Source organism: Silene latifolia, chromosome 3, assembly GCF_048544455.1.
Source record: "Silene latifolia isolate original U9 population chromosome 3, ASM4854445v1, whole genome shotgun sequence".
Classification (NCBI taxonomy): domain Eukaryota; kingdom Viridiplantae; phylum Streptophyta; class Magnoliopsida; order Caryophyllales; family Caryophyllaceae; genus Silene; species Silene latifolia.
The window spans coordinates 3,094,856-3,166,944 of record NC_133528.1 but is presented as its reverse complement, the minus strand read 5'-3'; the positions used below and the strand labels follow the sequence as shown (position 1 = coordinate 3,166,944).

At 37.4% G+C, this 72,089-nt stretch overlaps 6 protein-coding genes and 1 long non-coding RNA gene across 9 annotated transcripts in view; 3 read left to right on the top strand and 4 right to left on the bottom strand.

The window, feature by feature from the left end:
- LOC141646761 (uncharacterized) overlaps positions 1-4,914 on the top strand; it is a 10,369-nt gene extending 5,455 nt beyond the window's left edge. The window contains exons 7-9 of one of the 2 annotated variants that reach the window (XR_012545601.1): positions 70-218; positions 771-822; positions 4,514-4,914. This is a non-coding gene — a long non-coding RNA (uncharacterized LOC141646761). Of the gene's footprint in view, positions 1-69; positions 245-770; positions 823-4,513 lie in introns of both variants that reach the window. The other variant, XR_012545602.1, reaches the window with a different exon arrangement.
- Positions 4,915-22,372: 17,458 nt separating this feature from the next.
- Positions 22,373-23,611, bottom strand: LOC141645813 (uncharacterized). Its single transcript, XM_074454002.1, has one exon. The coding sequence runs from the start codon at positions 23,513-23,515 to the stop codon at positions 22,511-22,513; it is 1,005 nt and encodes a 334-aa protein (XP_074310103.1). The 5' UTR covers positions 23,516-23,611; the 3' UTR covers positions 22,373-22,510.
- A 10,625-nt stretch (positions 23,612-34,236) lies between these two features.
- LOC141646760 (uncharacterized) lies at positions 34,237-40,654 on the bottom strand. Of its 2 annotated transcripts, none has more exons than XM_074454704.1 (5): positions 39,968-40,654; positions 37,865-38,576; positions 36,350-36,723; positions 35,028-35,459; positions 34,237-34,524 (listed from the first exon to the last, which is right to left on the bottom strand). In XM_074454704.1, the coding sequence occupies exons 1-4, from the start codon at positions 40,281-40,283 to the stop codon at positions 35,440-35,442; spliced, it is 1,422 nt and encodes a 473-aa protein (XP_074310805.1). In that variant the 5' UTR covers positions 40,284-40,654; the 3' UTR covers positions 34,237-34,524; positions 35,028-35,439. The 2 variants fall into 2 exon arrangements, with proteins under 2 accessions (XP_074310805.1, XP_074310804.1); XM_074454703.1 differs by having other exon boundaries at positions 36,360-36,723.
- Positions 40,655-43,220: 2,566 nt separating this feature from the next.
- On the top strand, positions 43,221-46,254 carry LOC141646765 (uncharacterized). Its single transcript, XM_074454708.1, has 5 exons — positions 43,221-43,323; positions 44,325-44,617; positions 44,725-44,936; positions 45,043-45,304; positions 45,838-46,254. The coding sequence occupies exons 2-5, from the start codon at positions 44,345-44,347 to the stop codon at positions 46,135-46,137; spliced, it is 1,047 nt and encodes a 348-aa protein (XP_074310809.1). The 5' UTR covers positions 43,221-43,323; positions 44,325-44,344; the 3' UTR covers positions 46,138-46,254.
- Positions 46,255-46,759: 505 nt separating this feature from the next.
- On the bottom strand, positions 46,760-50,200 carry LOC141646759 (transcription termination factor MTERF8, chloroplastic-like). The gene is made up of 2 exons (XM_074454702.1): positions 48,963-50,200; positions 46,760-47,074 (listed from the first exon to the last, which is right to left on the bottom strand). The coding sequence occupies exon 1, from the start codon at positions 50,038-50,040 to the stop codon at positions 48,970-48,972; it is 1,071 nt and encodes a 356-aa protein (XP_074310803.1). The 5' UTR covers positions 50,041-50,200; the 3' UTR covers positions 46,760-47,074; positions 48,963-48,969.
- A 1,202-nt stretch (positions 50,201-51,402) lies between these two features.
- Positions 51,403-62,082, bottom strand: LOC141646758 (uncharacterized). The gene is made up of 13 exons (XM_074454701.1): positions 61,750-62,082; positions 59,824-59,940; positions 58,894-58,958; positions 58,584-58,689; positions 57,830-57,901; positions 57,411-57,470; positions 57,175-57,304; positions 56,906-57,096; positions 56,249-56,433; positions 56,024-56,151; positions 54,728-55,002; positions 52,852-53,092; positions 51,403-52,196 (listed from the first exon to the last, which is right to left on the bottom strand). The coding sequence occupies exons 1-13, from the start codon at positions 62,011-62,013 to the stop codon at positions 51,679-51,681; spliced, it is 2,352 nt and encodes a 783-aa protein (XP_074310802.1). The 5' UTR covers positions 62,014-62,082; the 3' UTR covers positions 51,403-51,678.
- A 5,831-nt stretch (positions 62,083-67,913) lies between these two features.
- The window catches only part of LOC141646514 (uncharacterized), an 87,424-nt gene continuing 83,248 nt past the window's right edge, over positions 67,914-72,089 (top strand). Inside the window, exons 1-4 of the mRNA XM_074454384.1 lie at positions 67,914-67,961; positions 68,830-69,413; positions 69,560-69,785; positions 70,939-71,198. Of these exons, the coding sequence (XP_074310485.1) occupies positions 68,989-69,413; positions 69,560-69,785; positions 70,939-71,198 (911 nt within the window). The 5' untranslated portion in view covers positions 67,914-67,961; positions 68,830-68,988. The remainder of the gene's footprint in view (positions 67,962-68,829; positions 69,414-69,559; positions 69,786-70,938; positions 71,199-72,089) is intronic.

Sequence of the window (72,089 nt, the reverse complement as noted above, 5' to 3'; positions counted from 1 at the left end):
TGACAGCCACCTTGGTTTCTTATTCTTACACATGTTACTTAGCTTTGCTTTACTTTTCACGATGATCAGGTGATGAAGCAGTCTGAAACAGACTAGGTGTCACAATGTAGAAGGGCCATTCTTCGTGTTTCAAATGAAAACAAGTCTATAGAGGTTATGTCTGACACTCTGACCGGATCACTATCGTGGTGCTGATGCTCAATTAAGAGATGCCGGTGGTAATTCACACACATCATCTTATATTGTATGTCCATTTGATCGATGTTTTCAAAGTGTTTAACTCCTTTAGTCTATTTTTATAGTATAAGTATATGGAAAGTAGGTTCTTTTATATTGTACACATTTCCAAGTATTGCCATGTGTAGACGACAGAGGCGATTATAGGATTTGATGTACGGGGGTGCATAAAATTTTTTAACAATGAAAATACCGAGTTTTATAAAAGAAATTTTGTTTAGTTAGACAAAATGTGTGGTGATATGGTGTTGAATAAAAATTGTTCAATACAAGAATTGAACCCATAATCTCTAGCTAAAAAATAGTCTTAACAACCGCTAGACCCACATCAATTATATGTTTCTTTCCTAAACAAAATTGTAATTATTTTCGGGAAAAGGGGGTGCAGATGAACCCCATGCACCCCCGTGAGAAACGCCACTGGTAGACGAGGGCGAAGATGTCAAAACATGGATTTTATGATGATATCTTGTCAATGTTCAATGATTTTTTATTTCAACTGATTAATCGTTTTATTTTGTTATTTATTGCAGGCATTAATTGGTTTCCTGTGTTGCTTACTTGATGACTTGTGGGGTTATATAGGTATGTTCTGCGTTTTTTCACATTTTTTTGTTTCTGATTGATTATTCATGTTAACCGGCCCCAATTTTTTTTTCTGTTGGTTGTTGGTGGTTGTTGGTTTAGATATGATAGGCGATGCTATAAAGTTGGTGATTTAGTAAGGATAAAATAATTTTGATCGTTGTATCTGCTAGTTTCGAACTTACTAAAACTATAATTCAAAGTAAATGCAAAAAATTGAGTCAGAAGTTCAGAATTAGTATTCTGATTGCCTCACAATCTTTTTTGCTATTTGGGTAATGTCTTTTGTGAGCTCTTGATGGATCATTTACGATTCGCTATAGCATTCATCATCAAGGATGATTAAGCGAGCCTTTCAGTAACGGAAATCAGAATATAAGATCATCGCATAATGCGACCACTTAAAAAGTGGCCACTTTATGACTACCATTTAAAGGGAGCTAACTAGTGATAACTGCTCAATTTTGTCTCAAAAATAGCAATAGATCTAATAAAAGTTCAAATCCAACAATAACCCGGAAACACAATAATATCAACACGCCATTTGACAAGTCTATATCTAGAAGTCTACGACAAGTCTGAATCTCAACTTAAAGTCATCACTACACTTCAGCTCTCCAAGTTCACCACTACACTTCAGCTCTCCAAGTCGCCTTGTTGGTCTGGCTTTCACCTTTTCTTGGCCTTGTTCTTCTTGGCCGCCTTCTTCTTGTCAGCCTTCCTCTTGCTGTTCTTGTTCTTGCTGTCATTGTCATTACTGCATAAAAGGAAACGAAAGGGATTGTCAGAAACGGAAAGGTACGTAAGTGCGGCAGACCACTGCCTGGTTTTGCACCTATTGGGTTGTCACTTGTGCTTGTATGCAACACATCCCAACACAGTATCCACCATCCTTCCAACATAGTATCCACCATTCCTCTACACAAGAAATCATAGAAAACTCTAATTTTGGATTTCTCTCATAGACGGTTACACCTAGGGATGGCAATGGGTCGGGTCTGGGTCGGTTCCACCCAGATCCGGACCCGGACCAGCAACTCCCACACTAGACCCGGACCTGACCCAAACCCATTAGTGTCTAAAATCGACAGACCCGGACCCGACATCGGTCCGGGTCTAACCACGGGTCCAAATATTTCTACTCTTTTTAATAATTTTAGTGTATAATTGTATACCCAGACCAAACAATTTGTTTTCTTCCTTTGTAATTGCACTATCTAGAATGAAAAAAAGCATTTGGTTGAATAACAAATTGAATTCAAGGCATGAAACCCAACCAAATCCAATTAGATACAACTATACAAGCCATACAACAACAACAACAACAACAACAAGATCACTAAATTGATTTAATAAAGACAAATGGAAGTTCTAAATATAAACCAATTAAGTATGAAGCCGTGGCCGATGTTCGTCGCTGAATTCTCGTCACAGATCCAGTAGATCTGGTCGCTGGTCTCGTGGGCACCAGTTGATGGTCTCGTGGTTGCCGGTTGTCGATATTGTGGTTGGTGATTCGTAGGCCTGTTTAGGAATTAGGAGTGAGGTAAGGGAAAGAAAGGCTTGATTTGTGAAATTGTGAATGTCTTGTTGGTAGGGTTTGAAATTAGAACGAGAGAGATGGTGAGGTGAGAACTGAGAAGTGAGGAGGAGTGAACATATTGGGTTATGTTTTGTTAATACTATAATGTTGGCAAAGTGACAAGAGATAATGGGATGACTAGTTTACAGCACTGCACCATATTTTGATTTGAATATTCAATGCATTTTTGTGCTGCGTTTTATTAGTATTAAAATAGTTTTTAAAAAAAATATATTAAATGGGTCTAAGGGTCGGGTCCGGGTCCCATAAATCAGACCCGGACCCAAAATTTTTACTTAAGACCCAGACCCAACCCATACCCGAAAGGGTCTCCAAAAGTCAGACCCAGACCCGACCCGTTAGAGTCCGACTCGAAGGCCGGGTCCCCGACCCATTGCCATCCCTAGTTACACCAAAAGACTTCAAAGAAAACGAGATATTTGATATATTCAACAAACACCACAACTTTATTATCAACATAATCAATTCATGGTACAACAACTTACTCCTGTGAACCACAATATTGTTAGGAAGGGTAAGGTGTGCACTGATGAACATAAGGTCAGATTATTGATGCCAATTACTAATGCTGAGATAAGAGAGAGACTGTTTTCCATTCCCAACCATAAAGGCCTAGGTCCGATGGTTTTTCTCGTTCTTTTTTTAAGGATGCTTGGGAGTTGGTAGGGGAGGATATCTGTGCTGCTGTACATGGTTTCTTCACAACAGGGAAACTTCTGAAACAGGCCATACTTTTGTCACACTAATCCCCAAAATTGATTTACCTCAAAATGTGACTGAATTTCGACCTATTTCTTGTTGTCACATCCTTTATAAAGTGATTTCTAAGCTCTTATGCTCCAGGCTTTCTCAGGTATTGCCTGAAATTATTAGTGAGTCTCAAGGGGGCTTTATTCATGGCAGAAACATCATAGAAAACATTCTTGTTTGCCAAGGTATTATTAGACTTTATAATAGGTCTGTCCCCTAGATGTCTTCTCAAGATTGACCTAAAAAAAGCCTACGACTCTGTTAACTGGAATTTCTTAGAACAGATGTTGATATCCCTTAACTTCCCTACTCTTTATGTGCAACTAGTCATGGAATGTGTCAAAAATGCTTCTTATTCTTTGCTTCTCAATGGTGAACCTTTTGGTTTCTTTAAAAGGCAGAAAGGTTTGCCGCAACGGGATCCCCTCTCACCTTCCTTTCAAATATCACTCTCACGAGAATCCACATGTAATATTTGTCTTAGATACTGAAATCATTCTGTATCGTTTTGCGGATTAGATTATGTCATAATTCGATTAGGCCCAATGATGAAGATAGGATTTGGATCAATTCTCTAGACCTCATGTAATATTTGTCTTAGATATTGATTTGTGCTGTTTCAAAAACGTACTCATTAAAAAAAAAAAAAAAAAAAAGCATAATCACAATTCTTCATCATCATCATCATCAGAATTGTAGAAACAACTCAAACTAACATGATCAGAATCAATCAGAATCTCTCTCTTAAATTTATTATCAACATCATCAATTCATAATCATCATAATTGAAGAAACAACTCAAATTAACACAATCAGAATCAATCAGAATTTCTCTCTTAAATTATTACCAACACTATCAATTCATAATTATCACAATCAAAGAAAATCAGCGAAAAAAATGTTCACCTGTGTGATGAAACACATCGACTGTGCTCAAGCTGCGTTGCGTAGTAATTACCGCATGTTTTGCACTCCCAATTCTTACCTGGAGGAGCCTGGTCAGATCTCTCTTCTTTGGTTCGAGCCATTTTTGGGGGTTTTTCTTGATTATTTTTAGAGTGATTCTTTGTTGAGTATGGAATATACTGGGTTTGTTGAATACTAATTACTGGGTTTGGTTAAATCAGATTTTAATAACTCCCTTTTTATCCTAAACTCCCTTGTGTTTCTCTTTTTTACAAATAACCCCCTATATATTGTTATATGTCCACTTTTTGTAATATCTTAATTCAAAAACTAACACTCAAACTGAATTATGAAAGACTATATTTGACTTTACCTAAACTAAACTACCTAAATTACCCTTACTAATTACACTAACCCAAATTGCTTGTATAGGGCTAAAGAAGGCGAACTCTGGAAGAACTAAGCACAAGAACAGCTGCTCAGTTCACTAACAACGAAGATGCGTATCAAAATTAAATGAATGGAAAAGGCAAGGATGGCAAGACAGAACTACGGCCAAAGCAATCACTGATTTCGGGTCCTATAGGAAAGCTGCTCAGGTCGTGGGACGTAATCTTATACTTGGTCCACTGGTTTGGTGGTTAGGTTCTGTTTGGCGTATCAATTTTGAGGGATTGTTACCCTTTTTAAATCATCGAAAGTTCGCTATGCAATCCTCGTAATTTACACTACAGAGTAGCTTTCATTGTCATTCATCTAACCCCAATTCTTGTTTAAGATCGTCTTAACTTACGATGGAAATAAAAGAAGGCTATTTAGAGGTTTTAATTTAAGATGGTTTTAAGCAAGACACACTATCTAATATAACCCGAAGCGGAACTAATACACAATCTATATTAAAATATAAAATTTAGTACAATGCCTACAACACATATTAACTCTTTTGTTTAGATGTACACATTAAACAAAATTTGTGGAACTACAATATTTATACCTATATATAAAATTATAAATAGAATTACAAACATGCGTATCTTTTATTAGGTAGCCCGAGATCAAATTCCTTTTATTGTATTTTCCTTCTTAGTATTACCTTACTTTAGTGATTTTTATAATAATGTAGTTAACATTGTTTTTAATTTGGCTTTTATGGCGTTTTATTCTAATGAGTTATGAATTACAATATTTGTATTGTGTTGTAGACCTGAATGGTTTTACTCTGCTTTGCGACCTAGCCTGTTATTTTATGCTGAACCGGCCCGGCCCTACCCCGTCGTTAACCCTAGCCTGGCCCGGGTTCTGAAATTTCAGCCCGGCCCGGCCTTAGCCCGCCATTTTAGCAAAAATAAAAAAATAAAATAAAATGGCAAGGCCCGCCAGCCCGGCCTGGCCCTAGCCCGCCTCTGATCCTGGCCCAGGTCAAGCATATCCTAGCCCGGCCCAGCCCCCCTTCCCCTGGCCTAGCCCGGCCCGGGTTTGACCAGGAAAGTCCGACCCGCCCCCTGCCCGACCTGAGTACAGGTCTATTTGCGACTTGTGTTTTCTTTCAGGGAGGACTTTCGGAGTTACGACTTAAACGAAGAGAATAACTGATAAATTTTTTTTTTTTTTTTTTTTTTGGGAGAGTAAGTTTATGTTTATTCTTTACTAATAGTGTCGATATGTGAACTAAACTATTTATTCTATATAACATTAATATTTTTAGGGATATTCTACATGTTACCCCTCAATTTTTCGACTTTCTACATGGTACCCCTATACTTTTTAAAATATACAAGGTACCCTTAATTGTTGTCATTATCACTAATTGTACCCCTAAACTTTATTTCTCGTCAATTAAACTCAGTTTTAGGTGTTAAGTGATTACTTAAACGCGTAACTAAACTTGTCATTTATCATCCGATGATAAATCATACTCCCTCCAATTTCATTTATTGTTCCTCTTTCTTTTTTTGCCATAAGAAATAAGGGAATCAATTTGGACCATACAATACACATGACCCCACATGAAATTGATTTTGGACCACACTAAGTTGTCCAAAAAAGAAAAGAGGGAACAATAAGGAAACTGGATGGAAAGGGAAAGAGGAGCAATAAATGAAATTGGAGGGAGTATTAGATTTAAGAAACCACCCCATTCATCCTCCTTATTTTTACTTATCAGTTCGTTGTACTTATCCGATTCACAATTAAAAATTGGATCTTAATTCAAATTCCACATAAGTCACATTGGTTTCATGCGTATTAGTATCCATATAGTACATATGAAAGCAAAGAACAATACTAAGGCTCGGTGCCTCTGTTTGACAATGCACTTTAGGTATCTTATTGGGTTAAATTAGCTTATTTGATCAAAATCAGGTACCTTACTTTTTTGTAGGTGTTTGTCAAGTAGCTTATTTAATCAAATAAGCTATCTGAAATAAAATGCTACCTAGAGGAGCATTTGAGATTTCAGGTACCTGATTTGTTTTTCATTTCCTTTTTTACCCCTGAAATCTATAATATTAAATAATTATCATATCCTTTTACGTCATTTCACCAAAATAAATTATATCTTCAGTCTTCAGCTACCTTATCAGTTACCTTTTCAGGTTTCAGATAGCTTTTCAGTCTTCAACTATCTTCTGAGGTTTCAACTACCTTTTCAGTTAGTTTTACGGAATTAAGGGTCCCGGAACTAAATATACGTAAATCACATAGATGGTTTCTCGGGTCAAATAAAGTAGCCACGCAAATTTGGAGAGGCAACGGATAACATTTGAGTGTGTCGGTATGCGATAAAGTAGTTAAAAATAGATGAATATTTGTTATTTAGAGTTGAAATCGAATACGATGACTAATGAAGCGACCTTAGGCACGTGGTAAAAAAACTGCGAGAAAAAGAAGCATAAAACGTTACGACCTCTCAAACGGCTCAAATTGAAGTGTATAATACACGGTTTTCGAGATTTTATGGTCCCTGAATAAAATGTCTGTAAATCATACGCATTGTTTATCGGGTCAGATAAAGCAGCCACACATTTTTTTAGAAGCAACAGATGACATTTGAGAGTGTCGTATGCGATAAACTAGTGTGGGACAAAAATCATGTACTCCTTAATAATAGATGAATACTTATTATTTAGGACTAAAAATCGAATACGGTAACTCATGAAGCGACTCCAGACACGTGGTAAAAAAATAGGTAGGAAAAGAAACATCACTCGGTACAACCTCCCAAATAGGTCAAATTTAAGTGTATAATACACGGATTTAGGAATTTCAGGGCTCGAGAACAAAAATGTCTATAGATCATTCGGAAGGTTCCTCATGTCAAAAAGCCAGCCACACAAATTTTGAGAAGCAACAGAGAACTTTTGACGGCATCGGTACGCGATAAACGAGTGTGAGATGAAAATCGGGTATTCTTTAAAAATAGATGAATACTTCTTAATTAGGGCTGAAATCGAATACGGTAACTAATGAAGCGACTTATGACACGTGGTAGAAAAACTGGTTTGAAAAGAAATATGACCCGATACGACCTCATAAACGGCTCAAATTTAATTACATAATACAAGGTTTTCGATAATTCAAGGTCCCAGAAAACAAATGTCCCTAAATCATACTGATTGTTTCTCGGGTCAGATAAAGCAACGACGCAAATTTGGAGAAACAATAAAGGACATTTGAGTGTGCCTGTGGGGTAATATCCATATAAAACCCTTTAATTATAGGACTATAACGTAAATTTAATATGCAAATTATTGTCATAAACGAAAACAATAGAAACGATAAGGAATAAAGAATCAACCTCGGGTCCTTGAGAATTCGGCCTAAGATCAGAAATCAACAGAGATTTCCTCCTAATCGATACACCCAAGACCGTCTGAGACTATGCCCTTGTGCTAGAAATGTATTCTCTAATTGCCTTGCAATATTGAGAGAATTGTTGTGTGAGTTTTTCTTAGATGTGAGATCTAGGTCTTGAGTGGAAATGTTCTCCAAAACCCTAGTAATTTTTGCAAAATGATAGATTAGGTCACAAAAGGAGAGGAGCTCTCCTTTTGTTCCTCACTCGGCAAATCGTGAGCATAAGGGGGGAAATGGGCTTTCATTTCCTCTTAATTTTGACTCATGGTCCGACTCGAAAAAGCTAAATGTATATGACGCGGTTTTATTATAAATCGTCATCGGTTATCGGTTATTAAAGCATCAACTAATAACACGGATTAGTTGAATTATTAATACATGTCCGACAAAGACAATATTGTATAATTAATTCAATATACATCAATTAAATATAATCGTTTATATTTAATTTACGAATTAACTGCTTAATTCGTCTTAGCCATTTTTATTATTTAATCCGTATCAAATAATCATCTCAACATCGCGTTTGACTAATTATTAGTCAATAACTCGGACTAACTGCTTAGTCAACTTTGGCATCAACATGACTGTATTTTCATACCGTCACATCTCTCAAACGTATCCTATAGGTGTGACTTTTAGGGACCAGTTGATCACCGCCATCTGTATGACAATAACGTCAAACTTATCTAGCAAGCCAACCGTTATTGATAAACGTGGACCAACTGATAATAATACAAAAGTATACCCTTTGATCCTTTTAGAGATTTAAATGTTATTACACTACTTGTAGAGGACACCAGCCCCAACAAGCTCTCACTTGTCCGTACAAGTGTATGTGTAATAACGTTATCCGCACTAACTGGAGGACACAGCTCCAACAAACTCCCACTTGTCCGTACAAGTGTAGGTGCGATAACCGATTCTCATATTCATTTAAAAATTTCTCCCACTCAATGTAAAACAATTTGCAGATCCGGATTCGCAAAGGTCGTATTTTACAATCGATCTGTATCAAGAGTGGTTTCCCCGACTAGAGAGTAACTTAACTGATAAAACGAATTCGTATTCAAGCATGACCATGCATTTCAGTTACAGCTCCTCGAGTGGCCCTGAGAAATATCGAGTTCTCGATAAAGGCTGAATATTTCCTTCAACTCGACTCCTTCCGATCTAAGCACAGCATGAAATGACCCAGAAAAAATCTACTTGGCCCCCTGTTACGGATGACCGTGAGAAAGAAACCAAAGTCACCCAAAATCTGCCTTAGTCTCAAGAGACAGTCGATAGTCAAAAGAATCGACTCTTAGGATCACCATGGAGGTCCTATCCACGACCGGGCACCGAATGTTATAAAACATTTAGGACTCCACGTCGATGTCACAATTGTGTCCTACGAGATATCCGTATAAATCGCCTCTGTGATTGGTCAGTCAACCTGTTGACCTATGGCTCGTTGAACCCACCATCAACCAACGTCACAAAATAATTGCCTGAGTTATCAGCTCACGTGGGCAATTAAGGACCAAAAATATAATGTTTGTTCAGTTCACTTTGTGGTGTTCAAAATTGTCGTACAAATCCACATGAAAAACAAAATATATATAAATATCAAAAACGATGATGTCGTATAGAGTACAAAAGAAAATGAATCTAATCCATAAAAGAGTACTACAACTTAGGAACACGTTTAATTCCCATGGAATTAACATGCCTTTCATGCTTATCTTGTCGTAATGGTTTAGTGAGAGGATCTGCTATGTTATCATCTGTAGCAATCTTTTCTATCACTACTTCCTTTTGCTCCACGTAATCTCGGATTATATGAGCTTTCCGTTGTACATGTCTAGACTTGTTGCTAGACTTAGGCTCCTTAGCTTGGAAGATGGCACCTCTATTGTCGCAATAGATGGTGATCGGGTCATTCGAACTAAGCACTACGGATAGTCCTTGTAAGAATTGACGCATCCATATCGCTTCCTTTGCAGCCTTCGACGCGGCATAGTACTCGGACTCGTCGTAAAAATCTTTGTAACACTTTGTTTGGAACTCTTCCGGTGATGCAGCGCCATTAAGAGTAAAAACGAATCCAGCATCGAGATTTTGAGTCATCTCGATCTGTTTGGAAGCTAGCATCTGCGAACTAGGTTGCGCATAGCTTTTGTTCGCCTCCATAAGTCAATGCCCAAGCTTTAGTCCTCCGTAGGTACTTAAGAATGTTCTTGACAACCATCCAATGTGATTCACCCGGATCTTTGTTGGAATCGACTTGTCATACTCAATGCATATGCCACGTCCGGACGTGTGCATATCATGGCATACATGATTGATCCTATAGCCGAGGCATAAGGAATCCGTGTCATGCGCTCTTTCTCTTCCGGTGTCTCTGGTGCCTGAGATTTGCTCAAATGCACCCCTGGAGCCATAGGAAGAAACCCTTTTTTGGAGTTAGTCATGCTGAATCTCTCTAGGATTTTGTCTATGTAAGACTCCTGACTGAGAGATAACATCCGACGTGATCTATCTCGATAGATACGGATGCCCAGAATTCTTTGTGCCTCACCCAGATCTTTCATCTGGAAATGGTTTTTCAACCATACTTTTACCGAAGTTAAGAGAGGTATGTCATTCCCAATCAGGAGTATGTCATCAACATACAATATTAGAAAGACAATCTTGCTCCCACTCGACTTGATATATAGACATGGTTCCTCGACCGATCGAGTAAATCCATTTTCTTTTATCACTTGGTCGAATCGATGATTCCAACTCCTAGAAGCTTGCTTAAGTCCATAAATGGAACGCTTAAACTTGCACACTTTCTTAGGATATTCTGGATCGATGAAACCTTCGGGTTGTACCATGTACAACTCCTCCTCCAAATAACCATTTAAGAAGGCGGTTTTCACATCCATCTGCCAAATTTCATAGTCATGAAAAGCAGCTATCGCTAAGATAATCCGAATGGAACGCAACATGACTACGGGTGCAAAAATTTCATCGTAGTGCAGACCTGGCACTTGGGTGAAACCTTTAGCAACTAGTCGTACTTTATAGATATCTTGTTGACCTTCCACAGAATGCTTTATCTTGTAAAGCCATTTGCATTGAAGGGGACGAACCTTAGCAGGTAAGTCAACAAGATCCCATACATTGTTCTCATACATGGAGTCCATCTCGGATTGCATGGCCTCAAGCCATAGCTTTGAGTCAGAACTAGTCATGGCACCTTTATAGGTTGCGGGTTCACTACTCGTTAAGAGTAGAATGTCATCTATGTCATGTTCCTCGACCATACCAATGTATCTGTCCGGAGGAATAGAGACTCTTCCCGACCTCCTAGGTTCCTCAGGAATATTCACCGCAGCCGGGATTGAAGGAATTGGTTCCTCCAATGGTTGCTCGGTATTTGGTTCTGGAATCTCTGACAGGTCGAAGGTTCTATCACTCTTTGCATTCTCGAGAAATTCCTTCTCTAAGAATGTCGCACTAGCCGCAACAAAAACACGTTGTTCGGTTGGCGAATAAAAGTAATGACCAAGTGTTCCTTTAGGATAACCTATAAAGTATGTCTTGACCGATCGCGGGCCGAGCTTATCCTCGTGTCTCCACTTGACATAAGCCTCGCAGCCCCAAACCCGTATAAAGGACAAGTTAGGGACCGTTCCCTTCCATAGTTCATATGGAGTCTTGTCAACAGCTTTAGACGGACTTCGGTTAAGTATTAGAGCAGCTGACAGAAGAGCATAACCCCACAATGAGTCAGGCAACACGGTGTGACTCATCACGGATCGAACCATATCAAGTAGTGTTCGATTTCTCCGTTCGGACACACCATTCAACTGAGGTGTTCCAGGTGGAGTTAACTGTAAGGCAATCCCACAGTCTTTGAGGTGTTGATCAAACTCGTGAGAAAGATACTCGCCACCACGATCTGAACGCAGTGTTTTAATCTTTCTACCTAATAGGTTCTGTACCCGATTTTGGTATTTCTTGAATTTCTCAAAGGATTCACTTTTGTGCTTCATTAAGTAGACATAGCCATATCTACTTAAATCGTCCGTGAAAGTGATGAAATACCTATAGCCTTCTCGTGCGGTGATTGACATAGGTCCACACACATCCGTATGTATGAGTCCTAATAGGTCAGCAGCGCGCATTCCAACACCTTTGAAGGAAATTCGAGTCATCTTGCCAATGAGACATGATTCACACGTGCCAAATGATTGAAAATCAAAGGCTGAGATAGCTCCATTCTTTATGAGCTGTTTTACGCGTTTCTCATTAATGTGTCCCATACGGCAGTGCCATAGATATGTTTGATCTTTGTCACCGACCTTTAACTTCTTATTCATTACGTGTAATATTTCTGTGGTCTGATCTAAAACATAAATTCCGTTCATGGAGACTGCCTTGCCATAAATCATATCGTGTAATGAGAAAATGCAAGAATTATTCTCTATTACAAATGAAAAACCAAGTTTGTCAAGTGCAGAAACTGAAATAATGTTTTTCGAAAGACTGGGTACATAATAGCAGTTATATAAAAATAACTCAAATTCGCTAGGAAGCTGGATCACGTATGTTCCCCTCGAGACAGCAACCACTCGTGCTCCATTCCCGACACGCAGGTCCACCTCACCCTTTACGTGGGGTTCGATGTTTCGGAGCCCCTGCACATGATTACACAGATGAGAACCACAACCAGTATCTAGTACCCAAGTTCCGTAACTTGCGTGGTTAATCTCAATCATATGAATAAAAGTAGAAGAGAGAGAAGACATACCAACAGGTTTAACGCGACCTGCTTTTATGTCCTCATGATAAACAGGACATGTACGCCTCCAATGCCCAGTCTTATGGCAGTGATGGCATTCCATGTTTTCGGTTTTGCTCTTTGTCGCGCCTGATGAGTTGCTCGACTCACCAGGCCCACTCTTACCTGACCCTGACTTCTTAAATTTCGGTTTACCTACTGCTAGGTCTGACTGAGCTTTGCCCTTACCCTTGCCCTTGTTTGACACAACGAGAACATCCTGTTTCAGGCTCCCACTAAACTTCATGTCCTTCTCGGTCTGTACGAGAAGGGAGTGTAGTTCATGGGGACTCTTCTTCAAATCATTCATATAGTAATTCGTTCTAAAGAGCGCAAAACCATCGTGGAGTGAATGAAGCATGCGGTCAATCACAATGTTCTCGCTGATTTTACAATCAAGCGCCTCCAGTCTCTCGACATTCTCAATCATGCTGAGAATGTGTGGGCTAACCGGTTGGCCCTTCTGGAGTCTCGCATCAAAGAAGCGAGTGGTATGCTCATAGGTCACGATTCTCGGTGCTTTCGAGAATTCCTTATTGAGCGTGGTGAAAATCTTGTTTGCACCTTGGGCTATGAAGCGTTTCTGCAAATTGAATTCCATTGCAAAAATGAGTACGTTTTTAATCGCACCCGCTTCCATGACGAAATCACTATATTTTAGGCTTTCGTTAGCTCCAGCCGTGGGACCTGGGTTTGGCGGGAGGGGCTCTATGAGATATTTGAGCTTCCCGTCAGCAGTGGCAGCATTCCGTAATGCCGCCTCCCACTCAGCGAAGTTGGATCCATCATTCTTCAGTCGAGTGGACTGATTCATCTGATTCATGAAGATCCGAAGCCAGGACTCACGGTCCAATGTGGCACTTGGCATTGGGTCGTCCTCACGGCCAGCCATATTGTTATTAGCAGTTTATATGATCGTGATCTACACTGAAAAAGAAAGGAAAAACAAAACGAAATAAGCAACTCATCGAGGTGATTTAAGTCTATTAAAATTCATTTTAATCGTGTAGACTCATTGCACTTGCATAATTGATCTCCCTCAAGAATAATACAAGTGATCCCAAGACTCAATTTATGTAAATTGATAAACCAACTGTTTAGCTAGTTCCATCGTTAGAACTCTTGGTCGATAGATTTCCGTAAATCCTATCTATAGTCCACCATAATCACAGGATCGTACGAGTGACCATAGTGTTGAGATAAAATAGGTCAATCGGTTCCAACTTACCCGACGTAGAAGGGGTCATATTATGTCTACCGACGAAGAAGGAATTCATTGGAGTTTGACCTATAAAGACTGTTCTCAATTTTTGTTTATACGAGGAAGATCCCATCGACTTAATTTTAATTCATTTTAAGTGAACGAAAAACTAGCATTACGTGAATGAATTAATTTAGGTGATGGCTTATATAAAATCGTGTAATATCTGTATATCAAAGAAAACTAACGCGTGACCTCTATATGAGTCAGTTTTCGTGCAATTATTAGGTGGTTTGGTTTTTTAGGCGGAAAATGATGCAATCTATCGTTACGATAAAATAAATAAAAAGAATGCAATACGTAAATAAAAATTCCTAGTGTGGCCTATCCTAGTAAAAAGAACATAATACAACTTTGGAATCCACCGTTGGACCCGAGAAGCTTGTCTGGATGTTCCATCTTTTTCATGCAGCGGGAGTGAGCATCCGGTCTTCATCTTTGGTCTTCTCAAAATTGCAATTAAAATTTAAAAAATATAAACCAATTTACATTCTAAATAAAAACTGTAATTATAAAAGAAAAACAAAATGGAGATGCGAGATCTCAAAATACAACCAAGACTGTGTTCCATCATTACGGTAACACGTTCTACTAAGGCCACACTAAGTTACAACTGTTTGCAAAAATAAATAAATACGTAATTAAAAGCATTCAAGGCATTCAACAATAACGATAAAAAATGCATCAACTAAAACAAATTTATTCGTGACATAATTCCGTAATTATGTTAAATTTATCCAAACCACCAGAGACAATTAAAATTATGTGATAAAACCGCTTTAATCAACTTAATTTTAATTCATTACAATCCGTTACTTTAAATCGCTTTAAAATAACTAAATGGCACGTGAGTGAACCGTTTCACTATCAAGCGAATGCATAAAATCCGTATTATGCACATGTTAAGGCCAAAAAAAAAAAAAACTCAAATTTTTTTTTTTTTTTTTCTCTTCACGTCTGGCCGTGAACAGTACCCAAATTTTTTTTTATTTTTTTATTTTGGAGCTGAAAACCGAGAGCTCAAAAAGCAAAAAAAAAACAAAACAAAAAAACCAGCGGTACACATGAAAACCGAGAGCCTCAACATACAAAAACAAGATCGATTTGTTAAAACCAATTGCAATTTAATCTAATCCGTATAGAATTGAAACTACAATTGATGAATCTTTAACACATTGTTATGAATATCGATTGCAAGAACAATATGCAAAGATCAAATCGAAAACAAAAACAAAATAGACATGGCACGGAATTAAAGAAAACAGCCGTGTAAAGACAAGACACGGTTTTCAAGAAAAAAGCAGCCGTGCAAAAAAAAAAAAAATTTAGCCGTGCATAAAAAATTTTCAGCCGTGTGGTTTTTATGCAACAAAAATTTATCGAATCAATTCGTTTGATGAAAATCACATAGAAAAATTTACGTGGCCTCGCTCTGATACCACTTGTGGGGTAATATCCGTATAAAACCCTTTAATTATAGGACTATAACGTAAATTTAATATGCAAATTATTGTCATAAACGAAAACAATAGAAACGATAAGGAATAAAGAATCAACCCCGGGTCCTTGGGAATTCGGCCTAAGATCAGAAATCAACAGAGATTTCCTCCTAATCGATACACCCAAGACCGTCTGAGACTATGCCCTTGTGCTAGAAATGTATTCTCTAATTGCCTTGCAATATTGAGAGAATTGTTGTGTGAGTTTTTCTTAGATGTGAGATCTAGGTCTTGAGAGGAAATGTTCTCCAAAACCCTAGTAATTTTTGCAAAATGATAGATTAGGTCACAAAAGGAGAGGAGCTCTCCTTTTGTTCCTCACTCGGCAAACCGTGAGCATAAGGGGGGAAATGGGCTTTCATTTCCTCTTAATTTTGACTCATGGTCCGACTCGAAAAAGCTAAATGTATATGACGCGGTTTTATTATAAATCGTCATCGGTTATCGGTTATTAAAGCATCAACTAATAACACGGATTAGTTGAATTATTAATACATGTCCGACAAAGACAATATTGTATAATTAATTCAATATACATCAATTAAATATAATCGTTTATATTTAATTTGCGAATTAACTGCTTAATTCGTCTTAGCCATTTTTATTATTTAATCCGTATCAAATAATCATCTCAACATCGCGTTTGACTAATTATTAGTCAATAACTCGGACTAACTGCTTAGTCAACTTTGGCATCAACATGACTGTATTTTCATACCGTCACATCTCTCAAACGTATCCTATAGGTGTGACTTTTAGGGACCAGTTGATCACCGCCATCTGTATGACAATAACGTCAAACTTATCTAGCAAGCCAACCGTTATTGATAAACGTGGACCAACTGATAATAATACAAAAGTATACCCTTTGATCCTTTTAGAGATTTAAATGTTATTACACTACTTGTAGAGGACACCAGCCCCAACAGTGCCGGTATGCGATAAATTAGTTAAAAATAGATGAGTACTTGTTATTTTGGCTGAAATCGAATACGATGACTGATGAAGCGACCTCGAGCACGTGGTAAAAGAATTGGGAGAAAAAGTAACATAAAACGTTACGACCTCCCAAATGGCTCAAATTGAAGTTTATAATACACGGTTTTCGGGATTTTATGGTCCCTGAACAAAATGTCTGTAAATCATATGCATAGTTCACCGGGTCAGATAAAGCACCCATTTAAATTTTGAGAAGCAACAGATAACATTCAAGGGTACCGGTACGCGATAAACGAGTGTGGGACAAAAATCATGTACTCCTTAAAAATAGATGAATGCTTATTATTTAGGGCTGTAAATCGAATACGGTATCTCTGAAGCGACCCCAGACACGTGGTAGAAAAATAGGTAGAAAAAGAAATATGACCCGGTACGACCTCCCAAACGAGTCAAATTTAAGTGTAAAATACACAGTTTTAAGGATTTCAGGGCCGGCGGACAAAAATGTCTTTTAAATCATACGGATGGTTTCTCGTGTAAGATAAAGCAGTCATGCAATTTTTGAGAAGTAACAGAGGACATTTGAGGGTGCCGGTACGCGATAAACGAGTCATGGACAAAAACCATATCCTCCTTAAAAATAGATGAATACTTATTATTTAGTGCTGAAAATCGAATACGGTAACTCATGAAGCGACCCTAGACACGTTGTAAAAAAACAGGTAGGAAAATAAATATGACCCGGTATGACCTTCCAAACGGGTGAAATTTATGTGTATAATACACAATTTTTGTGATTTCAGGGTCTGAGAACAAAAATGTCTGTAAATCATACGTATGGTTTCTTCGGGTCAGATAAAGCAGCCACACAAATTTTGAGAAGGAACAAAGAACATTTGACGGTGTCGGTACACAATAAACGAGTCTGAGATGAAAATCGGGTATTCTTTAAAATAGATAAATACTTCTTAATTACGGCTGAAAATCGAATACGGTAATTCATGAAGCGATTTATGACACGTGGTAGAAAAGCTGGGAAGGAAAAGGAATATGACCCGGTACGTCCTCCTAAACGGCTCAAATTTTTGTTTATAATACATGGTTTTCGAGAATTAAGGGTCCCAGATCAAAAATATCCGTAAATCATATACATGGTTTCTCGGGTAAAATAAAGCGGCCACACAAATTTGGAGAAGCAACGGAGGACATTTAAGTGTGCCAGTATGCGATAAAGTAGTTAAAAATAAATGAATACTTGTTATTTAGAGTTGAAATCGAATACGATGACCGATGAAGTGACCTTGGGCACATGGTAAAAAAAACTGGGAGAAAAAGTAACATAAAACGTTACGATTTCACAAATGTCTCAAATTAAAGTGTATAATACACGGTTTTTGGGATTTTATGGTCTCTGAACAAAATGTTTGTAAATCATTCGCATAGTTCATCGGGTTAGATAAAGAGCCATACCATTTTTTAGAAGCAACAGATGACATTTGGGGGGTGCCGGTACGCGATAAACTAGTGTGGGACAAAAATCATGTATTCCTTAAAAATAAATGAATACTTATTATTTAGGGCTGAAAATCCAATACGGTAACTCATGAAGCGACCTAGACACGTGGTAGAAAAATAGGTAGGTAAAGAAATATCACCCGGTACGACCTCCCAAATGTGTCAATTTTAAGTGTATAATACACGATTTTAGGGATTTTAAGGCCCGGGAACAAAAATGTCTGTAAATCATTCGGACGATTCCTCGTGTTAGATAAAGCAGCCACACAAATTTTGAGAAGCAACAGAGAACCTTTAACGATGTCAGTACGCGATAAGCGAGTCTGGGATGAAAATCAGGTATTCTTTAAAAATAGATGAACACTTCTTAATTAGGGCTGAAAATCGTATACGGTAACTCGTTAAGCGACTTGTGACACGTGGTAGAAAAACTTGTTTGAAAAGAAATATGATCCGGTACAACCTCTTAAAAGGCTCAAATTTAATTGTATAATACACGGTTTTCAAGAATTCAAGGTCGCAGAAAAAAAATGTCCGTAAATCATATTGATTGTTTATCGGGTCAGTTAAAGCCGCGACGCAAATTTGGAGATACAATAGAGGACATTTGAGTGTGCCGGTATGCGATAAATTAGTTAAAAATAGATGAATACGTGTTATTTCGGGCTGAAATCGAATACGATGACTGATAAACGACCTCGGGGACGTGATAAAAAAATTGAGAGAAAAAGTAACATAAAACGTTACGATCTACCAAATGTCTCAGATTGAAGTTTATAATACACGGTTTTCGGGATTTTATGGTCCCTGAACAAAATGTCTGTAAATCATACGCATAGTTCATCGGGTCAGATAAAGTAGCCACACAAATTTTGAGAAGCAACAGCGGATATTTGAGGGTGCAGGTACGCGATAAACGAGTGTGGGACAAAAATCATGTACTCAGGAAGCGACCCTAGGCATGTGGTAGAAAAATAGGTAGGAAAAGAAATATGACCCGGTACGACCTTCCAAACGGGCCAAATTTAAGTGTAAAATACACAGTTTTAGGGATTTCAGGGTCGGCAAACAAAAATGTATATAAATCATACAGATGTCTTCTCGGGTCAGATAAAGCAACCACACAAATTTTGAGAAGTAATAGAGGACATTTGTGGGTGCCGGTACCCGATAAACGAGTCTTGGACAAAAATCATGTACTCCTTAAAAATAGATGAAAACTTATTGTTTAGGGCTGAAAATCGAATACGGTATCTCATAAAGCGACCACGGAAACGTGGTAGAAAAATACGTAGGAAAAGAAACATGACCCGGTACGACTAGACCTGGCAAAAGCAACCCGACCCGTTTGACCCGACCCGAAAAAGCTGACCCGAGACCCGAAGTGACCCGAACTACATCACCCGAATTTGACCCGAAAACCCGAATTGACCCGACCCGACCCGAACATGACCCGAGCTTTCTTAACCCGAACTGGCCTGACCCGAAAATGACCCGATCCGAAACCAACAAACCCGAAAATGACCCGACAAAATATAACTCTAATTGAACCGAAAAGACTTGAAATGAAAATTTCTCTATTATTCATTGACCCGAAAATGACCCGACCCGAAACAACCCGACCCGCTTAACCCGGAACTGACCCGACAACAAACCCGAAACAGACCCGAAACCCGAAATGACCCGTCCCGACCCGAGTTAACCCGAAATCAATGAGAAATCCGAAATGACCCGACCCGAATTGACCCGACCCGAACCCGACCCGTTGACCCGTTCTGCCAGGTCTAGGTACGACCTCCCAAACGGGTGAAATTTAATTGTATAATACTCGGTTTTCGGGATTTCAGGGTTCGAGAACAAAAATGTTTGTAAAGCATCTGGGCGGTTCCTCGGGTTAGATAAAACGAAAACCGTGTATTATACACTTAAATTTGACCCGTTTGGAAGGTCGTACCAGGTCATGTTTCTTTTTCTACCACGTGCCTAGGTTCGCTTCATGAGTTATCTTATTCAATTTCCAGACCTAAATAATAAATATTCAGCAATGTTTAAGGATTATATGATTTTCATTTCAGACTCGTTTATTGCGTACCGGTACCCTCAAATGTCCTCTATTGGTTCTCAAAATTTGTGTGGTTGCTTTATCTAACCCGAATAACTGTCCGTATGATTTACAGACACTTTTGTTCTGAGATTCTGAAATCTTGAAAACCATGTATTATACACTTAAATTTGATCCGTTTAGGAGGTCGTACCGGGTCATATGTCTTTTCCTCCCAGTTTTTCTACCACGTGTCATAAGTGCTTCATGAGTTACTTTATTTGATTTTCAGCCCTAATTAAGAAATATTCATCTAATTTTAAAGAATACCTGATTTCATCTCAGACTCGTTTATCGCGTACTAATAGCCTCAAATGTCCTTTGTTGTTTCTCAAAATTTGCATGGTTGTCAGATTTCAGGATCCTGAAACAAAAATGTATGTAAATCATACAAATGGTTTCTCGGGTCAGATAAAGCAGCCACACATACGCTAACTCATGAAACAACCTCAGACACGTGTGTGGTAGAACAACATGAAGAAAAATAAACATGAACCGGCACGACTTGTATATATAGACCAGACCTTTCATTAGTACCTAAACATTTTACTTTTGTTTCATTTACCATACTTTACACGTCTAAAGTTCAAAACAAATATTTGCCTTCTTAAACAAGACTTTGTGTCATACTTACTAAAGAGTTTAGGATTCTAAGTAACTAAGAGGGGAGGGGGTGAATTAGGTACTACTTAAAAATTTCAACTTAGTCTTTATTGTTTTAAAGCAAGTTGATTAACCACTATGAAGAACAAATGGATACATCAAGTAAATTGAATGATTAAGTGTGTATCATGATTGTTGAAGAAAATTGCTGAAATGAAAAACAACAGTTGTTCTGACAGTTGCTTGTTTCTCTTAGCAAATGAGGTAAAGGCTAAAGACCAGAAGCAACAGTATTTAGGGCCGTTGTTAAAGAAAAACGCAAATGAAGTACAAATGAAATAATTGCAGCGGTTGCGATTAGTTAAGTGAAGTGATCTACTCCGACGACTTAAAACCCTTACAATAAAAAGGACCAACAACCTACTCCGGTTGCGACAAAAGTTCAAAGACTACTCCGTCTAAGAAATCCACACTCTAACTTAGAATGTTTACAAGATCACGTTTCCTCAAACTGATTTGAGAAGAATTGATAAGGACAACTTATTGTAAGGATTTTAGAGGTCAAACTTTTTAGCATGTGACAAAAGTTTTGACCATCCAAAGTTTGCACACAAATGGGCAATCCTTTAAAAGGTGAAATAAGAAAAGAAGGTTTGTAAGGCTCCCAAAGAAAGTTTGTTTTCAAAAATATAACATGTGAACCAAGCAAAAGAGGACAGCCCTTGAAAGACCATTTTGGAAATAAATAAATTTTGCTTTCATAAAGCAAGGGAAAGTCTTTTTAATATTTTAGAGAAAGCCTTTTAGGATATTCAAATGTCATATTCTTTTCTAAAAAACCTTTCATTATTTTCAAAATATGAGAAATGTAATTTTTACAAATAGAAGTTGTTATTTGAAAGCTTGAGTATTTTTGAAACTAAAGACTCTTACTTCTTCAAGTGACACGAATCTTGGGCAACAGTCTTGCGGACTGTTGCTATGACCTTGAGCAGCAACAGTCTTGCGGACTGTTTTATGACTATTGCTTAGTACCATATTCCCTTACCCTTACATTAGTGACACATTACACTAACTCGATTTCTTGGGCAGCAATTATCAACACTTCTTTGACTTTGATCATTGATTAATTCTTGCGTAAGAAAGTGGTATTTTTCCTGAAATGGCATACTTAGAAACACAATTAAAATGGACATGTCATCATCAACAATTAGGTCCTAACGCTTACTAATCCTTGAAAGTCTTGGTCATCAATTGTACGCTCATAATTCCTTTAACCTTTTTATCTCCATTATTTCGCATGCATTTCTTCACATCTCTACCACTTTGCAGTAGACCTTTTTTGATAATCCGACATGGCGTGGCTAAGGAATAGAAGCAATAATAAGGGCCATGGTCTCAATAAGAAATTCAAAAGTTGATAACGTTAGTTTTGGTCCTCCAATTGACTAAGACCCCAAAATAGAAAAGGACAACAAATAACCGGGACAGAGGGAGTATTAATTTTGATGTAATAGTAACTTACAAATCCCCAGCAAGAGATTGTAAGCTACTATTTCTAGAATTCTAGGTCCGCATGGATGGCAGTGATTTTGATGGTGACGAAATTTGAATCTAGGTCATGAGGACCATCTCTCATGACTTTACCAACTAAGCTAATTGACATTAACATCTATTCGCTTGGATATTCATATGATAACTAAAGAATTCTCATTTTATTCAATTTAGCAGTAACATCTAATGTGTTTCACTTGTTTGATACATTGATACATGATGAATTTTACAAACTAGATCACAGAAATTCGGTTTTAGAATACAAGAAATACCATATTTTTTTTTCTTAAGTAAAATACATTTTCGAAAATATTGGCTCAGAAACGACATGATTCGGCGATTCCTTCTTTTTCCATAGACACAAATCAGTGACCAAAGGAACAATAGGTTTCTTCTTCATCAACCTTTTCGTCTTTGACTTGTTCTCCTTGAAATAACCTTCATAATCACTAATGCTCAAAATTTGAGCTAAAGTAGGAGAGTCTATACTCTTCACCATTAACTCACTTCTTATTGTTTTCTCTTCATTTCTCGTCTCCGTCTCTTTATTCTCCCCTTCATCATAGACTGTTATCGACTTGGTTGTCGCTTTGCCTACTTCTTCATCTGTCTCGACTTTGGCTATCTTTGACATGCTTTTATGAAGTTCCGCATTCAAAGAGGCTAATGCCAACTCGGTCTCTGTTCCTTTCTCCTTTAGTAGCTTGAGTTCCGCCTTTGTTTCTTGTAACTCGACTTCTAGTTTCTTTAGTACCATCATCATCATCACTAGATCATTCCCATGGACTATATTTCCACTACTCTCTTTTTTGTGATTTTTCGGGATTGGAGTCATTTTGTTCGTTGGTGACTCTGTTGGGACCAGTATGATCTCTGATGAATGTGATGGCTCATCAAAAGACTGTGTTTCATTTCTGACCTCAATAGTTGGTAGGTTTGGAGATGACTGTGTTTCATTCCCGGCCTCAATAGTTGGTAGTAGCTCTGGAGATGACTCTGGTGTTTCAGTTCCTACCTGAATAGTTGGTAGTAGCTCTGGAGATGAGTGTGTTTCATTTCCGGCCTCAATAGTTGGTAGTAGCTGATCTGGAGATGACTGTGTTTCATTTCCGACCTCAATAGTTGGTAGCTTTGGAGATGACTGTGGTGTTTCATTTCCTACTTCAAAAGTTGGTGGCTTTGGAGGTGACGGGATTTGTTTGAGGAAAAGACGGTCTCCAAAAATGGAGACCGCCTCTTTAACTGAGCGAAAAGGGCGAGAGGCATCAACCTCGGGTGTTGAATTATCCATAGAATGCTAAAGACTTGAAGGTGGAAGACATTAACAAGTTTGTTTTGGGTTCCCATTCTTTTGTAGGAAGGAAAATGCAAGAAAAGGGAGATTGTTTGAAAGTAAAGACTTGTAATAGTTTGGTGTGAAGAACAAGACTTGTTACCAACTTTCATATTATGAAGTACAAGAGATGCAAAAATTAATGCTAATGATTGTTAATTGTGGATAACATATACCGTCTCTAACAAGTTTTCGTGATGTGTTTTATCGAGTGACTATCTTCATCCAGTGGCAGTGCCAGAATTTGAGTTTAGGGGGGCGAAATTTTTTAAAGGGGGCTGATAAGTAAAAAGTTCGAAAAATTTAACTACAAAGTTCGAAAATCTTAACCGCCAGAGGGACGAGGACCCCTCATAACCCTCCCAGCTCCACCACTGTGTTCATCTACTTTTATTTCCGCGAAGAGAAATCGACGGGAAAAAGGCAAGCTATACAAAATCTTGACGTAAAAACAATTTTGTTTCAACTTGTGATAAGTTGAGATGTCATTATCTATACATCCATAATGTTGTAGTCTGTTATTTTAACTAATGCATGAGTAAAATAAATAGATGCACCTACTCTCGAAATAAGATTAGAAGCCCTAGACCCAGGAGTGATAACGAGCTAAATCGAGTTGAGCATGAGCTTGACCTTGCTCAGCGTGTGCTTACAAAGTACTCCGTAAAACTTTAGATTGAGCTCACCTGAGCTTAAAAAATTGGTACTCGTTATCAAGGTTGCGAGCTTTAACCAGAGTTTGAGCCCTCCAGCTCAACTCGATGACCTTGTATATATTGTTAAATATTTTATATATTGTATATAAAAAAAGCAAATATCCTTTGAAGTTTTCGAGCTAAGCTTTTGAACTACTTCCTATTCCACAGCCTTCATCCACACGAAAAAAAGCCTCCGAGTCTCCGACAATAGCGCCCCCTTAAAACGATAAAAAAAACACAGTATAAAGCTTTCAGTTACGGCGTAATTATTTTCTTCGTATAAGTTACTTTGTTGCATTACTAGTTCGCAACTCTACAACTTAGAATTTTTTTTGAAAATGGTGCTCAAACACAAACTAATTAACGAAATGGGTTGAATTTCAAAGTATTTGCTCAAAATGGGTCCACGTCATCACCGAAGTTAGGCTCGGATTCAAGTCGCTCTCCCGCTCAACGACCTTACCCAAAGTGTAACTTGATGTCCACCCAAACCGCAGTATACTACTTCAAGGCAAGTCGCTCGGGGGGTGAGCGATTTGAGTTCAAAAAAAAAAAAATAACGCTGTTAAACAGGTTCGAACTCAAGATCATCCACAAAAATGACACTAATTCTACACTACATAACCACCAAAGCAATCAAAGTTATATGTTAATTCTAACTGCCTTATTAAAATATTGAGTAAATGTTGTTAAAGTCCCAAAATGCATTTATTGCTATTAATATTAAATATGTAATTTTAATCTCCCTAATAAGTCATAACATTATCCTTGGTGTTATGGTTAGGGGGTGTGAACTGTGAAGTGATTGTTTTAGCACAAATTCTTGTTTGTGACGGCACATATCCGTCACTCAAGGTACCCACTTTTTACCTCACAAAGTACCCACTTTTTCTCTCTCTGCAACACTATTCATGTGGTCCCTTTTCTCCACTAACCCATTTTGTTACCATTTTAACTCACAAAATATCCGCCACAAATGGTAACCCGTCACAACTCACAAGGGAGACCAATTGTTGTTTTAGTTTGCGGGTTCGATTCCCATCAGTTACGTTTTCGATTTTTTTTTTTTTTTTTTTTTTTTTTTAATAAATTGCTAAGTCGCTCAGCGGCCGAGCGTTTTGGCTTCAAGTCGCTCTCCCGCTGAGCGACCTTAATCTGACTCTAGCATCGCTAAAACCGAGCCTACGTGGACCCATTTTGGGTAATTAGTTTCAAAGTCACCCCATTTCTTTAAATTGTTTGTTATAAAACCCCATTTTGGAAAAACATTCACAACTCCGACACATATAAGTTATATATTAGTACCGTGCCAGGGCTGCTCTACCCCAGCCCAGCCTGCCCTTAGCCCGCACCAGCCCGGCCCAGTCCAGCCCAATGTCCACCTCTACATATAACCCCTAACTTCTAACTTGTGCTTATAGGCCATAGGCTCGTAGGACACTAAGGCTATTTAAATGACGGAAATTTTGGTAAATAAATATCTTATTGGAAAGTATGGTAATAAAATTCATAAAGTTATTGGAAAGACTAATCCGACAAACCCGTCTCCTAATTTAAATTGGATAATCATACATGTTAGATAAACCGTCTCCTAATTTCACATGTTATTTTTTCAACGAATAATTTCCTTATTACCGATAGAATATATTTTTGTTCTTAATTAGGACACATGCATGTTAGATAAACGGTCTCCTAATTTCACATATTTTTTCGACGAACAATTTCCTTATTACTAATCGAATATATACCTCTGTTCTTAATTATGGAAAGATTAACCCGTCTCCTAATTTAATTTGGATACTGCCCAACACCGAATTCCTAATCCCAGATGATTACCATAAAAGAAGTCCTAATACAATAAAGCTTAGGCAAATTATTAAATTCCATGACTCACTATATATATACATACATACATACATAGGTTTATTATAGAAGATCAGTTTCATATACAAATCTTTATTATTTAGCATGGCAAAAGATGATATGTGTAATCTACCATCCCTAGACGAAGCACCATGGTTGATTCTTACAGACAGGTCGGAACTCGAAAATAAAATTACATTCTGTTCCATGAATAATAAATCCTACACTAAAACAATTGATGAATTAGACGGTAAGTATATTCTAGCTTGCAACCAAGGTTGGGTATTCCTACAAGAACGAGTTAACCGGTCAAGGTACTGTCTTTGGAATCCGATCACACGACAATGCTTAAATCTCCCCGAATTACTAGACTCGCCCGAGGAAGAACAACAACAGCGGCCCATCTGCATGTTGACGTCACCACCTGACGGTAATAATAATGCTCCGTGTGTGGTTTTGTTGATTTTTAAAGGTATAGTATTTTCATGTAGGCTTCCAATGAGGGACGACGATTGTAATAAGTGGGTCAAACAAAGTCTTGAGCATAATGGTCGAAGTGTGCATGTTCTCGTAGCGGCTGCTCTCAACGGGGACATATACGTACGTGCTTTAGTAAAAAACAATGATAACAGAGGTTTCTCAAAGACCTTTGGCCGGATCAAGGTTAGTTATAGTGACAGTGACAGTGATAGTGATATTTTCGAAGCAATGGAGATACAATATCAATGTGAGAGTATCAATATCGGCATTTGCGCATGCACAAGTGATTATTTGGTTGAAATTTGTGGTGTATTGTATAATGTACACATATTGATCCGACAATCGTATGAGAAAGATGATTACGACATTGTAAAGGCTTTTGTTTCGAGATTGGATTTGTCCCAAATGAAATGGATTCAGGTGGAATCGCTAGGAAATCGTGCGTTTTTATTAGGCAACTCTTGTTGCACTTGGTGCTGGGCAGATACCTCTTGTCACGGAATTGAAGGGAATTGTATTTATATGACTCAACCCTGGAGTAAAATCGTGCATCAATACCGCTTACAAGATGATAGTTATGTTTTCTTGAATCCCTATCTCAATATGCTCCAAATTTTCGATAATCCTATTTGGTTCATGCCCCCCCGCAATTTTACCAAGCTTAGAAAATCGGAGGATATTAAAAATATTGAGCATAATGAGGAGTCAGATGAGATGAAACTTGACGGACCAATAACGTCGTTATTTTGTCAACTTCCCACAGACATGTTGAGATTGGTAGCAACGTATTTGCATTTATTTGACTACATGAATCTTCGCACCACTTGCAAGATATTGCGCTCTACAATTCCTCGTCCCCAATGGAGATCCAATTGTTCGTATCCGTTATTCATGTCGCTTAAGAATACCAAAGCTGGCATTTGTGAAGTATGGGATCCATGTCAAAATATATGTCACACGGTCGTGACACCTCATTCACCTGATATGCTATCGACAATCGAGTTTTGTAAGGATGGTTGGTTGCTTTTGCGAATCGAGGGAAACTCCTTAGAATGTTTTAACCCTTTTAAAGGGAAGAGCTACAAATATCCTTCTTATGACGAGATTGTCAGGTTTTCAGGTTTAGCATTTTCGACATGTCCTACTTCTCCCGATTGTCTGACCGTTGGAGTTGAAAGTTACGACAATAATTGGGTAAAAATCCACTACTTTCAAGCCGAGGATGACGAATGGGAGTACGATGAAATTGAGTTTGACTCTGAAACGGGCATTGAATTTGCAATTAATGAAAATTCTAGTCCCAAGTACCATGATGAAGCATTTTATTTTTTAGGCGTGAATGGTAATCTCGGAGTTCTTAAAATGGTGGACGAAGAAGACGATGAATGGAGTTGGAGTTGGAAGGTTCACAAGGGTCCAATACCAAATCACATATTACTACATTCCTGCCAATTAGTTGAGCTTGATAACCAACTTATATTGGTTTTCATTGAAGAAGAGGGACAGATACGAGTGTTCAAGTTTGATACTTTACTTCATGAATGGGTTGGAATAAAAGACTTAGGGGATTATATGCTATTTGTAAGTCCGGCATCATCGTTTTCGATATCAACGAAAGATAATAACATGAAGAATAGAATTTATCTACCAAAACGCATTGGTAATGAAATGGTCTTCTATTCACTCACTACCGGCATGTATCAGACATCTAGCAACCAACATTCCAGCCAGGATTTCTATGGCACGAGGTCACAATCATTTTCTTGTTGGCTATAATTTATATTTTCTAGGTATATAAGTAAGTTCTACAATTGTGAAATTATTAATTAAATTACTACATTTTTTTTTTTTGTAGGTAAACTATTTTTTTTTTGCATGTCAAAGCCAACGCATTATATATTTTTAACGACATATATCGTAGGTTACTACTTACTAAGTTCTTGCATTAGTAATACTAGTGTTCAAGTCCGGGCGTTACCCCGGACGTATCTTAAAAGTAACGATAAAGTATTTATCATGATAATAGTTTATCTAAATGCAAACCCTTTAGAATCACAATATTTGAGTTGACACGTTTACACCCGTCACACAAAAAGAAACAAAGACTTCATATTAGACAATGTGGTTCAACGTATTTACAAAAAAACACGAATCAATAGTGTTATGGACTTATTTCGTGAGACAGGCTTATACAGTGAGACGGTTCCATTGTGTAAAAAGACAACTTATGTATTAGCACTAAATAAATAACTCTTATGAAAAATAGTGTGTCTTACTCTATAATCTGGACTATAAATTTACTAATCACTACACTTGATAGCACAAATACAAAAAGATTGTGTAATATTTTTAAAGTTAACATCAATGTTTTAATCTTCCAAACCACAAATTAAATACAAAAAATCAAGGTCGTTTTACAATATATCACCATTTTATAATGTTTGCCCATGTTATATATTTATATTACTAAATTAAGTGCATACTAAGATAATATCATAAAATTGCATACAATACAACAATCATAGAAAAAAATAATTACGTATTACAAAAAAAAAGTTGATTATCGTCAATCATGCTAATAAGATTAATAATTCATTTATAAATAACTACGGAGTATTAAGTAAGACTACTGTTGTATGGTGGATTAGTTGAAGTATTTGTAAAAAAATATTCCCTCTGTCTCGGTCATTTGTTGTCATTTTTCATATTTGGGTGTCTCAGTGAGTTGTTGTCTTTTTTATTGTTATACGTGTCATTTGATCATTCACACTCAATTTGTTACATTTGTCATTTAGTAAATGGTTCATTCCTCTTTCCTTGGTCTTTGTGCCAAAACCAAAGGACAACAATTGATCGGGACGCGGAGGGAGTATTACCTCTGTCCCGGTCATTTGTTGTCTTTTTCCATATTAGGGTGTCTCATTGAGTTGTTTTCCTTTCTATTTTAAGAATGAACTTAATGAACAATTTGATCATTTACACCCAATTTGTTCCACTTGTCATTTAGTAATTGGCTCCTTCCTCTTTCCTTGATCTTTGTGCCAAAACCAAAGGATAACAATTAACCGGGACGGAGGGAGTATATTTAAAGGAGTACTATATATGTACGGGAATCTCATAATCCCATAAGTATATATAAATGCCCAACGCTTTGGGTTCAAATACCACCAGCATTAAAATCATTCTTGTGGCTACCTTTATCAAAAGAAAAACATAATACAAAAATACAAGAAAAAAACGTAATTCTCTTTCTTGTACATATTATACTTATTATTTACTAAATATTTTACTTTTTTTTACAACTTTTTCATAATATATCTCTTCTAGGATATGTTAGCTTCGGACCATATCAGTAGTGAGTATATGAGATCGATATTATATCATTCATAATTTCATATCATGATCGTGTTTTTGCAAAACTATACGAAGTACGTATCTACTGCGTGTTAAAACATGATTATATGTTGTATGAGCATTATTTAAAATTTAACAAATACAAAGAGAATAAAGACAAAATTACAGACATCTGGAGAATTATCTACATAGTATAAAAGCCAAGTTTTTTCTTGGCTTCTGATTGGCCGTTGAATTTCTGCATGTAGGTCCCTCCATGTTTTCTATTCTATTTAATTACCATATTTCATCAACTCAATTCTATTCCTATCTCATATTACTATTTTAATTACTTATGTTAAAACATAAGTTAAAATGTCACAATTTACATAAAATGTTGCAATTTACATACATTCAACGACTCTAATATGTCAAAAATCTTTAATATAATTCTAATAAAATACGGTTATTTATTATCTGATATTCAAATCTAATATTTATCAAATATTCAAATCTCCAGATATGGACTATTTATATTGTCACTGTATTGAACACTTAATCACGCTCAATTATATGTTCATATATTTAATGATAGCGCCTGCTATTACGCCCCGTGCATTTTTTACACCGGTATAAAACCAGTATTAATAGAAAACTTGGATTAACTTTCTCAAGGATTGTCCCAATTCTAAGTCCCCTCTATAATATGCATACGTTTAGGAGACCTTAGCCGAAAACCGTAACAAAAATTTGAGCCGTTTAGGAGGACGTGTCGGGTCATATTCCTTTTCCTCTCAGTTTTTCTACCATGTATCATAAGTCGATTCACGAATTACCGTATTCGATTTTCAGCCCTAATTAAGAAGTATTCATCTATTTTAAAGAATACTTGATTTTCATCTAAGACTCGTTTATCGCGTACCGACACCGTCAAATATTCTCTGTTATTTCTCAAAATTTGCGTGGCTGCTTTATCTGATCTGAGAAACCATTCGTATGATTTACAGACATTTTTGTTCTCGGGCCTTGGAATCCCTAAAACCGTGTATTATACACTTAAATTTGACCCGTTTGGAAGGTCGTACCGGGTCATATTTATTTTCCTACCTATTTTTTTTACCACGTGTTTGGGACTCTGGGGTTGCTTCATGAGTTACCGTATTCGATTTTCAACCCTAAATAATAAGTATTCATCTACTTTTAAGGAGTACATGATTTTTGTCCCACACTCATTTATCGTGTACTGGCACCCTCAAATGTCCTCTGTTGCTTCTCAAAATTTGTGTGTTTGCTTTATCTCACCCGATGAACTATGCGTATGATTTACAAACATTTTGTTCAGAGATCATAAAATCCCAAAAACCGTGTATTATAAACTTCAATTTGAGCCATTTGGGAGGTCGTAACGTTTTATGTTATTTTTTATCCCAATTCTTTTACCATGTGCTCGAGGTCGCTTCATCAGTCATCGTATTCGATTTCAGCCTAAATAACAAGTACTCATCTATTTTTAACTAATTTATCGCATACCGGCGCACTCAAATGTCCTCTGTTGTTTCTCCAAATTTGCGTCGCTGCATTATCTTATCCGAGAAACCATCCGTATGATTTATGTACATTTTTATTCTGGGACTCTGAATTCCCGAAAACCGTGTATTATACACTTAAATTTGAGCTATTTAGGAGGTCATACCGGGTCATATTTCTTTTCATCCCAGTTTTTCTACCACGTGTCATAAGTCGCTTCATGAGTTACCATATTTAATTTTCAGCCCTAACTAAGAAGTATGCATCTATTTTTAGAAAATCTCTGATTTTCATCGGAGACTCGTTTATCGCATACCGCCAATCTCAAATGTTCTCTGTTGCTTGTCAAAATTTGTGTGGCTGCTTTATTAGACTCAATGAACTATGCGTATGATTTACAGACATTTCGTTCAGGGACCATAAAATCGCGAAAACCGTGTATTACATACTTTAATTTGAGTCATTTGGGCGGTCGTAACGTTTTATGTTACTTTTTTCCTAGTTTTTTTACCATGTGCCCAAGGTCGCTTCATCAGTTATCGTATTCGATTTCAGCCCAAATAACAAGTATTCATCTATTTTTAACTACTTTATCGGCATGTCTAGGCTTTTCGATTGAGAATGACGGGCGCAACTGGCGGTTCACTCGTGTTCAATCAATAAGCCCATCACACAAAGCTCTAACCGCTATGGACACATACCAGCACACTCAAATGTCCTCTGTTGCTTCTCCAAATCTGCGTGGTGCTTTATCTGACCCGAGAAACCATCTGTATGATTTACGGATATTTTTGTTTCGGGACCCTAAACTCCCGAAAACCGTGTATTATAAACAAAAATTTGAGCCGTTTAAGCGGTCGTACCGGGTCATATTTCTTTTCCTCCCCGTTTTTCTACCACGTGTCATAAGTCGTTTGATGAGTTACCGTATTCGATTTTCAGCCCTAATGAAGAAGTATTCATCTATTTTTAAAGAATACATGATTTTCATCCGAGACTCGTTTATCGCGTACCGACATCGTCAAATGTCCTATGTTGTTTCTCAAACCGACATCGTCAAATGTCCTATGTTGTTTCTCAAAATTTGGGTGGCTGCTTTATCTAACCCGAGGAACCGTCCGTATGATTTACATACATTTTTGTTCTCGGACCTTAAAATCCCGAAAATCGTGTATATTACACTTAAATTTGAGCCGTTTGGGAGGTTGTATCGAGTCATGTTTGAGTCGCCTTATGAGTTACCGTATTCAATTTTCAGCTCTAAGTAAGAAGTATTCATCTATTTTTAAGTAGACCTGCCAAAAGCAACCTAGCCCGATTGACCCGACCCAAAAAGGCTGACCCGAACTACATCACCCCAATGTGACCCGACCTGACCTGACCCGAACTTTCTTGACCTGTAAGTTACCCGACCCAAAAATGACCCTATCCGAAACCACCTAACCCGAAAATGACCCGACAAAACCCAACTCTAATTGAACCGAAAAGACTTGAAATGGCTCTCTTATTCTTTGACCCGAAAATGAATAGACCTGAAATAACCCTACCCGTTTGACCTGAAACAAACCTGACTAACAAACCCAAAACAAACCCAAAACCCGAAATGACCCGAGCCAACCCGACCCAAATTAACGCTTAATCTACGAGAAACCCGAACTGGTTCGCCCCGAATTCAACCCGTTTGCCAGGCATAATACAACAATGATGATATTTAACTCATTTTTATTTTAAAACAAATAATGCTGTCGTACTCCTTAAGAGAGATTTACTGCTGTAATATTGTTTGGTGTACACTCTACAACAGATCACCATAAGGGTGTATTTACATTGAGATTTGAAGGGAAAAGAAAGGGAAGGAGAATAGGAGATTTAAAATTTCTTATTTGGATAGAAAATGAGGGTGGAGGGAAATGGAGGGAGAGAGATTTGAAGGGATCCAATTTTTCTTCTCCAAACTTAATCAAAATCTCTTCACAATAGACAAAATTTGAAGGGAAATTGTATCCAAACAACCACAACACTTTCATCCCCACAACTCCACAAGCTACAAGGCTACAACAAAGAAGGCAAACTTCAATGGGCCGGTCTAGAAATTGAAACCACAAATTCACCAATGGTAATTTGAAAACAAAATTCATTATCAATTACGCATAAACAAAGTACTCCATAGTCTGTACATAACATAATTAGGTGGAGATACATAACTAATCTAATCAGGCGAAAATTTGACAAAATGAGACCTAACCCCAATTGACTTTATACAACCCATAATCAGAAATTTGAAAACATTCATGACGCATTGACTCAAAAAGAACCATAATCGACTAACTGGAAACCGGAAAGTAACTGAAAAGACTAATTGAAAATCAAAAGTGGGTTCTACTGTTCTAGACAGAAACCTTACTAGAATCAACATAAAAATAACTCGTTTCGGGCCATAAAAATGACCCGTAGGCCGTAACCAATTAACCATTGCCAATAAGTTAGATCCAGCAAGGCTGACCAATACCACGAAGTGATCGAGATAAACATACAATATTCTGGTCTGATCTAACTTCCTCAATTTGAATGAAACTGAACCAACGCGAGTACATGAACCATAATAATTTGCAGGTCAAGTCGAGAGTGTTGATTTGGGAGCTATGGCTGGCATTTCTTCCCATACACAACATTTCTCGAAGTTGACGAATTCTAGCCCAAACAAAAACACCACAAGCCATATTTTTCTACCGTGACGTAAGTTCATGATCGGAAAAGCGAAGTAAAACACAACCAAAGTGATTAAGTGATGGTTTCATTAACTGGATGATGAATTGTTCATCCAATGTAACCTTAAATTACAAGAAACATACCGAACTCAGAAGTAAAATTGATTCATGAGCATTGAACTTACAGATATACCTACTGCCATAACATCTTGTCGATCATTCAGATTAGCAGCTGGAGAACTGCATAAAAGCATAATACTTTTTCCGTGATAAAAGCTCCGTCGGAGAGAGCATCAATGTGTAAGAGCATTGGACAGCTCGTCATCTTCTTCACCTGTTCTACAGGCAGCTTGGGTTCCTGTATCAAGAGAATCTCGTTATCAGCTTCATACAGAGAAAGGACATTTGCACCAAATAGCATTTCATGAAAGAAATTGAGCTTGTAACTAAACACATCCCGTCCCCCTGCATTTTTACATTTCTATTTGTTTTCACTTCAAAACCAAGCAAGTTTGAAACTACAACTTTATGATGAATCTTTTCCTATTACCAGTTATTTAATAAAAAAATGTTTTAACAGAATATGAGAACCTGTATGGTAAATTAAAGATAAAAAGCTTGAAAATTAGACAGGTAAAAAATCCAAGTTTTACGAAGACCGCAAAAATCATTCAAATTGATCTTCGGAAGATAAGAAATTGGATTTGGAACTTCCATGCCACATCGTCTTGGTCCCATCATATGTTCATTAAGCACACAATTTGGAAATCCATATTCATACTTCTCTAAACAGATATCCGTCCAATTGAACATTAACATTTGTGCAGTAATTCTGTAGAAATCAGAAGTTTGCGCCATTACCTTTTAGGAACAAAGCTCAGGCTTCTCTACGGTGAACTTTCAATGGTTCATCGTCATCATCATCATCCGACCCCCTCCCCTGCCTACCCCGCAATTTCCGGGAGCCATTGAGGCACTGGGTAATGTTGTTACTATCATCATCATGACAGGCTGACAGCAGATTCTGTAGACATGCCAGAATCACCAACTTCCTCACTCGAGCGTAACTACTAACTGAGGCGAGAACAAGATACGGACAAGAGAATCCGCGATCAATTAAGGTTTACTCCAGTCCGCCTCAGTTTTGGAATGCCTGACACCCTGCCACACAGAATGTGGTGCCATAGCCTGATAGAGATTTGAAAGTCCAGACAGGCAGGGTGCAGGCATAGCCCAGGCCCCTCAACGGGGCCGGGCTAACCCAAGAGTTGCATCATGTTGTTGTTGTTGCGACTGCAAAAGCAAAAGAAAGTAACATAGATGAGAAATAAAAGTAAGACATCAGCAATCATCAGCTTTTCGAATGTGAGAAAATGCATAGAGCAAAAAAATCGAAATTATATGAGAATTGTTTAAATGCCGGAACCAGCTAAGCTCATAGCACCATGACGTGAACATGAGCAGGGTAATCAGAAATTTTCTACAAGATCAGATATTTCAGAAAGGTCAAAAGCTGTCAGATCAGCTCACAAGCACACTGAAAGTCTGAAACTGTTCTCACAGCACTCTCTTTCTATTTGATACACAACACAAGTACAGGTACTGCAAAGACCAAAAGCTGATGGCACCAAAATGAAAAATGAATCAGAATGTTCTCCCCCGTCTGCGTTTTGTGTATTGTTCACACATGCTCCAGTATCTCTTATTAAAAAGCATGTGTGATAGTGGTCACTCACCTTTGTCCTTTTCTTTGTGAATGTACCATCTTTACAATGGGTAGGCAATTATTATCATTTACCTACATTCCACTTCTAGTATCTTCATATGTTGAAAAAATAAAAACACCTTTGAGTTAATAACATGTTGATACGGTTTCCAGCGATTGTAAAAATGTCAAGTGCGACGGATGGCAATATGTAAACTTACAAAATTAACAGCCATGTATAGTAAAAAAAAGTTCAACTTAACTATTGTTCAAACTTGATTTGGAGAAGGTGGAAGTGTATTAATTTTGCAATTAAACTCAGACATTCATAACATGTTCGGTGTATTTATTTTGTAATCCTGCAAACCCGGAAATCATAACAAATGCCTTTTAGTTGTGGCTGTACAGTTGAATTTTAACTAGATCATCTAAATTCTAAATGATGTTGAAATGTTCTATGCTCTATAAGAATAATCACCGTGGTTAACCTGTTGATAAGCTTGGCTAATGTGTTCATGAGGATGAATGAATGGCATTCCAGGAGGCTGAATAGTGTATTGAGGAGCATGCAGGTATAGAGTAGAGGGACGAGCATTAACATGATTGGGACTATATGCAGCCATCATAGTCTCTGGATGACCATAACCAAGACCTGCAGGGTTTGACGGAGGAGCCCACAGACCAGGTAGATGCTGAGGATGGGGCCGTGGTGGTTCAGAAGAAATCTGTGGCCTGTGAGCCACGCCAAGTTGGGGGAATTCTGTATTATAATTAATAATCGGGGTGTACATTGGCTGGACTGTATACGGCCCAGCAGTAAACCCAAATCCAGGGTCAAACCTCTGCATATACCTACAAACAAAATCTCGGTCAGTTGTGCACAATGAGAAAATAGACATAATAAAATACTGCAATATAATTGTCTACTACAAGATAAAAGAAGAGGTTGGTTGACTACAGAATACATCAGGCATGAGCTATCATTTTGAATCAGTTAACGTAATGACATGTACATGAACATCCCAAACAAGCAAACAGTGATGTCAGTGGCTACAGCTTAAATAACCATGACTGGAAAAATTCAGGATGGGTGGTCAAAAGTGAGATCGCACTTCATAAACAACTGAGCTCTTCCAAGGTCCAACAACAACAACAACAACAACAACAACAGAGCCTTAATCCCAAAATAATTTGGGTTCAGCTGACATCAATCATCATGTAGAACCGTCATTGAGTGATTGCACAACTCAAAATGCAAACAAATAGAAAATTGAAAAGACCCAAAAGATATCAGTTTTATTTTATAAACACTTAGATATAAAATACAAATTAATAACAATACTTTTGAAAATAAAATGTGGTTGGTAGAGTTCAATAAAATATAAATAAACATACACAAGTAAGGGAATTTGAAACACAAGAAAACGGAACAAAACAAGGAGAAAAGAAAAAGAAACATGTCAAGCATGAGGAATGAAGATTACAAAATGGGAACTGAATTTCTGGTAAGCCGGCTACAAGGTTTGAGCACCTCACCAAGAAACAGACTCGCATAATAAATAAAATATTCCAGCCTAGAACAGACAGTTGCAAATGCTAACATCGCAAACAGGAGAGCAGTAACTGCATGGGGAGTGAGCAGAAATGATAATCTTAAATTTAGACAGAAGCATGACTAGTTGATAAATTTATATGGGGAGAAAAGAGAACAGGTATGTAGAATGAGGGCCTGATGAGGATGAACCTATTCCCTTGCCGTAAAGAAAGCATTCGCTTAGAAGTCAAAAGGTACTTAACTATGCATTACACATGTACCTAAAATATCAGATGCAATTAGTGTTTTATATATTTGTGATTTGTGAAAAAACTCATCAGCGTAAGATTAGACCTCTAGCATATTATACGTTCCATTTGAAATGGGATAGAAATACATAAAGATACCAAAGAAAATTAACCAAACAAAAACGGTCAGGAGATGAGTAGATAGCAGTACCTATCATAACTCCGGTCAAAATCAGGATCTTTGCGTTCATTATCACGATCTCTAAAGATAGCAACCCTATTACTCGGTCTATATCTACTAACAGGATCCTTCTCTGCCCTACTTCTAACTGGCCGACTGCTACCAGCATTACAATCAACTACAGATCTTCCACTACTCAAGTCAGAAACACCAGGAACAGATCTAAGATCCACCTTTGGTCTTTCCACTGGTGCAAGCTGCAAACTCTCTGTCTTTTTAGGCTCCATTTCAGGTTTGGCACTTGGAGAACCATTGTGGTTGGCAGAGTTGAAAATTCTTGCACGAGCCCTATTGTACTCCTCTTTCCGTTCCTCAACGGTTTTGGAGTGATTAGCCTTTTGAGAGCCTGAAAGACCACTACCAGAACCAGGCGAATACTTATCAGGTCGCTGTTTGATTGCAAGTTTAACAGCACCACTGTTTTCTTGAGGCAAAAGTATAGGTATATCCGCCAAGCGAACACGAGGAAACCGGCATTCAGAAGTAGTCTTACGGACAATGATTCTGGAACCCGATCCATCAGGGAGACTGTTATCTAATAAAACCATGGACTGCAGAAAATAATGCTGAGCCACACGGTGCGCAGCCAGCCTTAAATACGATGTAGGAAGCTGTTGAAATTCGAGTTGTTGACGCATAGGATCGCGGATGAACTTGACAACATCTTGCTCCATTCGCAGAACTGAAGATGGCAAACATCATTTCAACATTGGAACTCAAATACACTTCATTGATAAAACATGCATACAATGACAAGCAAATAGAAGCACAAGCTAAAACTTCAATGAGGAAGCAAAGACAAATGAAAAATAAACAAATAAACAATCCTTGATTCCTATGAATTATGATACCCATAGTTAGGACTACCTAAACGAGCTACTCGACAATAGAGTTGTAGACTGACATAAATGAAGGATTAACAGAAAGAGCAACAGACAAATAATTGCCAAACCACATCAACGAGTGAAAACAACAATCAAAAGAAACAACATACAAATTCATATTTACAACTACAAAAATTGCATAAAAGCTATGTCAGATGCCAACCACCGAAAAATCCATTAACGAACACATGGTTTCATGAAAAAGACTGACACATATCATAGGTGAAGTGTCGAGCTTCAATTCACATCATATTGTTGTAGACATAATTAGAATACTACATGTCACAATCTCTTGAACACAAGTCACCATATTATCCATTGAGTCACCTTATCTCACGGGCGTCTTTTTAGTTTTACAACTTAAGCAGGTAATATTAAAATCTGAAAATTGCAATTCGGTCGTATAGCCTCTCCAAAACAAATTTCATAGCTTATTATGCATGTAGCAATCTATCTCCAATTCTTAAAACCGCTTAGCGTAGTGTAACATTGAGTTAAAATCCCAAACCATCCCCGCCACCACTCACCACAGTCAAGCGATATAACTCCTAACATCATGACATTGATTAGAAGAATACTCCTCCGTCCCAAATGATTTGTTTACCTTTGATTAAAATACCTCTAACAAAAGTCACAGTGAATAAAAAGGGTAACAAATGATTGAGACAACGGGAGTAGAAGACCGTGTTTAAACTTATAATTAACAGCTACGAAAAATTCAAAACTAAATGACCTAATACCAGATCAATCAGTCAGAATCAGACGATAAACATGCAATTAAGCAACTCCGCTTATTACAGTACGTCAAAAACTATACACTAATATTCAAAAAAAAATGCAATTAAACATCATGCATCACAAACTTTAAGCTCTCAACTATAATTCCTACAATTTTCGACATTCAACAAACATTACAATTGTTTTGGAAACTTTATGAACTCGCAATTCGCAACTAAACAAACACTAAAAACACAAATCAATCAAAAAAAATTGTACACTAATATTCAAAAACATGCAATTAAACATCATGAATGCAAACTTTAAGCTCTCTACTAAAATTCCTACGATTTTCGCCTTTCAACAAACATCACAATTGTTTCGGTAACTTCATGAACTCAAAATTCGCAACTACACAAACACTAAATAACAAATCAATCAAACAATTCGATAAAAGAATAAATAAAATTACCGGACAATCTTTCGCGAGGGTTTTGCAACGCCTCGCGAAGAAACTGATCGACTTGATTAATCGCATCCTCCGACAACACCACCCCACTACCTCCACCGCCGCCACCGGATCCGCCGGAAATCGATTCACCGGCGGCAGGAAAACTCGCTGTCGAATCAGCGAACGACAGCTCATCGGAAGCTATCGGAACATTATTAGGGTTAGTAGTAGAAGAAGAAGGGGAAAGCAACAATCTCTTCATGCTTTCCTCAACGTCAGCAACTTCCCAAGACTCGGGAGCTCCGGGATCTTCATTAATGGCGGCCGAGGTCGCCATTGGAGAAAGCTTGAGGTAGTGTTTTTAATTGGTGAATTGAATTGAAGTGATCATCAAAAAACGGCCATAATTGTTGAAGAGGGAGGAGGCATGGTGGATTTCAATTGGGGGGTTATTTGGGGATTTAGGGTTTGTAGAGAGGGAAAGTGACTTGATTGGAGGAGGGTGAAGAGATTGGGTTAAGGTGTTTGGATCGGAGTGTATGATATGATTTGTGTGTTTTGTTTGTTCTTATTTGGGTCGAGTTTGGGTTGGGTTTGACACTTTGAATCGAACAATTGTTCCTAATAGTACTACGAATACGATGGAGTTATTAGGTCGATATTAGGTAGTAGGTCGAAATTCTCCAGTTGTGATTCGTGAGTCTGTGATATATATTAACGATATATAGATAATTTAAGTGACTTTTTTTATTCTAGAATCAAACTAGATAACCCTATTACGGAATTACTTTTTCACATACGGATTTTACTCTTTCACATACATTTTTTCATAAACTTTCCATATCATACCCTTTTTCCTAAACCTAATCAAATTAACTCTTACATTATTACGTTTTTCCCTAAAATCGAATCTAATTTCTCTATAAAATTGAACAATGGATTACAATACATCAATTAATGAAGTAATCTCGTTGCTTATCAATTACTCGTACTAATTTTTTTTGGTTGAAATTATTGGAGTTATTATCAGTTATTGAAATTAATGCTTACTTCTTAATTCATTCTTTTGTGCTTTTATTCTTCATCGTTCCCACTTCGCACCAGACTAATTGGAGTATACTGTATCATTTAGTGATGCGTAGTCATAAATAGACATTTGAACTTTGAGCAATTATCAATATTTATTATGCGATGCTTTGATGTTGTAGGTATTAAGTACAGTATAATACGGAGTACACGCAGTTTGATTTTGTTTATCAATTATCTCTTGATCGTTTAGTTTCGATTTTTACACGGTTACATGTATTGCTAACACTGACGGAGAAAGAAGTCGGCCGGAGCGAGGTTAGCCAACGTTGGCCGGCAGTTGGCTTTACGGAGTAGGGGTGTTGGTGGTGAAAGGAGATGAGTGAAAGGAGGAAAAAGAACAATTGGTGAAGGAATGAAAAAAATGACAAGGGTAAAATTGTAAAAGACGTATGTGAAAGAGTAAAATTCGTATGTGAAAAAGCACGTCCCCCTATATTATTAGTGTTTTAAATTAAGAAATTATTTTATTTTATTTTGAGAGAAACAACGATTTATTTATTTAATCAGAAGCCGATACAAAGTCGGTTGCTACAACACTAGCCATCAACTCAGGACAACAATCATCCCACACCCGAGTCGAGTAGTCAAGCGGTAAGTAGTGAGCCATACAATGAGCGGCTTCATTACCAATTTAAGAAATTACTTTGTACAATTGTTATTATAAAACTTAATGTATATATCGCCGAAAAAGTAAAAAAATAATGATAATTTGATTATAAATAAATGATTTAGATTGATTAGGGTTAATGTATTATGTTTAAGGATAAAATTAATTGGATCTTACGACCACCTTAACCCATCACCATGCATGAATTGTGGTTTATTAATTTGTTAGGTCAAAGATTAGCATAGAGTGAGATAACATGATTATGCGTTCTCTCTACAATTATCGTTTTAAGTCATCAGCATGCATAACAAAAGTTAAAATAGTGTTGTTGTCAAATAAACTCAAATAAGCATTACAGAAAAAATCAATCCAAGTGATTAACTTAAAACGACACAAGTAGGACCGGTCATTAGTGCGGGTCAGCAAGGCTGACCCGGACCCGGCTGCCTATGACCCGTGTTTAAACCCGGTCCGCCTAACCCATGCATGGACTCGGCCTGATCTGCCTTTTATTCGGGCCAGTTCCGGGTCCTCAAAGCCAAGCCAGACCCGTCCTAACCCGTACCCAACCTAGACCCGAACCAAAACCCGCCATAAACTCCCTAACGGGTCGCCTTTGACCCGCCCAACCTGACCCGCCTCAACCCGGCCTGACCCACCCTCAATATCGGGCTGGTTTCGGGCCTCCCAAGTCAAGCTCGACCCACCCTTTGACCCGGCCGACCCGCATTGATGACCACCCCTAGACACAAGTAGAGTATTCTCTAGCTAATAGCTACATGTACAACCCCTCCCATCAAGCATGCATACTCTTTTTGTGAATTATACTCTCTGATTTTTTTCCTGACAATGATTCTCTGACTTAAAAACAAAGTAGAAATGAATAAAATTCATCTGTTATCTTTTTATGTCACTTATTTCCCGATACACTTATCGGTAAGGACGAAACCTTTTACAGTTCTCACTCTTTTTTTTCAAGTATATAAAGAACACAATATCGAATGTAAAATAAAGAACATTAATCCTAATAGAAACATGATTTAAAAATTAGGTCTTCAAAATCTCGTTACGACTACTAGTGATATCGTAAGATTCACACCAAATAGACAAAAGCCGAAATTTTCCAATTAAACATTTCGAAAAAGTGTTGTCCAGTAGAAGCGAGCGTCCGGGCCTATGCCATGCTGCTAGTTCCCCATTGGATCGTACTTAAGTTAGCAGGTAAGTAGTAGTACACCAACAGGCAAGAATGCAATACCAAACCTGAAAATACACACAATACATACATATTCATTGTTCTGGTGTAGTTGTTGACTATTATTACACTCATCACAATCACAATCACAATCTCAATCTCAATCACAATATTACACAATAAATCTTGTTTAAGATGGATATTATCCGTTTTAAATTTAAAAGAGATAGTATTTGTCTTGAATTTGTGATTCAACAAATGCCACCACTCTTGAACAAACTGATATTTTTTTGGTTCTAATCATATCTGTTATCTTTAATTACTATTATAAAAAAACTCGTCAGAACAAATATAAAAGATAAACAAATAGTTAAAACGGAAATAGTATATTACTGCTAACTTCAGTAACCATAAACTTGTGGGAAACTCTGCTTGCTGAGACTTCTGCAATTTTCTACCACCATTTCTCAAATCAACTTTTATTGGGTATGATTTTTCCCTCCCTATATTTTGTTTAAACTATATAGTTCATAATCATAATTTAAGTTAATTAACTAAATACATGATTTGATTCTTCTTTGCTCAATGATTCTTGAGAAAATTAGTTGGGTGGCAATTTTTCTTGTTGCTTTCATTTATATTCATCTGTCTATCTGTTAAATCTATGAAAAGGGTGTGGAGAAATAGTCCACTTCATAAGCGGTTTTATCCTAAAACCAATTGGTGACGGGAGAGGTAGCTACTTGGTTTACATCGACTATTTTAGGGTGGAACCTTCTTGAACTTATGAAGCAGGCTTTCTCTCCTCCATTTGGGTGTGGCCCAGCCCTTTCATTCATATTCATCTTCCCATTTGTTAAAATCTATGAAAAGGGTGTTGGCCACGCCGGTAAGGAGGAGAAATAGTCCGCTTCATAAATTGTTTCATCCTAAAACCAATTGGTGACGGGAGGAGTAACTACTTGGTTTACATCGCCTATCTTACAATAATATGCTTATATGAATCATGTTTTAAGTCCAATTTAGTCCATTGAATCTCAATAGCTAAATGAATTGCATTATTTGGATATTTTGGGTTCAAGGTGGTAGTTTGCATTTCTGGAATAGTTTGAATATACGATGTCGTTAAAATGGTCATAAATTTTCCACGGTTCTAAAGGATGATTCATGTCAGCCGACCCCAAATCATTCTGGGATTAAGACTCTGATGTTGTTGTTGTGCTAATGTTGAAGCTAATTCCACTTCGATACGATGAGCTTCACTAATTGTTATGACCTGATGATCAAGCTATTGCTCACTTTGGTAAAAGATCCCATGGTCACCATAATTGACTCAAATTTTCAGTCACCATAGTTGAATTAGTAAAAGGCACCGATATTGAATTAGCTCAAATCTTAGCATATGAAAACGGAAGATACTATGTTCCGTCTGTTCCCTATATACTGTATTGCAGCTGCAGTATTGACATGCGTTGATTACATTGCAGGTCATTCTATTTAAAAGTAAATGAGGATACGCATCAGAAAAGTTGCAGTACTCTTGTTCGCAGTAATAGTCGCAACTTGGATATATCAGTCTCACCTACCCCCATCACCACGATTATGTGGATTCCCGGGTGGCCCACGAATAACGGCACCAAGGGTAAAGCTAAGGGACGGAAGATATTTGGCATACAAAGAGATTGGGGTGCCAAGGGAGAATGCAAAACATAAGATCATATTTGTTCACGGTTTTGGTAATGCTAGGCATGATGTCGTGATTGCGTATAGACTTCCTCAGGTATCGGTTTGAGCAGACAAAATCAGTTCTCGTTATTTTGGGAAGCTTTACGCTTTCAGTTGAAAATGTTTGACTTCATTAGATTTCGGTTTTTTGTCCAATTTCAGAAATTTTTTGAAGAGTTGGGAGTGTGCATAGTTTCTTTTGATAGGCCGGGATATGGAGAGAGTGATCCTGATCCAAACAGAACACTAAAGAGCATGACTCGGGATATTGAAGATCTTGCAGACCAGTTAAACCTCGGTGATAAATTTTATTTGGCTGGGTTTTCCATGGGTGGGCAGACTGTTTGGGGCTCCTTGAAATACATTCCACATAGGTATGCTCTCATATTAGCCGGAAAGCGGAATAGGGTTTCGTGGTTCCACTCTGAAAATGAAATTTATACTTGTATCACGGTGATCTATGTTGGAATGTCAATGCAGGCTAGCAGGAGCGGTACTCATAGCACCAGTGGTGAATTATTGGTGGGATGGGTTTCCGGCTAACTTATCGGAAGAAGCTTTTCATAAACAGTTCCCAGAGGACAAGTGGGCCCAAAGAGTTGTTCACTATATTCCATGGCTAACTTACTGGTGGAACACTCAAAAATTCTTCCCTGGTTCAAGTGTTGCTGCTGGAAGGGCTGCATTAAGTGCGCAGGATTATCGACTTCTTTCTTCTGTTCCTTACATTGCAGAACACAGGGTAAGCTCACTTGAAACATCATCAGACGAGTTTAGTAAATAAGTTCTGATAACAGGAATTTGACATTGTTCGTAAAATTACAATTACTCATCTCGTTACTCAGAACATTTTCGCTTATCAAAAGTCTCAACTTCCTAACTGTTTTTATTTTCTTTCGAAAAAGGGAAAATGCACGCGGTACCCTTGAAGTTTCGAATTTTGGCCGAAATACCCAATTTTTTGTTCCAGAAAACTTTAAGAGTCTATAACTCGCGTCTACGAGTTCAGAAAGTGATAATTTTTTTTTTCAAATCGATTATCTTTCCGAGAACTACGATTTAAAAAAAAAATTGTCGTATTTGGATCCCATGGCTAGGAGTTTTTGTACGTCAAAAGTTTTTTTTACCGAACAAACTTTGAGTGACCATATCTCTTGGTCACGAATTCCAAACTCGACAAGTTGAGCTATGACTTTGCAAGTTGAGCTAGCATGAACTCGGCATTGGCCTGAGTTTCTTCTGTTACGAATTATGGAAACCTCGACTTTTTGGCAGGCGCAGGTGATTCAACAAGGCATGTACGAGTCCCTCCACCGAGACATGATAATTGGCTTTGGAAAATGGGATTTCAGTCCAATGAACCTCTCGAACCCAATACCAGACAAGAACGGAGCAGTGCACATATGGCAGGGTGACGATGATGCTCTTGTCCCGGTAACACTGCAAAGGTACATTGCCCAAAAACTTGAATGGATTCAGTATCATGAGATACCGGGGGCTGGCCATATGTTTTCGCTTGCAAATGGGATGCCGGAAGCGATTATTAGATCACTGCTTCACGCTACGACATCTTGAGATATTTGATTTAGCATATGATGTTCAATACGAGTACTATATAAATTTTACCCCCAATACCATTACATTTTTTATAGAGCAAGTTATATAACCGCTTGAATTTGTGTCTGTCACAAATGAGAATTTGTTTCAATTGAATGAAGCAAAATTTAGCAACATAGAATTGTCTTGTGAGAGGAAAGGGTTGAAGTTGAGATACAAGATTAGTGTATTTAGTAGCATTACTCGTTGACGGAGACAGTATTGGTGCATGAAACGAGTAATAGCTCGGATAAATGTATGGTGGTGTACAACGCTTATTATATCACTGGATAGTCGGTATTTATGCTACTACTCTGTATATCCTAAATCTCTCTTTTTTTTTAAAAAAAAAAAAAAAATTTAAAACCTCTATATATTCCATCCATCCATTCAAATAAATTTATGAATTTATGTTTCAAATTAGAATTCCTATATTTTCTATATTTCAGGCCTCTTCCACTTACAACTAGTTTATCTAGTCTAACTATTGTTGAGGGAAAATAATTGAACATCCCAAAAAGAAAAATTGTGGCGACTTAAAACGAAGAGGGAATACGAGAGACTAGAGAGGTTGGAACTCGGGAGTTATAAGACGAGTTCCAAGACTATTAATCATAAGGATGAAAGTAAAACGTTAATTAGATGACAAAGAACATTTAGGTCTAAAAACACAAATTCTCATTTGTGACGAATCAAATAAAACTCACATTGCCATTAAACCTAGTCCACAAAGGGTAAATGCCCAAGTCGGAAGCCAGACTAAGCTCCAGGAAAATTTGCGATCAATTAAATAAAACATGCTCCGTTTATCTATCCCAAGTTCTATCTACCATCCTCCCTGCAATGCAATTATATCGCCCAGCCAAGACTCCAAAGCTCGTAAGTTTCCAGCGACTCCATTTAATGGTTCACCGATCTGTAACAGAAAATTGGTAGTTAGTTGTAGCCTTGTAGGAAAGTGTAGATGGTTCTTCCGATATATTAACTTGGTAAATTTCTTCTAATGTGGCTTACTTAGTCACACAACCAGGATTGAAGCCAAGATCAATACCGGGGGTGAAATAACATGACATATGCATGTTATAATAGAAGTCAGTCTCGAACCTTGACCATCTACAACCACGCTGACTTAAAATTCTTAAAAGCTATTATCGTCTACGCAGTTCAATCAGAGAACCTTTTAATGTTACTGTTTCCGGACAATTATAAGTGGATGATTTCAAAGGATGGTTCATGTCAGCTATCCCAATCATTTTTACATTAATGCTCCGATAGTTGTAGCGGCCTGCTGCCTGGTGGGGGTATTGTTGCCCTAAGTGCACGTGTTAGAAAAATCGATAACAAAAAAGAAAATAGTTAATTAACCAGGAAACTACACCAGATTTGGACCGATAAGCTCTCCTGAAACCTGAGACACTTTTTACTAAAGACACACTCCAATCAACAATATCAGTCGCCTAAAAACTGAGAAGTTAGTCTCTTAGAAGATCGTCTCACACATTACATGTGTGAGGCAGACTCATTTACCCATTACACAGAACCGAAATTGTTATTGATGATATATAAATATAGAGTAGCTCTGAAAGGTCCTTGTTCTGTTGATACCCTCCTTTGGTTGGCTTCCTGGAAACAACTAACAAACCACAAACAACCTCGGAGATCAAAAGTAGATGCTAGAGCTTGGGGCCTATTAACGGCCACCCTCTTCTCTGCAACCACACTCTTCAACGCTAACAACCGCCCAAGATGCATCATTGATTGCTGATAGTACATCAAGAAACTATTCTACATTCACTAGCATTTTTTTTTCTTTTGACAACTATACTCGCTGTATGGTTCAAGATCTAGAGTTATGGTCTGGGACTCCATAAACAAACAATTTGAGAACAGTATGCTAATTTTCTTTGTCTATCCTTAAAGATCATCTCTAGCAAAGAGACCCAAGAACAACTCAATCAAAGCCAGATTAGCCATAATGTATACGATGACAAGTCATCAGGGATCAGGAAAGACGACAGCTAATCCATCTAACTAACCAAGGAAAGTAAACATGTCACAAAAGTAAATGAACAGGCCGCTTTTCATCTAATCATGTGCTTTGATCAGTTCCAACGGACTTGCATCCATCAGATTACTCGAATAGGACTCTAAAGATACCGATACACAATGACCTAAAATCTATATTATGTGCTGTCTCGTATGATGTATCATGTCATTAAGTGCGAATTCAAACCATGGGTAACTTGATTTCCTGAATTTTTTGGATAATGAGGGTTTATTAGCAAATTAATTACGGAAGTAGCGTCCATTTGAAACTATTTTGGCCCAATGGGTCTACGTCATCACTTTTATTTTATTTTCCAGTTTTTATGAGAAGCCGCTAAGGTCGGTATTTTTCTAAAACTTGCCGTTGGTACTATAAAAATGGTAGGGATACAAGTTAGCGGCTTCACAAAAAACTGGAAAAAAAAAAGTGATGATGTGGACCCATTGGAACAAAATAGTTTTAAATGAACGCTAAATCCCTAATTAATTTGCCTATAAACCCTCATTATCCAAAAAATTCTGATTTCCTTCTGGTAAGCATGGCACGTAGCTTACAGAGCTCCTTCTGGTAAATATTATAAGCAAGGTGAATGCTGACAAGAATCGATCCTATCTATACGCGAATTAAGGTCATTTAGTTAGAGGCAAGAGTGTAAATTCAAAAAGATTCAACAACAATCATTACATTACTAATGCTATCAACATATCAACATATATACTAAAAACTTGAAGAGAATTCAACTGTAGATAGGACTTACTTCAAAATCAGACAGGAACAGCACCCCGGTAGAGATTCCAAAGACTCGAAGAATGGGTTGGATGTTTCAGTATGAACTTTTGAGCGAATTTGTCTTCATTCATACTGAGTAATGTAGGTATACTCAAGTCTTTCAGCAAATTCTCCTCTTTCAATGCCATAACAACTTTACACCTTGGAATAGTCCTTTTATCCAACGAATACGTAAATAGGATGGGATTATTAATCACATCCTCCGGTTTAAGATCCATAGTTTTAACAAAAAACTCAAAGGCGCGCCTCAGTTTCTCCTCTGACAACGCCAAACAAGACGGTCCATGTGCCATGGTAGACGCAATATCTTTATCAGACCACCCTAAACTCTTAAAGATTCCCATTTTCTTCTTCCAATTCGACTCAGTCATCGACATAACCACCCGAAAAGCATAAATAAACATATTCTCACTCCGCTCAACCCCATACTCTCTAACAGTCGCAACCCCGTACTGAATCCTATCAACAGACTGCAGCAACGACGTAGGGTGCAAAGTTAACAGTTTCAAAATATTACTCATTGGAATTCCTTCCCCTAACAAAACATCTATATTAGGCTGTAAAAACTTCCTAAGATCCTTAGTCAATATCCTTGGAGCCTTCCTAACAACAGCCACACTTGTGGACTGATCAATTTTCATCAACTCTCTCAAATACTCGTAATTCGGAATCAACTGATTAACCAAACTATACCGTAAAATTGATGGATTCTTAACAATTACATCACTTAAAAGACTACCCACAAACCCATTTTCATTAAGGAAGTTCAATTTAGGTTCAAGAATTGATTCTACTTTAAATCTAAAAATCTGAGGACTTTTTTTTTCAAGAATAGCTATCTGGGTATCAGTAAAATTATGTTTTTTCAAAAGGGTAATCACAGATTCCTCTTTTTCTGAAGAAATTTTGTCCCTTTTTTCCTGGGTTTTTGGTTTTGATACTAGTTCAGTTGCTGTTGCTACTGGTTTTAATGTTTTTGTTGCGATTGACCTAATTTGCAGGAAATAAAACAGTGATTTTAATGGATAATTTGACATTTTAAACATCAATTGTATGCAAATTACAAGTAATAAACTATATTAAGGTGAATGAAAACATTGAAATTTGAAAGAGCAAATGTGTTTACCTAAGTAGCAGTGTGGGGGGTACTGGGAATGAACTGCAGGAAGAAATGAAAGAGTACAGGGTTTTGGGTTGTGTCGATGGTTTTAGGGTTAAACCCCTTTTTTTTTTTTTTTTTTTTTTTTTTAACAGCAAGGGTTAAACCCCTTCACTGCGGCAAAGGATGACCTAAAAAATAAAAAAACTATAAGCTACACCATAATTTTAGATAAATTTTTTCATAAAAGTTGCTTTAATCACTATTAATTTCCATTTTTTTTAATTTACCTTTATAATTTTAATTTTTCACCAAATAAATTAGTAAAAAACTTTATAAAATAGCTATTATTATCATTATATCTTAACTATAACTAAATAAGATTTATAAAATTATTATAATCCTACTAATTTTTTTAATGAAAGACGGGTAGGCGGGTATTAGGTGGGTAAGATGCGAAATCCATCCCCGCCCCATGACCCATTTTGTTTTAGGACACTTACCCATCACTTGGGGGGTGCGGGCGACCCGGTATACCCGCCCGCCGACATTTGAACGTGAGATAAAAGGGCAAGTGGGAGATCACAAGTTTGTGATCGTCATAAACAAAGACGGTTTCCTTTTGTTTTAGGACACTTCTCACCAGACGGTATTTCTTTCTTAAGCTTAAGATCGGTTAAGTATGTTTTTGTGTGTGTGCGCGAAAACCGATCAAATATGTTTATGTGGGAGAAATAAAATACGGAGATTTCATTGGGAAAAACAAACGTCACCGCTCTTCCAGGGACATAATTTGCTTAATCATGAACGTTTTTCATAATGTTTCCTCTGATATTTTTTCCGATTAGGATTCTGATTTTTTTCAATTAGAGTTTGTGAGAAAGGGTAGTGGCAGGCAAGATCTGGCGGATGCGCATGAGAATGCGCGAGTGCTGATGGTAGGCAAGAGGTGGTGGTGGCGTGGGGAGATGCGCGACTGCTGGTGGGCAGTGGTAGCACGGGGGTGGGCGACGAAGAGAGAGAGAGAGAGAGAGAATAGAATAGCGAGGGGTGACAATATGATGGTTAAGGGACCAATGAGGTAGGGAGAATGGAGGGGATGCAGTGGTAGTGGTTGTCCGGCGAGGGGAGGAGCGGTGCAAATGGGTGGCGACAGCAGGTGGTGGTGATGGAGGTTTGAGATTTGTAATTTATGGTATCTTTTTGAAAGGGTGGGAGAGTGGGTGAAAATATGAGAGGGACAATTGTGGAAAATGAGTACATGATTGAGTAAATCGTGTCAAGAAAGAGCACAACCCAACACAAAAGATTTGTTCTAATTGTCCATGTGGATAACATTTAACCTGTTTTATTGTTAAGCAAATTTGTGATATGGCCTCCCCTAAAAAAAAAAAAAAAAAAAAAATCTAAAAGCTAACAATCTGGATTATCATAAAATATTGATTAGTCAAAATTTTGCTGCAAATAAATACTCATTGTTCAGTACAAGGAGCCGCTCTATTAAAACCATCTGCTTAATCCGAATCTGTATCTGGATCTGCGTCAACAATATCAGGAAATGAATCAGACGATTCGCCATCGTCCTCTAACTTACGTTTTTGGAACCCTCGGAAGTATTACAGGTAACGGCCTTTTCAACCTCAGCTCGTAGATCTGACGAGGGATAGGCTGGCAGCACAGGAGTGTCAACACTAAGAGGAACATCGCCAGATAGCGTCTGATTGGGCTCTGCGCTATGTGGCACATCTAGCATGACTAGATCCTTATGTCCCTCTATTTTATCGTCAATGCTCGATGGTGCGACCTTGTCTGACAAATCGTCTGAGACATTTGGCTCTTGGGGTTGGGAGATGTCTAGGGTTTCAGATCCGAAACCATCTTCCATGTTGACGTAATCCAGAACGTCATAAACATCAGGATAAACTCCGAGAACTTTACTATCCCAAGGAATTGCCCTGTGTTTTGAGCCACCAGAAGAGAAGCTATTCCCTATTTGTGAGGGTACGTCTACAAGAGGAAGCGCCCTTGGATGTATAAGCACTTCCAAGGCTAGAAGGGCTTGAGCACAAAATTCGGCAACCCTTGTTCCACCATTTTGCTTACCTGTTAAATAAAATTAAATCTTAAAGGAGTAATTTATGGGTAATGCTACCAGAGGAAGACAAATAGCAGACGCCAGATAAACTAGACACCCACACCTAAACATTATATACTGGTTTAAATTTTCTCAGGAGATTAGAAAGTTAGCCTGAACTGTAGTGCGAAATTTGTCAGCAGTCTAATTAAGAATACAACATAGCCCCGAGCAAATGGCGACTTAAGGGCAGTTAGTCAGATATGCAGCTTTATGGCTGCTGCTACATTCATAGCAAAACAAGAACAGACATTTTAGTGAGTCATTTGCTTTTTCCTTCGTGTTCTAGATTAAAGAATATTGAGTCTTCAGCTCCATTTGTAACGGAAACCAAAAAAGCTTAATTAACAAATTAAGAATAATGCATTAATAATAGTAAACAGATTTTCCTAAGCAAAAAAAAAAAAAAAAAGATGCTCCCTGACTCCCTCCATTCCCAATCACTATTGAGTGGACGGAGGGAGTATATCTCAAGGAATGCAGCACATTAGTGGCAAGCATTTAGTATGATGGAGCTGTTAAATCCATATTGACAATTCCAGAATCACTATTGAAATGCTTAGACTCATTACGATAAATGGTTTAAAAAGCAGAGATTTGAACAAATTTTCACGCCTAAGTTACCTTTGAGAAAAAGATCAAGACCCTGAGCAAGGTAAGGTGGTCGAACACTGGCTGGAGAAAGGAGAGAAGCCAAGAGTGCACGCAGAGCCACAAGCTGGAATTCCTCTGAAGCTGTCCCAGGCCCACTCAAAAGGCTAGGCTTGCCAACATGGTTCCCGAATCCTTTACAAGCATTCGTCGCAACTGCCATCAAGAGATTATCAATATCACTCCTCCAACTGTCCGACCTCAAAGCACCCCCCTGAAAAGACACATCAAATAGTGCAGGTGAGGTAGCTACAATAGGAAATCAATTGATGCTTCTGTAAAACTAACAGAACTAAATGTTGCTCCATACATTTCAAATTTAAGACATTCTCACAAATAATGGTATTAAATTTCTGTTTGAGAGTTGTCCCCAGAACCTAATGTCGCAGCCTGATCTCAGTAATTCCAGTATAATTGCTGCCAAACCGCCTAAAAATGGGGGTTGCACTCTTGGCTTTGAAACTGGGACCTATGTCCATTATACCTACCTACATCTTAACCACTAGGCTAAGACATCTAGAGTAGCTAATTTGCAAGTGCGACACAATACCTATTAGGGATATCCACTGCTCCCTTCTCAACCAAAAAGAGACTTCCATAATACTTGAATCCCAATTTTTTTGAACATTTTTTACATTGACACAGTATTTTTCCGATCTAAAGCATACCCAAACTTGAACACTAAGCCAAGCCAATACGAACCATTCCCAAACCAATGGATAGGAACACCCGCCAAAAACGACCAAAGCTTACTAAGCATTCCTTCACAAGAGAACCGATATCACACACTTCGACACTCAATGATGGCAGAGCATACAAATTAATTTTAAGCACTTATTTATCCATGAACGGTAATGTATATGCAAATGATATGTAGAAAAGTTGGTTCCAGGTTGAACCCCTCGAGAATTTTTCAGAAACAATTTAAATCCTACCACTGTCACCTACTTCCCTTCTGAATAAAAGGGAGGGAAAGGACATATCAATTAAGCATTCTGCCGAAAAATCTGCCTTCCTAGCGCATATCATCAACATTATTGTCTGTCTAAACTTTCTATCAGTTTCATGGAAAATACAAGGTCCAAACTGATTATTATTCCATCTTCTAAATCTTTAACAAGAGAAGGAAGTAGGATCTCAATGATATTGACAAAAATGTCGACCAAATATAATCTTTTCAATTCTTTTCAGCTTTCAGTTTTAAATGTGCTTTCATAATGTCAGCCTGTTACATTTTTGGAAAGTCTACTTTGAGAAATCTTTCTAGTCAAAGTTGGATCTTGTTTAATGCAAGTGACATCTGAATAATCAATAATGTAAGCAACATCCTAAGATGGATGGAGGGAGTACTAGTTATCGACTATTCTGAATTTCGCACACAGATTATTTATGATGTGGATGGACATAATGAACACTTGTAGATTAGAAATAAAATATTACAGCGTGCCTATGGCACAGAGGGTTTCCTTTGTTGATCATGGAGGAATACCCTTCTAATTATCTGAGATTTTAAGCTATGAATTCGGAACTATAGGAACTAAGTAATGTGGAAAGTTGACATGTAAGAATGTGGGAGTATTTTTAACCATACAATGTATGAATCCCAAATACTGCCGGTCTTCTATATCCACACAACATATCAAAAGTTCAAAACCACTACTGAATATAGATTTCAAAAACATAGGACAATAAGAGGGCCCATCAAGAGGATCACAAACAAGATGGAAAATCGTTGTCATTAAAAAGATCCAAGCCAACAGAAACCTACTAAGAATGACATAGCATCCTTTCTGATTGCAAATGCTAATGCCTTGGCGAGAAAAAAATATATATATATAAATAAACATACCACAATCACAAGTGCCTCCAACGCCTCTACGGCAGCTATTTTCAATGAAACAGATGCTTGGTGCTCTTGTCGTACTTTCATTTCCGAGCAAAATGAAGCCTGTTGTTCCACCAATGGCCCACTAGCAGATGTCTGCTTTCTTTTCTTCCTGTGATGCCATTGAGATGGTTCGGCAGATACTTCATTGGAAAGTTCTTTATCACAGTTAAAATTTGTAACTTTCAGGTCACTCATTCCGTTGTCGATCACTACCTGAGATATGTATAGAGCCATTCCTGGTGTATATATAAACAAGCATCAAAAAGAGAAAAATACAATCAGTCGAATGCCAGACGGGTTAGGGTACAGAGCAAAAGAATAGACCACAGCTTGATAATCCGATAATTCAATGCAACACTTGGCAAAAAAAATGAACACTCATAATATTTTCTGGAGATACAATGAACTCCACAAGAAACTAACAGTGACACGTTGGGGAAAAAAGTGGTTGCAGAAGTTTGACATCACCACTCAAGCACACTCGAAAAAGAGAGAATCTCTCCTCGAGCATAAACCCTGATTCCTACAACCAGAGTTTTTGCTACAACAGGGCAGCAGAAAATCTATTAGGGAGACAGACCAGCCTTTTGAGTTGAGTTTCAATAACCATGGTAAAATCAGCAACCTAATCTTGCAGCCCTTCTTTGGCCCCAAAATTGGCTAGACTACTTCCTCCGATTCTGTGATTTCTTATGATTTGGGTTTGGGGAAAACCGAAAACACCAAGAAAACAGAATCCTTATGGGGTACAAACAAGTTAGAAGAGGGATTTAATATAATTATGCTTTTAAAAAAAAAAAAATTAAAAAGAAAAGAAGCAGAAATTCACCCAAAAGATAAATGGTAAGAATCCAAAGAATTGGCGGACAAAGTACAGTGGTGAAATCGAAGAATCGAAGAAGTAGATCACAAGATGTGAGGAAAACATTGCAAAATACCCAAAACATAGGTAAAAGTTCTATCAACAAAAGAGAATCAATATCAATAAGTGACGGGTTTAAGACAATGCATGGCCTTCACCCCCTGCTCTTCTCTGAAGCTGGATATCAATAGGTAAAAGTTTCATTTTAAATTAAAATCACAATAGGTCCACTTGTCTTGAACATAAAATTGGACAATGTTTGTCAATTTGTCATTTGTAACAAGGTAGGTCATATGTCACACACAATGCCCATAGATATTTTTAATGCACATTTAACCCCTTAAATATCTACATTCGAGACCAAATAGTTATAGTAAAAATTTGCTTTAACCTACCTGCCCCCATTGAGATCAATAATGTTTTAAAAATTGTGTAAGCCTTAGTTCTTAGCTCTGGCAGCTGGCATCGTTCAAAGTACTTTATCAAAAGCCATACAATTTCTGGTGCATGAGGTACCACTTGGCTGCAGAAAAAAAGTCAAGGATAAGTATCCAAAGCAAACGAGCATTACATCATAACTAAGAACATGAATGCCTAAACAATTTAGCACAATAGTTTACCTGTGTAAACCCTTATGAAGTGCATCAAGTACCCCAAACACATTTTGGTGTAGAGCGGGAAGGTGTAAGCAAACAAGCTCTTGTTGCATTGCAGTTGTGAATGGCTGTAAAGCTTCAGATAAAGATCCATTTACCAACAAAACCCTTCCGACTATAGCCAATAATGAGCGAACTGGAACTACTACCTATGCTTGAAACAAGAGGAAAGGTGATGATTAACAGTGATCCACAAATGTCTTAGGCAAGCCACCATATGTCAATCGGTGACTTCCATAACAATGAATAGAAAACTAAACTTTTGATAAGAATACAACTCCCCCCATTCATATAAATTCACTACATTTTATTTTTTGAAGTCACTCAAACCACACTACATTTCTTATTTCAGAAAGTCATTCACAACATTTCTACTTTTTAAATACATCTTGACAGTGAAGAATAATGTACCATCCCAAAAACTATGTGGATTCCACTATCCATTCACTTTCTTACTCAAACTAACCCTCCATTTGACAAATACGATATCCTTTCGACTTGTCCACATAAAGCTTGCGACATACAGAAATATCGCGACTCCAGATGAATGGAGGGAGGAGTATAAAACATGAGTACTATATACAGAGATATAATTAGGAAAGACTAATAGGGGATACATACCTGAACCTGATAAGAACTTGTAAGCATTGTGCAGCAACACTGCACCAGACATGAGATGACTGATATTACAGATGGCAGAGACCTGTCCCCACTGTCGATTGCCTGTCCTCCAATTATTTGCCCTCCTAAGGGTGGTGGGGGGCTTTTTCCTGGGGGAACCAATAATGTGACAGCCTTGCTACGTGTTGAATCTACAAGGTTCACAAAAGTTATTGTTCACATCGACTCACTGTAGTTATAAAAATGCAAGAATGAGATTGCCTAAATACCTTCTTCTAGACCTTCTAACACACTATCAAAAAGAGCACTCAAGGATAGTAATATCTTTTGCATCATCAGAGACCAGCTTTCTTCATCTCCCTTTGATTTTGGAAGTGATGCTAAGCAGCACGCAAGTTTCTGAAAAGAAATACCACGGAGAAAGTAACTTACTGTTTATTAAGTAATTCACAGCATACAACATAATCTGGTATCTTAAATAAGAGCAGAATAAAAAGGTTGGTACCTTCAACAAACTAGAATGGCAGTTTCCAGACATGATTTTTGACACAATAGCAGCTTCAGCCTGCGAAATTGAGAGTGTATGGTTTAACACAATTCAAAAAATATCAAACCAGTCATCAAACCTACAAAGCAATCTCCAAAGCACAAATAGTCTGAAATGAATCCTAAACCTGCTGCTATAACATCGTTAAAACCAATTAAATGCAGATAATAGAGATCTCATGTTTTAATACAGAACGTTTATGCTTTCAAAGAAATTGATGCATCTCATACTTCATAGCGACTTAGCGCCTTAGTCGCATAGCATTGCCTTGAACATCAGTGGATGAGTAAGCAAACAACTAAGCCCAGGCATATTCTCTGTATATTAACCTAGCAATGGTCCTGCAAGAAGCCTGATTCAGGGTGAAGTGTGCTCACATTGTCATAACAACGATGGAATGAAGATGGAAAGTAGATCAACACCGTGTATAGCAATTGGGCTGCTACTTCCTGCAAACAATATCAAATAAGTTGGAAACTAACTCAATTTACACATGCAAAGACAGTATTTAAATGCTTATACAAATAATGTCCCCATTCAGTAAAGTGACAAAAAAGGCCAACAATTGCACCCACGTGTCTTGGCATCAAGCAATTAATCTTGTTGGTCGGAAATTTTGATAGTGAAGTAGTTCCGCTGATGGTGGTGGCACTAGTGGTGCTGGTGCTGGTGAAGTTATTTAGTTAATTAACTTTTGCCCACTTGCCCTATTTTTGATCTCCAATTCAATGTTAACACAACAACCTTTCAAGATCTGTTTTTGGATTCGTTTCCATTCCATAATGAACTGAACAAATTTGAAGTTCTTTGGTTGGGAAAAAGGATAGTTAACCATGAGTTAGACAGGAAGGACTTCAAGGAATAGGATTAACAACTGGCATTTTCTTCTCCTCACCAAACAATAACCTAGTGCGAATTAACCAAATTATCTCCAATCGCTGAGAATGCATTTTAAGTCAAACGTAGCATGCCCCCCCACCCTCCCTTCTCCTTTCCTAGAAACACTCAATATAGTTATCTGTGTTTCCATTCATGCCAGTGCGACTTGTCAAAAGCTTGAAGCTCAAAAATTGCACCACAAATAATAAGATATTCGGCATCAAAGATGTGTGCAGCTCGTAATATACTAACCGATATCTCCTGAGTTGCGTCCTCATTTAACATCTTTAGGATCGGCTGTACAAGTTTTCCAGCACAGGAGATTCCATCCTTCTTTATGTTAGAAAATCCCCCAAGCCTATGATCCAGGAAAATACAAGTGTCATAAACATAACACTAGCATTATAAGAACTTTCAGGTATAGTCTTCTATTTTTAAATACGATATATATTACCAAAATTAAGATGATGAAACATATGAATGCATATTAAAAATTTCCAGGAGTATTTTTTCACAAACAGACACTGGCTGATATAATGTTGGATGAACAAGAAGCACCAACCTTGTCAACAGATCTGATGCAGCAGCACAGGAAGCTACCCTCACAGTTTCCGAAACTCCAGATTGCTAATAAAGACACAAATATGAATATGTTATGCTCCATATGAAACTATAAATCCACTTTATGCCATTAAGTCAGTTAAGGTAGGTTCATATACAGGTGATCTCATCATTCACACGAAACACCAAACTACACTATATTAATTTTTCTTTTTAAAAAAAAATAGGAAAGGTTGCCATCAAAAGGATGATAGGAAGTTGACATCCATGTACAAAAAGACACTAAACGAATGAGAGTATGAGACCCATGTACAACTTTTAGCATAATTTTTTTCATCAGTACCACAGGTCTAATCTAGATCTGGAATTCTGGAATTTCCTTTTGCAAACATTAAAGAACCTTTTTGAAAGCAAACAGCCTACAAATAGGGAAAAAAAGAAGGTTCGATTTCAGCCTATGATTTTTTATTACAGACGACATTTCCATAAAAAAATGCACGAGGCAATAAATTTTGTTTTAAGCCATAATTGGATTTGCTACAAATAGACCATTCAACCTTAAGATTAATTCAAACTGAACTTCTGATTTTCTGCTTTGTAACCAAAATTCAAACTGAGCTTCAAAATTTAAGCAAAAAATTAAAAAAAAAAAAAAAAAAAAAAAACAGATAACAGATAAGCATTCAAAATGATACTCATACTAGAGAAGCCCTTCATCCAACTGTGTAAAAATTTTAACCAGATACATTTGCAATTCAAACTTCGAAAAATTGGACTTTAGAGATTATAAAATTTGGATTCCCTTCTTGCAGTAAAACGAATCCTTAAACTCAAAAAGAAAAATTTAGGTTCCGCCTTCTTTCTTTGTAAGCATGTGTTCACGTTCGTCTAACATATTAATGCAAATGTCATAACATAGTCAAGGCCATACCTGAATATGTGGTACGAGCACGTTAAACCAATCTGAAAATGAGGAAAGAAAGCGTTCTGGGCTACATCCGGTGCACGTCACACCCAACAGGCACACTCCAGCCCAACTTTTATCTGGCTACAAGAGTTTTTTTGAAGTCAATTAGATTTAAGGACACAATGCACAATCCAAAATAAAGTGCTGAAGTCATTAAAATATTCAAGGATCTATCTAGCTGAACTACTATATACTAGTACCATTGCCATCAAATCATCCAACACACTACTTCTCAGCAGAATCAAAAACATTAAATACAGGCTAGATGCAGACAAAGAATCAACAACTCAAAGCCCCTTATAACACAATGAATCTTGTTTGAGCAAGAAGTGAAAGGGATAGATAAGGGAAGCATGTAGAGAGCGTAAACGTGCAATTGAGTATCTCTAGTCGTGTAACACTGGTTACATACTAAGGTGACATTTGATATTGGATAAATTAAACTTAGCTACTAACCGCTCTTATCGCCCTTTCATTTCCCGCCTTAATCTCTACTAAACGAATACAAACACTGTTACAATGACTACACCCAAGGACCAAAATAACAATGAGTACGGCCAACCAAACATAATCTATATAAGCTTTGCTCATTATAATTGTAATTACCTAAAGGAAGTCTTGCATGAAGTTCCTATGTATGAGAACACTCAAAAGTTATCTCTTCAGCTTCAAAAGTATAAAAGGCCCAAAAGGTTTCTACAAAAAAGCGAAGGCAAGCTAACACCACCCCGAAACACAATCCTTACGTAGAGACAAATCGTTCCATACAGCCAGATTTGAAGCATTGTTTTATTGTTTTAAGTCGAACTGAAACCAATATACAAAAACCATTTCAGCTAAGCTCATCAACTGAGCCTTCTCCATAAACCTCACTCTCTCTTCAAAAAAAAAAAAATCCCAAAGTTATGCTCCCTCCATTTCCCATTTGACTGTTTGTACGAAATTATAGTATGTTGCAAAAATATCTAGATATGTTATATAAATTTTTATTATGGAGAAGAAAATAATACTCCCATGTATAAAATGCTACAAAAATGGTTAAGCTTTAGAGTATCATTTTATCTTTAGAAAATCACGTGAATTTTATTCCTCCATAATGGAGGAAAATGCTTACCTAGCCCCCTAGGTAAGTTGGAATACCTACATGAATAACAATTCCCTTATACAACCAAACAACATTTCTCATATCCACATGAGTTCTAAATCATGTGATACATCACCTCTTAGACATTGCAACATCCTATATGCAACCAAAGTACCAAACGACCACTTAGATTATGTAAACAGAAACAGCACTATATTAGGAAGGCGCAGCACAACTGTCATTTTATAACAGTATCATAGTTTACAGAAGTTACTAATTCAGTTTCCGGCTCAATTAGTTTGTCAATTTTAAAAACAGTGTCATATATGTGTAAACCTATCCTATGTTCATCTCTTGCAATAGTCGGTCTACTCTTCTGTAACACCATATATACGACATACAAGTGTCTAATGACGGGGATGATGAACCTCGTTTAATGATAGCAACATATAAAGTCCAATTGTCTTATGCACCTCGTTTAATGATATCAACAAATAAAGTGCATAAGCTGAAGCCTTCTCTTCTGTAACAGTGTAACACCATAGATACCTTATGACGGAGCTAATGCACTTGCTCGTATAATGACAGCAACAAATGAAGTGCATTAGTTATACTCGCTCCGTCCTATAATCATTTGTTTACCTTTAATTAAAATATCTCTCGTAAATAATACATAAGTTAAAACTTAAAACATAAATAATACAGAAGTTAAACAGACGATTGAACGACATTTTCCGAGCATCAGCAAACAATACTCAATAAATTACAAAAACTGAAAAAAAGTCCAAAAAAAGACGAACAATTACCGAATTAGTGCGAGCGAGAAGTAGAATACGATGAAGCCAGACATCCATGGCGGACTTCCATGAAGAAACGAGCTTCTGGTCAGAAGTAAAAACTTCTTCGGAAAGTAATTGATGAGTTTTAATGGCGGAAACGACGTCGGCGATATCAGCAGGGTTACGAAACGGTGACGTTTCAGTAGGGAGATGTTCGTTGACGAGGTTGCGAAGTAAGCGAGGCTTCAATGCGACGTCGTTTAGGTCTCGAATATGGTTGAAGGCCGCCATGAGGTAGAGTAACAGAGTTCGTGTGTGAATGGTGACGGAGAGACGGCGAGGAGAAAGAGAGAACTATGGACCGATTGTCTTAGGGATGGAAGTAATGAACGGGTTTGACTCGATAGGAAGGGTGTGTTTGCCCACCAACAAATGATTGCGGTGGAGGGAAAGGGGGGGAGGGGGAAAGAGGGAAGGGGAAGGAGAGAATTCGGGTTGGATTTTGGTTTTGGAATTGGAATGAAATGTGGTTGTTTGATCAATGAATAACAATTTCTCTTTCAAATCTTCAATTGAGGTATGTTTTGTGGAGAGAGTTTGATTAGGTTTAGATCGGGTAATTTTGGATCCTCCAAGTCTCTCTTCAAGAAAGTTTCCTCCACCCTCATTTTGCTATCCAAACAAGGATTTTAATTTTGGCCTACTCTACCTCCATTCAATCTTTTGCTTTTCCAAATCTCTTAAAAATAAAAATACCCTTAATGATAAGCAACAAATAAAAGGCATAAGCGGAAGTTTTAGAAACAGTTGGTCGTCTTTGCGCCCGACCTCCCCTAATCATTTATTTACCTTTAATTAAGGTATCTCTCCTAAATAATATAGAAACTAAACAAATGATTGATACGGAGGGAGTAATGAAACGACATTTTACGAGCATCAGCTTCCAAAACAAATCGTAAAATCAGAATCAAACAATACTCTACGTAATTACAGAAACTGAAAAACAGTCCTAAAAGAACGAACAATTACCGAATTAGTGCGAGCGAGAAAAAGAAACGATGAAGCCAGACATCCATGGCGGACTTCAAATTTGAAGAAACATGATTTTGGATTTTAGGGAAGTAAAAACTTCTTCGGAAAGTAATTGATGAGTTTTAATTTGGAGGAAACGACGTCGGCGATATCAGCAGGGTTACGGAACGGTGACGTTTCTTAAAAATAGGGAGATGTTCATTTGACGAAAAGGTTGCGTAAAACATGAAACGACCCTTGAGGCTTAGAAAATCGACGTCGAAAAGGTCTCCCGAATATGGTTGAAGGCCGGAATAAAAATGAGGTTCCTCGGGTAAAATAAAGCGGTACACAAATTTTGAGAAGCAAATGAGATTTTAGGGTGCCGATACGCGATAAACGAGTCTCGGATTTAAAAATCAAGTCTCCTAAAAATAGATGAAAACTTCTTAATTGGTGACGGAGAGACGGCGAGGAGAAAGACCCAACATGTGGAGAACTATGGATGAAATTAAATGGAAAGTGTGAGTACAGAGGCAGCAGAGGCCCATTTCAAGCCCACCACTACAAATGATTGTGGATCTCGGTCTGGAACAAAAATGATAAACGGGTCGATTGAGCTCATAAAATTTCGAAGCAACATAGGACATTTTTTTTTTAAACAGGTTGGGCTTAATCAATTCGAGACACTCAATCCAAAGATTTTGGGTTAATTCAAGAGCGTTGCTATTTTATTCTTTCTACTTTATGCGACCATCTAATAGAAGAAAACGAGGAACATAAAGGTTAATATCATCCAAAGCTAAAAAGAAAAAAAAAATCCCTTTTCAAATCTTTTTCGGTTCAATCACTTTCTACCACCAAGTTTTGCCCCGCCTTCGCCGCTTCTTCCATTCCATCGAGCACGGTTACCGCGGTTTGCCACCATTGGTTCCCACACCTCTCCTTCCTATGCATTGCCAAGCCCCATAACACCCTACCCATATCGTCCCTCCACACCGCTCCAACACCCACACCAATGCCTTCCTTCACCCCCGCATCAACATTTAGTTTAACCCATCGGGTGTTGTAGATCTTGGAGGTCGCCATCCCTCATTGGGCCTCTTGCCCTCGCCTATTTCCTCCCTCCTCCACCTCCTCCTTGCTTGCTTCAAAATAAATGAATACCCTTTTTCATTTCCACCTCGACACTCCCTCCTTAAAAACCACCCTATTAACTTCCCATGGCTGAAGCCACCATCATCCTCTGGTAAAAACCTCCTCCATCTCCCTCCACCACCCTTCCACCCAAAGACCTCGCCATGACCCCCCACGACCTCACCAAATCCTCAAATTCCATATTAAGCCCTTCCCACATTTCAACTATCATACAATCGGGAAACAAAACATGACTCAATTTGAAATCACAACGGACACATGACATCCTCGCTATTAACACTAAAGTACACATTTAAATTTTGACAAGAAGAAGAGTTTAATCGAGGACATTTGAGTTTGTTCCAAATCCATTTCTCACGGATGCAATAAACTAGTCTCAAACGGATTTCACACTATAGTTTGCTCCGATTAAAAATAGATGATCGGCTTGGGGTGTGTTATTTAGTCGATATTGCGAAATCGAAAGGCAACTAACATGAAACATCCCATGCCCGTCCATCCTCCGTCATCAACAAAAACTAGGAGAATCAAAACATTTCCTCCCACGACCTCCAAAACAACTTCCAAATTTGTGTATCCAAGCATACATGATTTTAGGGATTTTAGGGTCCCCAAGCCCTTCAAAAAATTTCTATAAATCAGTGTAACTAGGATTGGTTCTCAACTAGGTCGAGAACGATTTCCCATGATAAATTTTGAGAAGCAACAAAGGACATTTGGGGTGTAAGCAACCTCCATGCTTGTTTCGATAAAACAAGTCTCGAACCAAAATGGAAATCTCCTTAAAAATAGATGAATACTTATTATTTCCACGCCACCCAAGAAATCCTCCTCCTACCTTCCTCCTGGCCCCACCAAAACGAGAAATGACCTTAGCTCATCACACGTGAAGTTTGAAAAAATAACATAGGTAGGGAAGAAAAGAAACGCCTTTATGACTCCCACGACGACCTTCCAAATGGTCTTCCCACGCCATCCTTCAAATTTATTGAGCTTGTCTCTAATAATATTCGAAATTGGTTTTTGGGCCCCACAACCGTAGGAATAAAAATGTCTTCGACAATCTCCACCCCCAAACACAATGCTAACCTCCTTCACACTTCGGGTAAAAAAGACGGTCGTTTTCACAAATTTTAAGAAGCAAATGAGGACATTTTAGGGTAGTACGCACCCTCCTTGCTTCCTCTTCACTAGCTTTTAGGAAAAAGATACTATCTCGCAAACAAAAGATGAGAAATAAAGGGGCATTTGGAGTACTCCTAAAAAGAGTTGAAAACTTCTTAATTACGGTTGAAAATCAAAGAGAGAATGAAGAGATAAGGTGAGAGGGGGTCACCTTGTCGCAAACCCTTTGCGGCGAAACACCCCTTAGCATTACCATTAACACGTGGTAGAACAACATCACTCTATCCAGAGGAAATTAAAACCGAAACGAGAAAATCCCATTCCACTCTGTCATATGCTTTGGCCATATCAAGCTTCAATGCCATGAAACCCTCCCCATGTCTTGAATTTTTCATGTGATGGAATAGTTCAAAGGCAATTAAGACATTATCCGAGATAAGACGCCCCGGAGTAAAAGCGCTTTGGTTCTCGGACACAATATCATTAAGGAAAAGTTTTAACATGTTTGCCAACACCTTTGAGACCAGCTTATTTAGAAGCAACATAGGACATTTGAGGGTGGAGGTACGCGATAAACGAGTCTCGGACGAAAATCTAGAACTCTTTAAAAATAGATGAATACTTCTTATTTAGGATTGAAAATCGAATACGGTAACTCATTAAGCGAACCCTAACACATGGTAAAAAACTGGGAGAAAAAAATATGACCTGATACAACCTTCAAACGGCTCAATTTAAGTGTATAATATACGTTTTTTAGGGTCCCGAAACAAAAAGTCCGTAAATCATACGAACGGTTCATTGGGTAACATAAAGCAGCTATGGAAATTTGGAGAAGCAATAAAGGTCATTTGAGGGTGCCAGTACGCGATAAATAAGTCTCGGACGAAAGTCAAGTATTCTTAAAAATAGATGAATATTTATTAATTAGGGTTGAAAATCGAATACGGTAATTCATGAATCGACCCATGACACGTGGTAGAAAAATTAAAAGAAAAAGAAACATGACCCGACATGACCTCCCAAACGGGTCAAATTTAAGTGTATAATACACGGTTTTCGGGATTTAAGGGTCCCGAAATAAAAATGTCCGTAAATCATACAGATGTTTTCTTAGATCAGATAAAGCAGACACAATTTTTTTGAGAAGCAACAAAGAATATTTGAGGGTTTAGGTACGCGATAAACGAGTCTGAGACGAAAATGAGGTACTCCTTAAAAATAGATCAATAATTTTTATTTAGGGCTGAAAATTGAATACGGTAACTCTTGAAGCGATCCCTAACACGTGGTAGAAAATTTAGGAGGAAAAGAAATATGATCCGGCACGACCTCCAAAACGGCCCAAATTTAAGTGGAATACACGGTTTTCGGTATTTCAGGGTTTCGGGACAAAAACGTCCTTAAATCATAAAACGGTTCTTCGGATCAGCTAACGAAGCCACACAAATTTTGAGAAGAAACAGAGGACACATTGAGTGTGCTGGTAGGCGATAAAATAGTGTCGGACGTAAATCGGGTACTCTTTAAAAATAGATGATAACTTGTTATTTAGAGCTGGAATGAATACGCTAACTCATGAAGAGGCCCCATACACGTGGTGGAAAAACATGGAGGAAAAGAAACATGATTTGGTACGAGCTCCCAAACGACTCAAATTTAAGTGTATAATACACGGTTTTCGGGATTTGAGGGTTATGGGACAAAAATATCTGTAATCATACGCACGGGTTTCTCGGGTCAGTTAAAGCAGTCACACAAAATTTGAGAAGAAACAAAGGATATTTGAGTGTGCCGGTAGGCGATAAATTAGTATCGGTCGAAAATCGTGTACTCCTTAAAAATAGATAATAACTTGTTATTTAGGAGTGAAATCGAATACATTAACTCATGGACCAACCCCAGACACGCGGTTGAAAAAATCGGAGGAAAATAAATATGATCTAGTACGATCTCCCAAACGACTCAAATTTAAGTGTATAATACACGGTTTTCGGGATTTCAGGGTCCGGGAACAAAAATGAATGTAAATCTTACGGATGGTTTTTCAGGTCAGATAAAGCAGCCACACGAAATTTTGAGAAGCAAAATAGGACATTTGAGGGTGCAGGTACGCAAAAAACGTGTTTTTGACAAAAATCAAGTATTTCTTAAAAATAGATGATTAGTTCTTATTTAGGACTGAAAATTGAATACGATAACTCATGAATCGACTCGGACACGTGGCAGAAAAACAGGAAGGAAAAGAAACATGACTCGATACGACCTCTCAAACGGTTCAAATTTACGTGTATAATTTAACTGTATTAATATTTCTATTTAACAAAAAGTTTATTTTTTATAATGTATCCCTTAATATTTTGAGTTATATGATATATCCTCCTTTTTTTTTTCAAAAACACATAAAATACCGCTAAACGCAATAAAATGTTCTACAAATGCTCAAAATTTACAAGTTTAAATATTATATTTTGCCAGTTTTAGTTGACGACTCATCAAAATACGTAACAACTGTCAATATAATTATGATGTGCTATACATTTTTGTATGAAAATTTAACCCTTAAAATTGATACTTTGGGCATTTAAAGAAATTTTCTGAGAGAGAGATATCTTTTAAAAATTGAGAATAGGTTAGAATTGGGAAAAACACAAGAAAATCCGTAGAAAAACATGAGTATTTTCACAAAATTGAAGTACATACGGCTAAAAGGTTCAAATAATTCGGTTCAAGTAATTCAACAGTTAAATCCACTATCATACTCTCCTCTTCCACGGGGTATATTTTGCTAATCAACTCCACTCATTCGCATTTTACGACCAACATTCCCGTGGATAACATAAAACCACCGTGTCAACATCCTTAAAAAAAAAAGAAAAAAGCACCCAATATTTTTTACCCGTACTAATTTTTTTTGTCCGTCTACGAACTCTTCTTCGTTCGTCGTACGTACGATCTCCTTCTCTTTCTCTCTCTTCGATCGATGAATGCTGCTTAATCAAATTATAATTCCAGATTAATTTCAGCTTCTTACATTCTAATTTTAATCCTTATTGATTTCAGGTAGCTCAATTTTCAATCTTTGTTAAAACCCCTAATTTTTGTAATTTTGTTGAAGAATTAGGGTTTTGAAATTTTGGTAGGATTTAGGGTTTGTTTTGTGTGTTTTAAGTTGATTTTAGTAGTTTAGTTTGATTCAGTTGGTTTCTCATTTTCGAATTTGAATTTGAATTTAATTTTGATTTTGATTTTAGCATTTTGTGTTAATTGAATGTTCTGTGATCGTTGATTATGTAGAATTGCTAATTGTGATGTTAATGAGTGTAATTTGTGGTAGCGAAGTGTATGATTAAGTTTAAGTTTTGTGAATTCTGTTGTATTGGTGTGTGTGTTTGTGTGTGTTTTAGGCATTTATTAGTTGTTGTTTGTGACAGATTTGAGTTCAATTCTGGTGCAATTGTGCGAATTCGAGTATTTAATCGCGGTTTCTAGCGTTATTTGGTGATTAAACTGTTGTGGATTGGTTGCTGAGGTAGTTAGTCAATCTGAGGTGGATTTTTTGCTGGACATGATTTGGTATTTCGGGTTTTAGCTAATGGCTGGAAATGTGAAGTTTGACGTGAGTTCTGTCAGTATGTAATTAATTGAATGTTTTGTGATCGTTGATTAGTGTAAAATTGGTGATTGTGATGGTTAATTAGTGATATTTGTGGTAATATACTAATATTGTGTATAATTAAGTTTTTAGTTTTGCGAATTGTGTTGTATTGGTGTGTGTTTTTGGCATTTATTTGTTGTTGTTGTTTGTGACAGATTTGAGTTCAATTCTGGTGCAAGTGTGCGAATTTGCGTATTTAATCGTGGTTTCTAAGTGTTGTTTGGTGGTTAAACTGTTATTGATTGGTTGCTGAGGTAGTTAGTCAATCTGAGGTGAAATTTTGCTGGACATGATTTAGTATTCGGGTTTAGCTAATGGCTGGAAATGTGAAGTTTGACGTGAGTTCTGTCAGTCCAGAGGACTCGGGATTTTCTGGTGGTTACTCGAATGGCTCGAGAGGTAGTTATTCAGTTCCTGGTCTTGATAGGTCTGGGAGCTTTAGGGAGATAAGTGATGGTAGAAGTTTTAGTTCGGGAGCTGGTACATCCAAGTCAAATGCTTCACCTGTAATGGAATTGCCACCGTTGTCCCAGTGTCTAATTCTGGAGCCAATTACAATGGGAGTTTCGAAATATACACGGGCTGGTGAAATGAGGATGGCATTAGGCGTTTCAACGTTTGGGAATGTCTCAGAAGATAACTCATTTGCTGGTGCTCAGTCGAGGCCCCCGACTAATTTTAACACAGATGAAGTTAAACGTTTTAGATCAACTGTAGTGGACGGATCTCTGAAGGCCAGGTACTTATCTAAGATAATTTCACGCAAAATGTTTAAAACGGTTTTGAAGATGTATCATAGTTTTGTGTTTCTACAGTGGAAAGATGAATGATCCTATGCGGAATTTTGAGTTTTGCTGATTAGAATGATTTTAATTCTAACTGCAGGAATAGGATGAAAAGATTGGATGAATCATTGAATAAACTGAACAAGTATAGTGAAGTCTTCAACTCAAAGAAGCAACACACAAATGATAGGTCTAGTGGATCAAACTTGCTAAAGGTGGGTCAGTCTCAACGGAGCTCCCCAGAACTTGCATCTCAGAAGTTAGAGGATAGGAATAAAAATACTGTTCTTAATAAGCGTGCCCGCACACCAATAGGAGACCTGCGGGTTAGTATACGAACGACTTGACTACTTTTTTCGATTTGTATTTTTGTTCATTCCTGGCTTATTTCTATCTAGAAAGTTAATTTGTAGGCTGTCATGTTACTTGCTTTGTTCGTGGTAGAAGCCTTTGCAGTTTGCAAACCATTGACTCCCGCAAGTCATCAGTGTCTGAAAGTGCTCTTCTCTGATTGATTATGGTGGAAAAAACGGCTGTCCTCTAAAGATTAGCTGGACTCTAATCTTGATATTGGCTTTTCATTTCTTCCCTTACTACCCTTATTACTTATTAGGCCTTAGATCCTTGTGTTAGATGGCCTTGTTTATTGATTGCTGATTCAAGTACCAGTGATCTCTGTTGGCCCCAGTTGAAGTTAATTGAATAAATCATTAATGGAGTTTATGGTATAAAAGATTAAGAAGTTAACGACACATTTATTGTCCTATTTTTATACTCCCTCCTATTCACTATATTCTTCCCCTTTCTTTTTTGCACAAAAAATAAGAAAGTAAATTCTACCACACAAAACACACATCCTGATTTTAATTTTTTTCCGAATAAGGAAATAGGGAAGAATATAGTGAATAGGAAAATATGACCAGCTGTAGTATATTAATATAGGGATGATAATTGGTTCTATAAAATACGACAAACACAGTACACTAGAAAGATAATCACACGAAGTATCACCTGTAAAGGACCAAAGGGACGCTAGAGTACTAATGTAGAGTGTCCAAATATAAAATCCTGGATAATTCATTATCTTGCTTTACCCTTACAATGGCCACACTTATAAGTTATGACGTAACTGTCCTAGTGCTCTTATCCAGATTAGCACCACAAGTTTTCCTTGATCACTTTGACTAACAATTGTTTTATCAAAATGGTTACCATTTTTCATACTTGTAGACCAAAATGTCTACTATAAGTCATTTTGTTTTAAGCCTCTCAAGTTTTTTGATCATTATATTGGAGAGGGGAAATTTGATATAAATTTATGATATTGGTAAAAGAACGACAATTAAGACAATTTTAGCGCCACAATAAAGGACACATTCAACATTAGTGATTGCTTTTTTTTTCGTGTCACATCTGTAATTTTGATTCTATTTCTTAGTCGTATCATGTTCACCCTTTTTGGATGATTTGTGTTATCAGGCAGAGGGACGTAGCAATGGTATTTCAAGGCAACATCAAATGTTAGGAAAAGACAAAGAGTGTGGCACTGACATGCCTGAAGAGAACACTCGCAGATTACCTGCTGGTGGCGAGGGATGGGACAAAAAAATGAAAAGAAAACGTACTCTGAACAGTGTTTTCCCCAGGCCTCTTGACGGCGATGGGGAGCTTAAAAAGACAATGCATGGAAGACCGAGCAATGACTCAAGCATTTTTACTTCTGATGGTCATGGCTTCAGGTCAGCTTTCTCATTGACTGTCTGGAGACCTTTTTGTAGTTGACTTCTGCTTGAGTTGTATACTTATTACTATTATATTAAAGATATTATATAAATTTAATCATATTGTTAAATTAGTGTGTGTTCCGTACATTTCATTTTTTTTTTCTGGTATTTGTTACTATGTACTGTAATAAAATTACAATAATAGTCATGCACTTCAATGGAAGGTTTTATATGGATAAAAACGAACCATAAGTTGTTTCAGTCACACTAACGATCTTACTTTTCATAACTTTTTCACAAAAAACCTCAGTTAAACTGCCAATTTTTATTGAGGGTAAGATTGTCAAATTTTCTCCATTCTAGCACTTAATACCACACGTTAGCCATTATAGATGTTGAAGATAGATTCGAAGTGCAGTTAAATATTACTCTGTAATAGTTAAATTCTCTAACAGTACAATCTAAAAAAACCATGCATTAGCACGGGATCTATACTAGTCGACTGATCAATTTCAGATGCTTGGCTTTTATCGTAGTACATATTTTATTACAGTGATTGTTTGTTGCACATTAATTGATTCACAAAGTGTTTCCTCTTTCTATTGTTTTCTAGAGCGAATAATGGCTGCCCCTGTTAGAATTAGCAATTCATAACTTCTCCTGGAACTATTGGTTTTAAAGTTCCATTTAGTATTTATGACCGTGTATCTGAAATTGACCTTCCTCACCGGGCAAAAGTTATATTCTTATCTACTCAGTTTTTGCCTTGGTGTCCAGCAGGCAACTTCGTCTTACTGATTTTCATAATTTTGGCTCATTTGCTCTCTGATTGTCGTTTAATATATGTATGATGATTAAGAGTATGAAAATGTCGTGATATGCACAGCCACCATTACTGCAATGACT

Excerpts from the sequence above, each read along its gene's own strand:
- LOC141645813 (XM_074454002.1), bottom strand. The coding sequence starts at position 23,515 with ATGGATAATTCAACACCCGAGGTTGATGCCTCTCGCCCTTTTCGCTCA.
- LOC141646760 (XM_074454703.1), bottom strand. The coding sequence starts at position 40,283 with ATGGCGACCTCGGCCGCCATTAATGAAGATCCCGGAGCTCCCGAGTCT. Across the intron at positions 38,577-39,967 it reads CCCTCGCGAAAGATTGTCCG|TTCTGCGAATGGAGCAAGAT; the intron begins GTAATTTTATTT and ends TGCCATCTTCAG. Across the intron at positions 36,724-37,864 it reads TTTGACCGGAGTTATGATAG|GTATATGCAGAGGTTTGACC; the intron begins GTACTGCTATCT and ends TTTTGTTTGTAG.
- LOC141646765 (XM_074454708.1), top strand. The coding sequence starts at position 44,345 with ATGAGGATACGCATCAGAAAAGTTGCAGTACTCTTGTTCGCAGTAATA. Across the intron at positions 44,618-44,724 it reads TTGCGTATAGACTTCCTCAG|AAATTTTTTGAAGAGTTGGG; the intron begins GTATCGGTTTGA and ends GTCCAATTTCAG. Across the intron at positions 45,305-45,837 it reads CTTACATTGCAGAACACAGG|GCGCAGGTGATTCAACAAGG; the intron begins GTAAGCTCACTT and ends ACTTTTTGGCAG.
- LOC141646759 (XM_074454702.1), bottom strand. The coding sequence starts at position 50,040 with ATGTTTAAAATGTCAAATTATCCATTAAAATCACTGTTTTATTTCCTG.
- LOC141646758 (XM_074454701.1), bottom strand. The coding sequence starts at position 62,013 with ATGGCGGCCTTCAACCATATTCGAGACCTAAACGACGTCGCATTGAAG. Across the intron at positions 57,902-58,583 it reads ACGCAACTCAGGAGATATCG|GAAGTAGCAGCCCAATTGCT; the intron begins GTTAGTATATTA and ends TATTGTTTGCAG. Across the intron at positions 53,093-54,727 it reads TGGAGGCACTTGTGATTGTG|GGGGGTGCTTTGAGGTCGGA; the intron begins GTATGTTTATTT and ends GTGTCTTTTCAG.